Below are 72089 nucleotides of genomic sequence, written 5' to 3'. Positions count from 1 at the left end.
CCAGAAAAACCCCATTTACGAAGACTGTTTAAACCACACAAACCAGACATGAAAAGCTCCAACTCATAAAGACTCATTATATAGTTTATTTGTTGCACATAGCCTAAAGTAAACCGCACATTTAATTTGTGTACAATGTCCAGGGATGTTTCTGAACCTTTGGGTGCTCTACGTGACGTCCTAAGCAACGTGGAATTGCAGGCAACACGAGGAAGAATATTTGTAACTAAGCAGATGGTTGGATGAATCTGATGATTTGAAACATGTTGAAAGAGTATTCAAAGAGAACTCTGATCAAACCTGGTGAAGGATGTGTCTTCCGAGGATGTGAGTAAATTGTCTACTACTGTCATCATATCTTTATTAGTGTAATGTTGATTTTGCATTTGAGACCTAAACATTGAGTCCTTTTTGAGCCTGTATGTGTGGCATTAATACATAAAGACACATATATAAACATAAAAATACATAAAAATTCATATAATAAATGCTATATTTTCAAGAGGCCCAATGATGACTCTGGGGCACCTAAGCAGCATTCCTGAAAATGTTAGTGCATTATAGTATAATATAGTACAGTATGTTGTCTATTTATTAAAGTATGATATGTATTCTGTGTGCAATTCTACCATTTATTCAGTGAAGGACTAATTGTACCTTGTTCGCTACAACGTGATCCAATTATTAAATATTAATGCCCTTTAAAGTGGCTTTTGAAGTATTTTTCACCATTAATTGCTTATTAATTCTTTCAAATGAATGGTTAGAGGTTTTTGCCATCAATGAGGAACTAATATATTACTCTGTGTTTTTTCCCCTGCTCTAAGCGAGTGCATTTCTATGTCTAACCAACGAGAGTGATTCCCTCCTTCCCTGTTAATGTATGACTGTGAAAAGGGGAATAAGTTCAAAAGTCTGAGTAAAAGTTTAGTCAGTTTAACGTTTTGTGGCCACAACAGCAGGCATGTACTCTCACTTTAGGCTACAGTAACTGATCGCTAGTCTCTGCCTTATTATTCCATGGAAGCTTGATAAAAACAGTCCTTCCTGGTGGTGGGGAAAGTGACTCACCAACAGCTCAAACTTTTACCACTGAACATGCACATTACAAACCATAATGGGAATTCAGCCACAACACTGTAAACAAACAAATAAAGGGACAAGTTCTATGCTTGCAAGTGAAGGTATCTTGCTGTACATATTAACTGCCACTGTAATGCCATTAAAGAATAATTCTACCAAATTTTCAAAATTTCTGCATAAATTAATCTTTGAGATATAAACAGAATCATCCTGAGTGCTTTGATGTGAAATGACACTGTAGAGAAACTTATAGACTTATAGATTTCTTTATAGTCGTGGTGATGGGAACCAGGAGTGTCTACAATGTCTACAATGCAAATATAACCTTGCTATTCAAAACGACTCGAGAATCTGTCTTCTGAGTTTTATATGTAATGTTGATAAGGGTAAAACAGCGTTAAATCTGGAAAAAATAATGTTTTCTTTGGGCACTATTTTGCCTTACAGTCCAGTGCATGTACTTCTCTGTTAATAGGCCAAAATCTTATCTCAAATCTGTCACATACAACAATATCAAGGTACAAACAATGCAAATGCACCCTCAAAGGTGATATTAAGGTCCACCTTTGTACCTTAAATAAGTTTTTCTTGCATATTTTTGCAATGGAATATGATACAATTATACTCCTAGCTAAAGGTACTGAAGACATACCCTTCAGGGTACCACCCCTGTGACAGTTTACCTTTTCTCTGAAAGTGTATCATCACCACTGTAAATGCTACCGATTCTGTGGGTATCTTCATGAAAGTATCTTATTGATTTAACTATGAAGAAACTGGTGGACTTTTATTATGGCCAGTTTTTTGCTTCGCCTAAAATAAACTTTACATGGTTTGCTACAGCATTTATAAACTGGCTACCAATGATGGACAACAACTTAAAATCACAAGCTTATTGTACACTAAGGATAATTATTCAGTAACATGGACTACAATGCCAACTGGCTGAGCCATTCTTAGGTTACAGTAAAACTGTAGGACCTGGCCATTTAAGTTGTTAATAAAACAATATACCATTACTCTTAGTATATAACTCCACAACTTAATTACTCCACAATTGAGAGGGAATCTTTAGCCTTATTGGCTAGGTTTAGTGCAAATAAAGTTTCATATAGTTATCCTTCCTTTTAGTAGGGTTTTCGTTCACAGTCACAAGACTTGAAAGGCATGCAAAAGATTATTCATTAATCTTAGTATAAAGATATGAAATGTATGTTTAATTTATACACAAAATATAAAATGTATGTTCTCTCTGGCTGAAGGAGTGAAGAAAGCGACACCAGTCTGTCAGGCCTAATGGAACATCCTTTGGCCCTCTTTGGTCAGCCCTATTTTATAGGATATTCTGGAATATCAGCCGAGTAACACAGAAACTACGTTAATTAAACCACTATTTTAAGGAACGGGCATTTTAAATGAGTTTATATGAACTCAAATATCATTTAATTTGATTTCTGCAAAACTCCAAGTTCCTTAGTGTGAATGTGTGCTGTTTTTAAAGAACGTGTTCTCCAAACCCCTTTGAAAATTTGCGTGAAATGGCCTACTGACAAGAACGTCTGCAGGCAAACTGCCAGTCATTTTGTACGTGAACCTGTAGTACCCCTACATTAAAGACAGGAAGCAACTGAACAGAGATAATGCGTTCCTCTGCTTTTCAGTCATGCCAAATAACACAAATAAACCAGCACTAGTAGATGTTTTGTGTAATGTTTCCATCTCTGTGCCAATTCCTATTGGCTGCCAATACTATAACACTGTTCTCTCCTGATGGTCTGTCAGATGGGGGATTTCCAAGCACTGTCTATTGCAAGAATCTCCTAAGAGCTCACAACACTAGTATTGAATCTATCTGGTCTGTGTGAAAATGTAATGTATAGTTGCAAAATTCTGTTAACTCTTGTGCATTACAGGAAATGATCTGCATTACAAAACAAACAAACAAATAAGCATGAAATATTCTGTGCACTGATTTCCAGCACTGCTAATACATTTTAAGAAATCTATCACAGTTTTAAGTTGGAGTTTACAGGATGCCATCATCCTTCCCTTGTGTAGCTTTTTGATCATATTGTTTATAGAAAAACATTTTCATCCTTTACATACAGACAATATATACAGACATCAGAGTCCATTACAGAATAGAATCTAACATAATAAAATCCATTTTCCATGATAAGAACAACTACAGCTTATATATACTAACTTCATAACTTAAAAGCTTAAAAGGACTTGACTGTTAATGACAAACTCATATTATATATATATATATATATATATATATATATATATATACACACACACACACATATATATATATATATATATGTAATAATTTAGATATAAATTAAATGAATATATATATATATATATATATATATATATATATATATATATATATATATATATATATATTTTTTTTTTTTTTGTGGCAATAAGTTTGTATGATTCATTTGAAGTGAAGTCAGCTCATTTTAGTTTGAAGTGCAAGCTGCCACCATGTCTAGGATGGACTGCAAATGGTCATAAACAAGCCCTTATCTCGAGTCACAGCACCCTTCACAAAGAACATGTCATAGACAACAGCCAAAGAACTGGGTGTTATTATTATTATTCCTAGGTTTTAGAAACATAACCTTTAACAAAATATTCTATATTAAAAAGATTCAGTTTTGATCATCTCATTCCTTCAATAGTTTCCATCAATTCTTACCTGTCTCCATCATACTTTGCAGGTTACACACCCCTGTGTTTTTGCCGGACGTCAGTCTGCCTTTCTAGTCCAGTAAGAGTCATACCGTGTTCATCATATCATAGAATGAGCTTTTAAAAAGCCTGTGGAAACATCATGGACGTCTAGGTGGCACGCACACATATTTATACCCCTCTCCTGGCATCCCTAGTGAAGTTCTTGATGATTTGGGTAAATGCAAATCATCTGCTGCAGGACGTTTCTTAGTGATTTGCATCCAGGCTCTATAGAAGATTACAGGAGATGGCCTGGGCTGCAGAAATGGAAAAGGTTGGGTGGTGATGATAAGGATGGTGGGGAGGATCGTGAACATGACCGTGCTGTTGATTTTGCTCAGAGGGCAGCAAGGAAGAAGTGCAATGGGCGATTCATAGACAGAAGCACGGCGTCCATTCTGGTAATGCGTCCCACTGTCAGCGCACGGAGGTCTTTTTTTATTTCCACCATCATTCCGGCAAACCTAGTCTTGTGCGCATGCGTTCAGCAAACGAGAGCTGGAGTGCTATTCTTCAATTAAAAAAAATCTTGATCTCAAACAATTTAGCAGAAGCAAAAGAGCATGATGTATAAACAGCGATAGGTTTCTGCCCAAACTAGTTCCTAGTTAAGTAAAAGTAAAGTACAAAAGTATAAATCCATCAAGATATTACTCAAAATGCAGCTTTCTGAATAGCCAAGCCTATGCTTGTCGGAATACAGGTGGGAAAAATAAGCTAGCGGCATACAATGGCTGCCTCTGTTAGCTTAGCTGGGGCTTCCCCTATAAGTAACGGCCCTAGCTCTTTATGTGTGAACGATGCGTGTTGATGTATTGACTTGTCAGACATCTTCTCTTTGTACTTGAATGAGGTTTAGTAAAGGCTGTACAGTAAAATCACTGGCTAACCTGATTATGATATTCGGGTACACTAGCTAGCTTAAGGGCTAGCCCGTATAATATAAATTAGCAAAGCTACTGATCTGCTTTATCCAGTGTTATTGTTAGCGTTAGCTCAGTTGTTAGCCGTGCCTATAGCCAACATTTTGTAAACATGAACAAAATAATTGAAAGTGTATCACAAGAAATCACTTTTAATCATTACATTTTGCTTTAACCAAGAAAAAGGTTTTCCTGCCTCAGGAATTTTTGGACGGCCTACCAAATAAATCCAACTGTCCAACTGCAGTCAACGTTAGACAGGTTATTCGTTTTTTTACAGTAAATTACATGAATTTTATTAAAAAAAAAAAAAAAAACTTACTCTGTCTATTTTGCGTGACGGAATGGCTATATTCCTGTCAGTCAATTGTCAATGTTGGATAAACACAGTTTTGACCAGCTTTAACGTGGTTTAAGGGAAACTCCACCTGTTTTCCGAAATTTCCGCACGAGGAGTAAACAAAGTCACTCAGAGTGGTTTAAAGCGAAACTCTCCCTTCTAGAGAAACTTACCGAGTCAGAATTGTTCACAGGTTGTTTTAGAAACAGGCGTCTGAAACGCTCAACGCTTCTAAAAGTTGCATCAGAGAAATTCGTAAAGTGGTTTGGCATGCAAAACAGTCAGCGCATAAGATATTATTATAAATAGTAAATAAAGTGGTTATATATATGCTGTAGACGTGCAGACCCCTGGTTCCTATCACTATCATTATAAAGTCATCTGAGTCGGCATGTTTCTCCATAATGCACTATTTCACATCAAACCAGTCTGAATGACTTTGTTAAACGTTTGAATTATGCATAATTTTTATAAATCAGTAGACTTTCCCTATGATAACGTCACGTACACGTCATCGTGCCATTCAGTGTGACAGTAGATTTTGAACAGCCCAAAAAGATGGTATGGCAAAGAAATGATTATATTGTTCTTAAAATGTTTATATTTATTATTTTTGTGTCCATGTAAACATATATTCATATATGCCTGACAAATATTTGGTATCAATTCAACTTGTATATAGTAATATTTAAGACATAAGGTAAAAATGCCACCTAAATATCAATCAAGATTTTTTACTTACAATAAAGGTTTTCATACACCATATTAATAATGAACTATTTAAGCCTGAAACCACTTATCAGAGTTGTGTCTCTTATACGTTGTAGCAGATGTTGGTGGCTAATAATGGAATGACTGACAGCTGTTGGTGTTCACTGGTCACGAATGGCACTGTGTGTTTTCATATAGGGGTGATTTCACAATGTAAAGGACTGTAATGGTTTAACAGGTGTTTCCACATGGATTTGATGGTTTCTTAAAGGGGATCTAAAGGAGTCCTACAGGAAACATGAAAGCAAAACAATCGTTATAATGGTCTTTTTAGGCAGGGAGGCCTACGGCCATTCAGATTACGATGAAAACAGTGGTACCGCTCCCTGTAGCGGCCGCCAACCCCCCCCCCCCCCCTCCCCCGCCCGCCTCCCGCGAGGTCAGTTTCGGTTTCATTTAAAAATCAAACACGCCTTTTATAAGAACAGAGTCTCGTCTCACTGCCTTGCGTGCAGGAATTTATTTCTGAAAAACTGAAAGCAAAACCAGAGCAAAGAAAGACGTACGGCAGGCACATGTTTTTGTACTTTAACACGGAGAGGAGCTGAGAATATTTCAGAATATCTGCGGCGGCACTGCTAAAGTTCTCTGTGTTGTGCTGAATGTTGAGGGCTCCATGGCTGGCGTGGTGCATTTCTCAGGTTGGCAGGCGTCGTGGGACAGCAAAAGCCTGTCGGAGGGTCAGGAGCCCAAATCTGGCCGGGTTTACACCATGTACCACGGCACACACATCAACAACGCTAGACCCATCATCACCGGCGGCTTCAAGCCGTCCACAAGCGGCCTTCTGGGTCAAGGCGTGTACGTGAGCCGCAACATCGACAAGGCCAAGTGTTACCCGCTCAGAACCGACAGGAGGGAGCAGGTGGTGTTCAAAATGAAGGTGAACGTGGGCAAAGTGAAGAAGATAGACTGCGACAACCATCCGCTTCAAAAGTCCTGGCACCAGAACGGCTACGACTGCGCGTGGATCCCTCCTAACAGCAACGTGTCGGTCATCAAGTCCGGCCGGGAGGAGGACTGCGTGTGGGACCCCAGCCGGATCACCGTGGTAGACGTGGCCGTCTGCATGGACGACAACAAGCGGCGGGAGCTGCGCTCGCTTATCCGGCAGCAGTTGCGCGGGGCCGGCTGCGGGCTGTGCGGCGTGGACGCGGATGGACCTCACGATGTCCATGACTGCTGGCAGTGCGGAAGCAGGATATGCCCCTTTGAGAAACAGCATGTATGCATATAAGCAGGCTGTTTTTTGTTACTGTGCTTCAAAGAACCCATAACATGGAAAACTGAACTTACTTACTTTTTAATAATGCAGTTTCATGTTGTGCGTAAACATTGCGTTTATGATCTGAAAACTGCAGAAAATGAGATTTTTCAGTAATCCGTTATGGTAGAGGTTGAACATACATATCATAGAAGATAAAGCATGTAGTTGGTCTCAGCATTGTTCTAAAAGTGTTTTGTTGCTATCTCGTTGGCGCTGCCTGCTGTTTCCGGTACAGCTCTCTGTTTTCGGACATGCGCAAACTGAGAAAAATGAACGAAATCAGAGTACGGGGATACATGTACTGAAAAACCCAATTACTAAGCTAAAATTAAGCTCTGTTTATTTGAGTTCTTAATTATATTTGTAGGCCTTGATCCAATCTACGAAATAAGAGTTTGCTCTTTACATGACAACTTGAATGCATCAGTTTAGCCCCGCCCACACGTAATGAAGTTAAAAGGAGTATTTCAGCACAGCCTGCTTTTTTAATGAAGCCAGTACAGAACAGCCAATCAGAACTGAGTTCACCTGCAGATATCAGTCTTAAAGGCGCAGTAACAAAAATCAGCCTTGCTCATTCTAAATGACAATGATGGTTAAATAGAGATTAAAAAATGATGTATGTTTTGGGTACATAAAAACACACAGAATTGCAAGAATGTCTTGATTGACTGCCTTGTATGCCTCATACATCAACTTAAATGGGTGGAGTTAAACTGCTGTAGTCTGAATAGCTGGATATGTGGTATGTAAATGAATTCAAAATGGGCTGTTTTTGCAGCTTATTTTTCATGCATGAACTGTAGATTAGAAAGTAAACACTTTGAAACCTTAACTACTATATCTATACACTACTATACTTATTTAAGTTAATCCCATGTGGAACCTTCAGGTGTTATAAATACAATGCAAGAAAACTTAAGTAATGAATAAGATACAAAGATTAAAAAATGAAGTTGAAATAAATAATAGTGAAATAATGAAATAAGATAGTAAAGTAAAAAAATGTAAGACTTATACAAATGCTGTTGAAATATATACAGATGTAAGCTACATGGTAATAAGCTACATATAAGTTACAGGCCTTGTGTAAAAAAAAACCTTATTGAATTGAATGAGTTAGCCTTTTACTCCTGCCTGTTATTACTTGGTGCTGTAAAAAAAACCTCAGTTCATCCTTATAGCATTAAAATAAATGTTTGTTTGCAGATTGATGCCTGGTTCTTACACTGGAATGTGCTGTGCTGTCTGTATAAAAGTGCCCCGGCTGTATATGTTTGTGAACAAAGTTTTCTGTGGTTGTGCTTCATTTTGAATTCAGTTCAAACAGTTCTGTTCACTTTGGTGTGCTGTGGTAGTAAGTTACATTCATGCTCTTCACAATGAACACTTGACATACTTGTTTTCTGCTTCCTGGTAGCCACTACATTCTTTTTCAACACACATGGGTGGGTCCTTTCTCTGAGTTATGCTTAATGGAATTCTGGGAATGAAAGTCTGGTTGTTCTGCATTGTTGCTGGACAGAAAGCAAATCCACATTTATCACAAAGTAATGTGAAAAGCAATCCAATCATTTCCAAATTAAACATGGATTAAGTGGGTACCTTGTGTAGCATATTTTCTGTCACTGTTTTATAAAAGCAATAAGGCACAAGAGGCTGTATGTTTCTGTGATTTTATCAATGGTAATGGGTGTTTCTAAAACCTTCTTAGCACTGGCAAAATCACTGTAATTCATAGACTTAGGATACAAACAAGAATAATCACAATAAGCCCTTCTTCCACAAAAAAGTTCTTTCAGAGTAGGGCTGCTCAGTCTGGCTGAAGTTGGCCTGTGAGGATATTTGATTTGACCAGCTAGCCCCTCTCCCAATGAGAGGAACATGTCATTGTATTACATTTTACTTGAGTTTCAGAAGTACTTTAGTAACAGATAATAGCACAATATAATACAGTATAGCATAAATAGATTTTTTTGTATTGTATATGTACTGTATACAGTCATGGCCAAAAGTTTTGAGAATGACACAAATATTATATTTTCACATGATGTGCTGCCCTCTGGTTTTTATGTGTGTTTGTCAGATGTTTTTATCACATACAGAAATATAATTGCAATCATATTATGAGTAACAGAAGCTTTTATTGACAGTTAGAATGAGTTAATGCAGCAAGTCAATATTTGCAGTGTTGACCCTTCTTATTCAGGACCTCTGCAATTCTCCCTGGCATGCTCTCAATCAACTTCTGGACCAAATCCTGACTGATAGCAATCCATTCTTGCACAATAAATGCTTGCATTTTGTGAGAATTTGTAGGTTTTTGTTTGTCCACCCGTCTCTTGATGATTGACCACAAGTTCTCAATGGGACTAAGATCTGGGGAGTTTCCAGGCCATGGACCCAAAATCTCTATGTTTTGTTCCCTGAGCCATTTAGTTATCACCTTTCCTTTATGGCAAGGTGCTCCATCATGCTGGAAAAGGCATTGTTGATCACCAAACTGCTCTTGGACGGTTGGGAGAAGTTGCTCTCGGAGGACATTCTGGTACCATTCTTTATTCATGGCTGTGTTTTTAGGCAAGACTGCGAGAGAGCCGATTCCCTTGGCTGAGAAGCAACCCCACACATGAATGGTTTCAGGATGCTTTACAGTTGGCATGAGACAAGACTGGTGGTAGCGCTCACCTCGTCTTCTCTGAACAAGCTGTTTTCCAGATGTCCCAAACAATCGGAAAGGGGATTCATCAGAGAAAATGACTTTACCCCAGTCCTCAGCAGTCCACTCCCTGTACCTTTTGCAGAATATCAGTCTGTCCCTGATGTTTTTTTCTGGAGAGAAGTGGCTTCTTTGCTGCCCTCCTTGAGACCAGGCCTTGCACCAAGAGTCTCCGCCTCACTGTGCGTGCAGATGCACTCACACCTGCCTGCTGCCATTCCTGAGCAAGCTCTGCACTGCTGGTAGCCCGATCCCATAGCTGAAACACTTTTAAGAGACGGTCCTGGCGCTTGCTGGTCTTTCTTGGGCGCCCTTGAGCCTTTTTGGCAACAATGGAACCTCTCTCCTTGAAGTTCTTGATGATGCGATACATTGTTGACTGAGGTGCAATCTTTCTAGCTGCGATACTCTTCCCTGTTAGGCCATTTTTGTGCAGTGCAATGATGACTGCACGTGTTTCTTTAGAGATAACCATGGTTAACAGAAGAGAAACAATGATGCCAAGCACCAGCCTCCTTTTAAAGTGTCCAGTGGTGTCATTCTTACTTAATCATGACAGATTGATCTCCAGCCCTGTCCTCATCAACACCCACACCTGTGTTAATGGAGCAATCACTGAAACGATGTTAGCTGGTCCTTTTAAGGCAGGGCTGCAATGAAGTTGAAATGTGTTTTGGGGGATAAAGTTCATTTTCTAGGCAAATATTGACTTTGCAATTAATTGCTGTTAAGCTGATCACTCTTTATAACATTCTGGAGTATATGCAAATTGCCATTATAAAAACTGAAGCAGTAGACTTTGTAAAAATTAATATTTGTATCATTCTCAAAACTTTTGGCTATGACTGTACATATTGTATATGAGTACACATTTTCCGCAGTAGTCGAGTCAGGATAGGAGTGTCTAGTCAATATAGGCTTAATCTCAAATGGTACCAGTCTCCCTATGTAGTGCGCACTTTGTGGGTAATGAAATGGCTTCTTAACGCAAACAGAAAAATAGAAAGCCATTTATATAATCCACTTACATAAGCGAGTGGAATGTCATAGGAAAATAAGTGAAAATAGGAGTTTGCAAACCTGGAGGTTAAACAGTTATATAGAGAAAGACAACTCAGCGCTATGAGTCTGAAAGGATGTGTAGCTGTCAAGAAGCTGTTACTGAAAAAAGGAAACCGACAAAAAAATGTGCAGATCAAATAAAGATGCTGCTGGTGTTCTGAGAGCAATGGACTGATCAGTGAGTCCAGACCTCAACATCATTAAATGTGTTTAGCAGAAAATGCACCTGACTTCGAAGACAAAAATATCCCTGCAGATTTTTTTTTACAAAAAGTCAGAACAAGTCTGTCATAAAGAATACAAGCTATAATAAAGGCAAAGACAGCTTCTTCTTCTTTCAACTGCTCCCTTTAGGGGTCGCCACAGCGGATCATCTGCCTCCATCTTGCCCTATCTACTGCCTCCTCTACTTTTACACCAACCATCTCCATGTCCACCTTCACTACATCCATAAACCTTCTCTGAGGTCTACCTCTTCTCCTTCTACCTGGCAGCTCCATCTCCAACATTCTTTGACCAATATATCCACTATTCCTCCTCAACACATGTCCAAACCATCTCAACCTGGCCTCTCTGGCTTTATCTCCAAACTGCTCCACCTTCACTGTCCCTCTGATCTGCTCATTTCTAATCTTGTCCATCCTTGTCACTCCCAACGAAAATGTCAGCATCTTCATCTCCTCCACCTCCAGCTCAGCCTCCTGTCTTTTAGACAGAGCCACAGTCTCCAAACCATACATCATAGCAGGACGCACTACTGTCTTGTAAACCTTCCCTTTCACTCTTGCTGCTATCCTTCTGTCACACATCAGCCCTGACGCCCATCTCCACCCACTCCATCCTGCCTGCACCCTCTTCTTCACCTCTTTTCTACACTGTCCATTGCTCTGGATGGTTGACCCAAGATATTTGAAGTCAACAGCATAAACAATAAATACAAAAAATACAAATTGTAAGTTGCTCTGGATAAGAGCATCAGCCAAATGCCATAAATGTAAATGTAAAAGGATACTTAGTTGTTGAGGCTTCTGCGTAATCTTCTGTTAAGTGTAGGTTTTCTGCTTTTTTCCTGATGCTGAAAAAAATTATAACTTGTATTTAATGGCTGTTTTGACTAAAAACTAAATAAATGAAGGGTGATCTCTGACTTTTGCTCAGCACTATAGTTAAGTCAATAGAGATTCTGCTATTTTCTAGGCTGTCATTGTAAAAATGTAAAAATTGCTATGGTAACTCTATTTGAAGACCATTTGTCTTCTTATAATACCCCTTAAAATGTACCACAAAATGTTTTGTATTGTGTCTAGAATCCCACACTTGCACATTTTCTAAGCCACTTATCCTTCTTGGTTGTGGGGTGTGCTGGAGGCTATCCCAGCGGTCATTTGGCAGTAGGCGGGATGAACCCTAATCAATGCTTGAGTGATTGCACTTAACTATTCATTGGACAAGCTGTACTTGAGCATTGTTGAAATTAAATTCTTGTACATTTATTTATTACTTTCCAAAAGAGAAAAAACACCAGATTTTTATTCCTTATTTTTTCATTTACACCCTCAAAATATTAATATTATATATTTATTATTATATAATATTATAAATATTAAAACCCTTAAAAATATTTTCTCTTGCTGAAGTTCTTTCTTTTATTTTTTACACTGTCACTGTGAAGCACAATTGAGCTGCATTTTATATAAAGTTGTATGCAAAAGTTTGGGGACCCCCGATAAAATGGCATGTTTTTTTGATTTTCTACCTTCTACATTGTTAGAAATGAAGGTTCTGTGCAGGTACTTTTTTCATCCATTAAGGCAGAAACTATGTAAATGTTCTCTCAAAGGTATAACAGTTTTTGTAAGGTCCAGTTGTGCACCTTAAATAGGTTTTTTTCAGGTGAAAAGTGTGTATTTGTACCTTTTCATAACCTAATGTTTCAAAATTAAAGCCTGGAGACGAGACGGGGTGTGTGGAGTCAATACAACTTAGAAAACAGAATTTCAAAAGATTATGGTACAGTTGTGTTCCCTGACTAAAGGTAATGAGATGTGTACTTGAGGGGACCATCCAGTGGCTAGAGGGCTGCTGCCCCAGTGACAGTTTCGTACCATTATTTTTGAAAGTGTACAGGGAACATATCGCACAATGTAATGCACTATTACTGTTTATTTAACATACTGGAAAAAATAAACAAAACAAATATAGCTTGTGCAAAAGGACACGTTTTGTGTCCTATGTATTTTTCCCAATATGTTAAATGCATGGTTATGTGCTCTTAGTTTGTATATAATTTTTCATTATTTCAATGAAATGCCTGGATAACATGAGCATCCTCTCCAACATAGTGCCTTACATAGACTGCATTTATACCGTCTGAACTGCACTGTGCGACAGATAAACTTTTTTCAGATTCCTGTGTGCTACACTAGAGGGTAGTATTTAGCTCCCGTGGGGATTTGATGGTTACAGGAGAGTCCTCATGGTAAACACCATGGAAGATAATCTAATTACACTGAAGTGGATTAGACTTTCCACTGGTCTCTGTGGATAGTGAAGTACTCACAGAGAAATCGAGGCTGTGTAGCCATTCTTTGACGACGGCAGGAGGGCAGGTGGCACGCTTATGTATGTAAGTGTATTTTTATAAGTTATTTTCTAGAGGATATTCCAATTAGGGGAAGCAGCTTGCCTGTACTTTGCAAGAACTGTATGTTTTAACAACATACAGCTCATAAAACTCAGCATGCCCTGTAGTTACTAACAGTAAAATACACCTTCATAGCAAATAAGAAGATATAAGATGAACAGTTATGTCTTCAACAGTGTTTTATACAAGTGATTTAAAACAATACTTCCTTTTTTACTCAATTAGGATTAACCTTCTGGTGAAATGCCTGGTTTTGAAGGCACTGGCCCAAGTTCAAGGACTCTACCTATGTTGATGGGTCAGAGGAGCATTGTGGGATTTGTTGTTCTGATCACATGGTTAGTCTTGTTCTACCTGCTGGTGAATGTATGGCTGCTATGTATCTTCACCAGCCTTTTAGTGGTGCTGGGAGGCTGGCTGGGCTCTCGTGCTGCTCTGGACGCTAACAGCCTGCTCCACTTGGAGCACTTCCTGCCATTGGGCCAAGCACCTCTTCCACATGTGTCCTTGGAGAGTGAGAGGAGGCTGGATTGGGAAATTCACTGCGCTGTGGAGAAGGCTGTAAGGGACTTTGTGTCATCCTGGTATCGCACCTTGGTGTCTGAGGAAGAGGGTGAATTTCAGCAAGAGATTAGGGATACCATGCTGACAGCAGCTGCAGAGCTAAAGCGGCGGGCAAGGCAGGTGGACAGGCGAGTGCTGGCCCAGAGAATGCTGGAGCTGTGTGGATGCCATCTACAGAGTTTCAGCCAGGCCAAAGGACTCCAGAAGGTGGTGTTAGCCACGTCTGTCCAACCACAGCAGCACGGACCCCGAAAGCAGGTGGGCCAACAGGGTCCCAGGTCCACCTTGTGGATGTTGTACAGCGAGGTTAGTGCACCACACCCTGCCCTGGCCAGTTCTGCAGCTGAGCTCTGTTATTCCAGGGCTGTGATGGACCTGTTGTTGCATATCCTTGTTCCATACCCACACTTGGAGACCCGTACTGGCCGTTACCTGGTTGGGGAACTCATCACCTGTAACGTTCTTCTGCCACTGGTGGCTCAAATATCCAATCCAGACTGGTTTAACCAGACCATTGTAGATGTTTTCACCAAATCTTCAGGTCAGGATGCTGAAGGTACAATGGAACCACCAAGCCCTTGGGATCGGGACTTCCACACACCACTTCCGTGGGATCACTCTGAAACCTCCAGCATGCAGACAGCAAGGTCTAATTCTACCCTCCCCCTCCAAGAGTCTTCAACATCCAGTCTACAGATGCTTTGGTCCTCTGAGGACTACACAAAAGAAGGGGTCACCTCAGAATCACCCTACCTAGAAAGAGCAGCCCCAAGCCCACCTGAACTTCTTAGTTCTCCATACAAGTCCAGCCAGCTATACTACAACACTGATTATGGCATAGAGTCACCTTTATCGGATAGCAACAAGATCTCAAATGAATCTCTGTATCTGAATGAATCTGAAGTCGACAAGGACGAAACCTTCTGTGACTGTATCAATCCTGCTGAATTCTGTGGTTTGGTGTGCCTGGATGATGACACACTGGCACTTCTGGGGAAACGCATTAGGCCAAAGCTTCTCATATCAGAGCCCTTGTCCCGTCCAGAGAGCCCCATGGAAGATCCTTTTACTGGAAGTTTGTCTCAGGATACAAACTCTAGCCCTGGTGGAACCCGTCTCAGCTCTTTTGGTTTGGAAAATCTGGGCAGTCTGGAGGGACAAATGGTTATTAAGAACCTCAAGATTACTGGTACAATCACAGCTAAAGAACAAAAAGGCAACAGTAGTCATCCATACACTCTCTATACTGTGAAGGTAAGTGTCCATACATATTTAATTTATTCATGTTTTCTATGGTTAAATTTACTACGTATTTGCCTCATTAAATAGTAGCCTACACTAAGCACTAGCACAGCTTGGCTAAGTTGCTGCAATCTCTAGAAACAGTGGAACAGCAGAACTCAGTACCTTTAGGTTCATCATGTGTTTTAGGACCACCATATGAGCTACATTTTGTAATATTTTCATTAACAATGGAGGACCGATTAAACAGACCAACAGTTGGGGTGCCCTGACTTCCAAGTGAGAGGGCCTAGGCCCTGTAGCTTGTAGAGTATATTGCTATTGTTGCTTTCCCTGTGAAATAGTGGTTCCCACCCATTACAGTAAAGCATCAGTAGATATTAATGGATTGTAATACTTATGAATTTATGTGTATGTATAAACTCACAGTATGAGACAGTAGTGGGCACAGACTGCCTCAGCACCGATCAGGCCATTGGATATCATACCGTGAACCGCCGCTACAGTGAGTTCCTCAACCTGCAGACCCGCCTGGAAGAGAGATCAGACCTTAAGAAAGTGATTAAAAGTAAGACATAGTCTTTCAGTCATTTATGGAATAATAAATCAACATTAATCCACACTTTGTCATACAGTAGATCTTGTGCAATTGTACTTGTAAATGGATGTAAATGTAGTGTTCTAGCATTTACTAGAGGTACACATATTTTAAGGTTTGATATGATGTCTGACTTCAAGATACAGTGTGGGGAATGCTTTTGTTTTTATTTTATATACTTCCAGTGCAGATATCAACTTAACCATAAGCCAGCAGGCACTTGACAGGAGTTGCAGAACGACCTGATGGCAATAAGCAATAAACTGTACCAACTGTAGCATTTAGGCAAATCAGAGCTCTTTTGGAACAATATGGTCAGATGAAACAAAAATAGTACTCGTTGGCAATAATTCAGGTGACAATGTTTGGTGAAAGAAGGGTTGCACATATCATGCCAAAAACAGTGAAGTTCAAAGGGAGCGCCATGAAATGAGGCTGCTTCTCTGCAAATGATGCCAGGGCATTACGCATCACCAAAAGAAACACAGATAAACTAAAAGATAAAAAGCTAGATTGATGTACTGGGACATACTGAAGTAGAATATAATGTCTTCATCCTAGAAATGTGAGAAGATGGACGCTTCAACAGCCCATAATATACTGCCATCTTAAGTCAAAACTGGTTTCTAACAATGGTGAAGGTGTTTTCATGGCCCAACTAATGATGTAAATGGGCCAAAATTAAATCACAATGCTGCAAAAAATCGAATTCATTCTTACAGTAGGCGTCTCCAAACTGCGGCTGTCAACATCGGTGTTGCAACAAAGTAATGTTGTGTAATCGTGTATACATGTCTTTGTTCATGCTAATGAATACATAATAAATATATATATAATTTATAAATACATACTCAAAAGCTATTATTTGTGTAAAGTGGGTTTATTTAACACTTTTATAGCTACTATAGAATGACTAACAGAAAAGGCCCCAGTTTATATGAATGCCATGTTGATCTAAGTATGGAAGCACTCGCAGAACCATTTTTCTATTGCACTTTTCAGAATGGTAATAAATGGGTTAGGATTTGGTGATTTTACAGTACCTCCTTAAAACTACATGCTAATTTTCTAGCTGTAATGAAATAATAAGGTAGTAATTGGAGTGTTTACTAGTTGGTAATAAAATGGAAAGAAATGATAACAAACAAAGAAGTGTAACAAAGTACGCAGAAATTAAATGTTCATTTTCTAGGTGATACAAAATAATTCATTGGTAACTATTACAGTAAAATGAACGTTAGTAATACTACACAAATAGCCATTAATTGTATTATTATTACTATTGTTTTAGACATTTAAAAGGATAAGGCATCCATCCATCTGATTAATCAGCTTATCACTCCCACTGTTTTAAATCATTATCAGTTTTGATATATTAGGGTTTTTACCCCAAAACTATGAAGTAGTATTATATATTTGGTACTAATCCTATAAAAAAATAACAATTCTCTTGTTTATACTTTTTTTTTCTTACCTGTTATGTCTTTAAATGGTCAACCACAGTTTAATGTACAGACATGCTTATAAGCTGTGATTACAATGAACCTAAATGGCAGTGGAGCTGTAAGATGCACACTTTCCCTCTTGTTTTACAGTTACTGCATCTCACATCTGTTGGTAGATCTTTCTTTATCTTAACTTAGTATTTATTCATAAACAGAAAATTAGCATGAACATGTTCAGTAAGTTCAAGCTGTTACCATTACAATTAATAACTTGTTATTTAGTAAAAACTTAGCATGTATTTTTTTGGTACTTGTTACCATGATATTACTTTATCATTACCCACTTATTACCAGCCCATGTTTCATTATGCACTCTGTGGCCAAAATCAAGCTGAAAAGTATTGCCTTACCTCAAGTGTACTAGTTAACATGATCTAGAATAAATGAAAGACTTTTCGATTGATGGCTGTAAATTTCCATGCCAAAGATATTCAAATGTATATACTGTATGTTATATATTTTTTCATATCACCCACCTGTAGTATTATAAGACTAATCACATACCCCCAGAGAAAAAACATATGTCTGCATTACAGATGTCAAAGGCCCAAGGAAGCTGTTCCCAGACCTCTCGTTTGGAAATCCGGACACAGAAAAAGTGGAGGCCAGGAAAGGCCAGCTAGAATCGTTCCTCAAAGTAAGATACTGCATTTTCTTTTCTTCTCCATAATGTTGCCAACAGTTTGATAGATGCAATAGGGCTGTTTCAAAGGGGTCTTCACTGTGGTTCTCTCTTCCTGTCCCTGCAGAAGTTGTGCAGTATCCCTGAGGCAGCCAAGAGTGAGGAAGTACAGGAGTTTTTGGCCCTCAACACTGATGCCAGCGCAGCTTTCGAGAAGAAACCATGTAGCTCACGCATAGATAAGGTCAGTTTCACTGTGCTGAGAGCAGATTGATGCATTTTATCCCTGTCAGAGCAAAAGGCTTGTATCTTTGAATTGGTAAATATTATAAGTCAGGAAGAAAGTAAGTCAAATATCTTACTTTTCGCTCCACTACATTATGCAAAATCTGTCGTTTCTTTTGGCTTATGTGTGTAAAATGACGTAATGTCAAAACAAAAGAAGCATGAAGGAAGCGCACCAATAAGGGCAAAGATTTGTTTTAATATTTTACCTTGGGTATCTCTGCTTTAACTCAAGTGCATGATTTGTTTACCTTGTCCACAGCCTGTTTTGATTTCTGTGTTTTCATAAATAGCTCAACACAGACTGAAAACATTTCACACATACAGGGAGCCGACAGTGTCCCAGTTAATCTAATAAGAAAGTTATGGGGTAAAAATATTTAATTTGATTATATGAATTAAAATATCAGCGCCAATTTCTGCTCTGCCAGCAGATAAGAGGACATGAAGAAAGAAGCTAGAGAAGGAAAAATATAAGATCCAAGATGGTCCAAATGTAATCAGACCACATTGAAACAATCTGTTGAATAACAACAGTAAGTTGTAGAATTGTGAAAATTTTAAAACAAAGAATAGATATGACAATGACAATAAACAATTCTGTACTATATGTATGACATTAACCATGTTAAAGCCTTTGTACAAAAAAGTCAACCTTTTTAGTCTTATCCCTTCTATTAAACACAAATGCAGGCAACTCTTAGGTGGATTTGATCAAACAGAGGCTTTTGCACAAAAGTCCATGCCAGCTTGTGTGCACACATTAAAGCTGAAGGGGCCCATACTGTACCAAATTCTAAGAAAATCTAAAATTCATTTAAACATTCAAAGATTCTACTTTTCACACAAATTGTTATATTATAATGATAACCTCATTTGTATCAAACCAAAAAATCAGTATCAATATATTGGTATAGATGATGTATCGCCCAGCACTAGGCCTGTTGTACAGAGTATATAGAGCTTTGTTTTGTACTGTTTACTGACACCATCACTGCTCTATCCTTTCTGCCTGGCATGTGGTGGAACAGATGGTAGAGAACATAGTGGACACACTGAAGACTGCGTTTCCTCGTTCGGAACCGCAGAGCCCCACGGACGACGGAGAACCGGACGTGGACAGGAGATCGCCAGACAGCAGGAAGAAGTATGAGTGTACCTTATGTCTCCCCTGTTACAGCCCGGTAAAATTACTGCTTGCATCGTAATGCGTTTGTGAATTTATTTCAGGTCACGACTAAGGTTTTCCAGTATAATAGCCTCCACCACGCTAAGCGTTCCAGACTTCCAGCCCAGAATCACATACTGCTTCAGTGAGGGAAGCACGGTAAGCTAATCAGCCTCTAGTGTTTGGACACTTTAGAAATCTGGAGTGTTGATTTTATAAAAATAAATGAGGCATGTTTTAATTAGGCACAGTACCACTTTTTCACTGATATTTTATTACCAGTAAACTTTAAAATGAGCTGTTTTCATTGAAATTACCATCCTAATAGCAAAAATGCAGCCAAAAAGCTGTGTTTCTCTGCAGAACATTTAGTGCTATTTATTATTAAAGGTGTTTGTTATAAGCCAGAAAATATAATTAAAACAACAATGTTTCTCTGCAGATCTGTTTTTAATCATTAAGGAAAAATCTGTAAATTAACAGTGTTTATCTGTAGAATTTCTTGTGCTATCAATTTATTGAATTTCTAAAATCATAATAATTATACATAATAAAATAACATGTTTTGATCTGCTTGGATTTTTTTTGTTATCACTTTAATGAAGGTGTTTGTAGAAATTTATGCAAAAATCTGTAAAATAAAAGTTTTTATCTGCAAAGTCTTTATTGAAAATGCCTGTAAAATTTTTGCTTTTGTACTTTTTTTAATTTGTATATTTTACTTTTACTTTTTACTTTTCGTACTATGTTGAAAAGTAGAACGGTAATTCTGTAACTAGCTAGTTATAGCTATCTACTTGTTGTGTCTACGTTGATTTGGAAATTGTAATGCATTTTACTGCTGAAGCAACATATTTCCGACTGAAACACCATATAAGGCTGGGTCTCTCAGCCTGAGGTGTATAGCTTGATAATAAGTGGTGCTGATAGAAGGGGGAGTTGCATGTCCTCCATTTCAGAACCTCCGTATAACAAGCCCTCGTCCACTTGACCTTGTCATTGTCAAAGTGTTGACCAGTGCCAAATTCAGCAGCAGATCTTGCCCAGAAATCATTGTGGCTTCATGCATTTCTCTATTCAAACCTAAAAATAACGGTGGACAACAGAGACATGGCTTGGGCAGTTTAATATTTAGTTCTCTAAATGTTATTTAGCCCACCCAAGCAAATGTACATTATTATTTCAAATCATCAGTATCTTCTTCTCATTCATTCTTCATTTTTCAGCTGTGCCATCATGTGTCCAGATCTGTGCCTAATCCAGACTATGATGAAAAACATCTTCTGTCTTCAGTGTTATCAAATAGGTGTAAAAGATCAAGATAAACAGACATTTTGAGGCCACAAAGGCCCCTTACAAAAGGCTAAGTGCCCCATCCATTAACCTGTAGCGACGCCCCTGGCAGATAAAGCTGTTTAAAAGCTATATCAATAATCAACTTTATTAAATGCCATTCAAAACCATAACCATCTGTTATATATGCCTGCTGATATTGCTTTCCTCTGCTAGTTGGCTTTTTAACATGCTGCTGGCTACATCTCTAACAAGAACAACAAGAAAAACATTTCACCCAATTGTACTGCAAGTTTATAGTCAGACAAAACAGTTATTCACACTCGTTATGTACATTATGCTCAAACCTCTTAAAAAACATTTTGCATTGCAAAGTTTGCATGGCTAGTTAACTAGCTTACCGAGGCTAACCTGCTGCGGGCAATGTGTTCCGTTTGAATAACCTGTTCGTCATTGATGCCTCCCCCTCTTCTGTCATTCATGAGTCACACATAAAATAGTTGTGCCACACATCTGAGCGGTGAGTTAATATACAAACCGGATTCCAAAAAAGTTGGGACACTAAACAAATTGTGAATAAAAACTGAATGCAATGATGTGGAGATGTCAAGTGCCAATATTTTATTCAGAATAAAACACAAATCACAGATCAAAAGTTTAAACTGAGAGAATGTATCAATTTAAGGGAAAAATATGTTGTTTCAAAATTTCATGGCGTCAACAAATCCCAAAAAAGTTGGGACAAGGCCATTTTCACCACTGTGTGGCATCCCCCCTTCTTCTTACAACACTCAACAGACGTCTGGGGACAGAGGAGACCAGTTTCTCAAGTTTAGAACTAGGAATGCTCTCCCATTCAAGTCTAATACAGGCCTCTAACTGTTCAATCGTCTTGGGCCTTCTTTGTCGCACCTTCCTCTTTATGATGCGCCAAATGTTCTCTATAGGTGAAAGATCTGGACTGCAGGCTGGCCATTTCAGTACCTGGATCCTTCTCCTACATAGCCATGATGTTGTGATTGCTGCAGAATGTGGTCTGGCATTATCTTGTTGAAAAATGCAGGATCTTCCCTGAAAGAGATGACGTCTAGATGGAAGCATATGTTGTTCTAGAACCTGAACATAGTTCTCTGCATTAATGGTGCCTTTCCAGACATGCAAGCTGCCCATGCCACAAGCACTCATGCAACCCCATACCATCAGTGATGCAGGATTCTGAACGGAGCGTTAGGCGAAGGGTTATCCTTGTCCTCTCTGGTCCGGATGACATGGCGTCCCAGTGTTCCATAAAGAACTTCAAATCGTGACTCATCTGACCACAGAACAGTCTTCCATTGTGCCACACTCCATTTTAAATGACCCCTGGCCCAGTGCAAACGTCTGAGCTTGTGGAGCTTGCTTAGAAATGGCTTCCTCTTTGCACTGTAGAGTTTCAGCTGGCAATGGCGGATGGCACGGTGGATTGTGTTCACTGATGATGCTTTCTGGAAGTATTCCTGAGCCCATTCTGTTATTTCCTTGACAGTGGCATTCCTGTTTGAGGTGCAGTGACGTTTAAGGGCCCGGAGATCACGAGCATCCAGTAGAGTTTTACGGCCTTGACCCTTACGCACAGCGATTGTTCCAGATTCTCTGAATCTTTTGATGATGTTATGCACGGTTGATGATGATAACTTAAAAGTCTTTGCTATTTTACGCTGGGTAACACCATTCTGGTATTGCTGCACTATCTTTCTGCGCAACAATGGTGGAATTGGTGATCCTCTTACCATCTTGACTTCTGAGAGACACTGACAATCTGAGAAGCTCTTTTTATACCCAATCATTTTGTCAATTGAGCTAATTAGTGTTAATTGGTCTTCCAGCTGTTCGTTATATGCTCAATTTCCTTTTTCCAGCCACTTATTGCTACTTGTCCCAACTTTTTTGGGATTTGTTAACACTGTGAAATTTTGATTCAACATATTTTTCCTTTAAAATGTTACATTTACTCAGATTAAACTTTTGATCTTTCATCTATGTTCTATTACGAATAAAATATTGACATTTGCCATCTCCACATCATTGCATTCAGTTTTTATTCACAATTTGTTTAGTGTCCCAACTTTTTTGGAATCCGGTTTGTATATATGATACCAGATACGTGATGAATTTTGCCTAATATGACCGGGAACAGTTGTTAAAACAGTATGTGACCTACTTCACTTTACGTTATGATGTGCTTCAAGAAATGTGTTAGATGTGTTACACAACTAAAAGAATTTGTTCTTTTGTTTCTTCATATGAGATCCAACTTATTGATACTGGGTACTAGATCAGTGTCCTCTTTAGTCTGAAGATCCCACAAAAAAGTCTTTTTTTATTTTTTTTATTTTCTGGCACAGGTTTGCTTTTATAAGCCTCCTGACATATGCAGAATGTAGCAACACTTTACTGTAGGGTACTGTTCATAAGGCTGCATGACATTCATAAGCTTGTCATGACAACTGACATAACTCTACATAAATGTTTATAAATAGCCAACCTTGATCAAAATTGGCAAATGTAACCTTTATTGTGAATTTTTGCCATTGGAATAAGCATTTATAAACATTTATGTAGGGTTATGTCAATTGACAAGCTTATGAAACCTCGTTTAGCACATCAGTATTTTATTAAATTAATCAGCAGTGCTGGTGATGGAATGTAATAAATCTATGTGATGGCAGGAGGCATCCATCAGAAATCTGGAACCAACAGAAATCAACTATTTACAAATTCTTCTTACGTTTTAAACTGAAAAAGTGCTTTGAACTGGTGTGATTTCATGTGTCAAGTGGTGATAAATGAATAAAATGTATTGTATGCATGCAATAACTACCAAAACAAGTAAGCCTAACAATTGTGAACCACTGTTTACAGTGAATGAGTAATACAGCTCTACTGGTACGGCAGCTGTTCGGATAGGGTTAATTGAATGTGAATGTCAAGTTATTTTATCGTTATTTAAATGTGTCTGTAAAGACTTTTTGTCCGAAGTGGTTGTGTTGATGCTGCATTCTAAAGCTATTTTGTAGCATTCGAGGAAACTTTTAATCCTGACTTTTAATATGATAAATATTAATGTACTGTTTCCTTAAAAAGAAAAGAACCCAGTAATGTTGCAGAATGTTCATATGGTATATTTGTTCATTCTGACAGATTGCAGTACACTACAGGAAGCGTAGGGGGCGATATGGCTTCTATTGTTTCTTTTATTTCATATCAGAAGAAAACGTGCTGCACAGATGAAATTTTGAATGGCTGTTGTTGTGACAGGGATAAAGTGAGACAAAATGACAGTAGGCATAATGTTTCGATTAGGCAATTGATCACATAACAGTTGATGGATTAATAAATTATAGGAGTCATCAGTTGCAGCTCTACACTGTGGTGTTCCTTCCCTTCTCTCTCACCTGTTTCTCTGCTTTCCCTGTAACACCTGTGTTTCTGTCTTCTTGTTAGGTATTTAAAGGCCCTTTAGGGATTGAGGGCTTTGTGCTGGAGCAGGAGAAGAGGCTAGATGGAGAGCCCAGGAAGAATAATAGAAGAGGTGCGGAGCAGGAAGACAAGGATGGAGACAGAGCAGCGGAAAAGAAAACAAGAGGGACAGGTAAATCAACACCACATGTGCTGAGCTTTTAGGCCTCAGTAATGCATTACTCTGTATTATCCACTTGGGGGCGGTGTCACTCCACCGCAAAGACAGGAGTGAGGCCTGTTAAGCCTGAATGAGGGACGAGGGAGAGCATATTAATGCTTGTGAAAAGTACTGTATCAGATGTCTTGGAGTTTTTTTAATTCATTTATTCTTGTTTCTAATGTTGCATCCTGTTTGTGAATATGCACCAAATAATTCACATCCCAAAACACTATGAAACTCCTTAAATGAAAGCATATGCAGGACCAATATATGGCTGTGAATATAGTAGTATTTTTGAGCAAATTAAGCAACTAATTGCTACTAAGGAAATATTGTTTAGAGCTTGTGATTGTACTATAACTTTATAGCCATAGTACAGTGTGATTACAGAGCACAGTGTAACTACTGATTCTGTAGAATTTGAAAATCCAGGTTTACACTGTGTTAACGTTCTGACCAATGGAAATGCTCCGAAGTGACTTGGATGGGGAAATTAATCTAGTTCCACTGTCTTCCAAAGTTAAGAATGTTTTTTCCTTCTCCTGTAAAGTTACCATTTTGGAGATGAAAGGCTTTGTCATGACAGTTGTCACATGTTTTGTTGGACTCACAGTTAAATCTTTTGTTTATTTCCTAAGTCAAAAGCTGTAAACACATCCTTTACAGGAGGCAAACTTAAATTTGGTCATTTCTATCTATTAACGTATTACATACAATATTTAATGTGCCGTAATGTTTGCACAGGACACTTATTATGTTATATTTTTAGCCATTATCTTCAATTCAGCAAATAAATGGTAATTGTGCAGTTAAGTTAACAAAATTATATTTTATATACATTTACATGTACACATTTACATATATGTATGTCTGTATATATTCATGTACGTACATTAGTATATACATATAAAGACACTATATATATATATATATATATATATATATATATATATATATATATATATATATATATATATATATATATATATATGTAGAGAGAGAGAGAGAGAGAGATGCATGATAATATCAATGTTTCAAGACCAGAATCGAGAGTCCAGAATAGCAGAATAAGTCCAGAATAGCAGAATAATGCAATGTTACATTTCTTTGTAATGCTAATCCAGGTAATTAACTAATTTGTATATTTTATAAATGTTTTTGGAATGACCAGATACACATGAAAAATATTGGCTACTGGAATTAGCCCACGGCTCCTAATTAAATGCATCCCTAAAATGAGTGTCTTTGTAAATAACCTGAATGCGTGCAGACACAGCTCTGGCAGATGTGGCGCTAAATATCCTGTGCTTACTGATGAAGGACCAGTGGAGCTGGTTGTGTACAGAAAACATCCAGAAGACCATCCGACTGCTCTTCGGGACTATCATAGAAAGGTTCAACACACATGTGCACACATACGTACACACACATGTACCCAAATTTTCAAAACTAAAGTTTTGATTTTCTGTGGATCACATAACTGCTAGTTCTAGCGTTTAACAGTACGAGGCTTTACTTATATTTAACCAACCAATAAAAGGATAATCTTTCTCTTATAACCCCTTAACTCTTAGAAGTGTGTAGTTAATATCATTTTGCCTTACTATTTAAATGTAATTACACAATTTTATGGTTACATAGTTACATAACCCACAATGGTCATCAAATTTAGAATCCACGGCAGAATTTGCAACTAGTGACTAGTGAGAAATAATGAGTATAAAATACACTATACGTTTGTGTCATTATGTATGCTACTGTTCAAATGTTTGGCTTGACTGTTGTCAGTAATAGAAACCAATAGCATATTATTGTATAAAGTGCCATCAAGTCAATTCCGATAGCAATAATAAGGATAGTGTTTCTCCAGAATATCCTGTCTTCCTTTTGGAACTTTAGGCTTTTGAATGGCAGATTTGTGATTGCTCTGACTGCTGGTTGTCCTCTTTATCTTTTAACCGTTCCAAGCATTACTGTCTTTTCCAATTAATTGGTTCTTCTCAGAATATGTCCAAACTAAGATTAGGTTATCTGGGCTTTGATTGAGAGGTGAGGTTTCTTTGCCATCCATGGAACTTCCAGAGGTTTTCGCTAAGACCAAATTTGAACTGCATCGACATTTTTCCTGTCATACTTGTTTATCATCCAGCTTTCACATCCATAAAGAACCACTGAGATGACCACAGCCTTGACAGTTTTGATCTTTGTAGGGATAAATCGTGGCATTTGAAGATCTTTTTGAGCTCCCTTATCCTTGTTCTGCCAAGTGCCAATCCATCAGTGGTAAAGTTAGCAGTCTTTCCTGTTGTCATAACCTCAGTCTTCCTCATACTGAGCTGACGTCCCATTTTTTCACCCTGCTCTTTAACCTTCCTTATAGATCTTCCTTATTTTCCGCTGTGTTGTTCCATGCACATAACAAATGTTATCCCGAATGCTCGATCAGCTTATATCTGGATCCTGCTTTTCTCATTATATGTTCTGCATATAGGTTTAACATGTATGGTGACAGTATGCAGCCTAGTCCAACTGTCATGTCCATTTTCTGTCATGACCATGGCTTGTTGATCAGTTTCTCTTAATGAGAATGATAAGAGGCTCTGGTGTTCCCATTTTCATGAGGACATTCCATAACTTAACACGGTCAGTGCAGGCATATCATTCATTAAAATATCCAAAAATACATTTTTGTAAACAATTTTCAAACTTCAAACATAAAGTATATAATTTATTTTGTATTAAAAAAAATAAACAGAAAATTTTAACATGGAAAATGATTCCAAACTTTTGAATGTAGTGTAACTTACATATTGTTTTCAAAGAAGTTATTGTCTTTTGTTAGTAAATAATACAGAAATGTAAGCCTGTAAGTTTAATAAGATAATATTAATTAAAATAGTTACATTGGTTTGTGATCTCCCGCAGCTGGTTTATGTCTTGCATAATGAAGGTGGCTGAAGTGCGCCCAGCACACCTGCTGAGAATGCGCCTCGCAAACGGTCAATTTATTGTCATTCAGAACAGGCCCTTTTTATTGAACCTGTTTATGAGGAAAATTAGACCTTGCACATGAACAGAACCACATCCAAAAGTGTGTCTGTGAGAGGAAAGTGGAAAATTATGCAACGTAGCGTTTAATCGTGCTTTGCTGTGTTGGCGGAGCTATTGTTTTTTGGCTGTGGGTTATTGTGTGGCTGCGGGTGTCTTTGGCCAGCGCTGGAGCGAAATGATTCCTGGAAGCATACAAAGCAGGGCCTCTCACGTCTGTGTGGCACAGCGCCCAATCAGAAATAACTTAAGGGTCAAGACAAGGAATACGATTTGACGATGGGATGGCCAGTGAATAAGCTAATCACCTGCTTTGAGCCAGGATTTGACAGCTCTGCATCATTCCTTTCAGCCAGACACGTATAAGCTGTCACTGAGCTTTAGCAGTGCTGGAGCATGCTATCTTATGATGACAGCTTTGTACAAAACTAAAAAGGCCTAAAGGTCTGCCGTTTTTTACATGCGGTCCGCTGACTGATTAAGTGAATAGATGAAGAGCCTCATACAGCATTTTCCTTTAACAAGATATATTATGTATTTGCTCTGTTTTACACTGGGCCTATGTTGCCACGCATCTAGGATTTCTCTGGATGGTCCAGCATTTTGGTTCCATTCCTGGACATAAAAGGATGCAGGGATGTCCCTCAAAACATACAGTGGGTTGCAAAAGTATTCAGCCCCCTTGAACTTTTCAACCTTTTGCCACATTTCAGGCTTCAAACATAAAGATATGAAATTGACATTTTTTGTGAAGAATCAACAACAAGTGGGACACAATCGTGAAGTGGAACGAAATTTGTTGGATATTTTAAACTTTTTTTAGAAATAAAAAACTGAAAAGTGGGGCGTGCAATATTATTCAGCCCCCTTGCTTTAATACTTTGTAGCCCCACCTTTTGCTGTGATTACAGCTGCAAGTGGCTTGGGGTACGTCTCTGTCAGTCTTGCACATCGAGAGACTGAAATTTTTGCCCATTCTTCCTTGCAAAACAGCTCGAGCTCAGTGAAGTTGGATGGAGAGCGTTTGTGAACAGCAGTTTTCAGCTCTTTCCACAGATTCTCGATTGGATTCAGGTCTGGACTTTGACTTGGCCATTCTAACACCTGGATACGTTTATTTGTGAACCATTCCATTGTAGATGTTGCTTTATGTTTTGGATCATTGTCTTGTTGGAAGATAAATCTCCGTCCCAGTCTCAGGTCTTTTGCAGACTCCAACAGGTTTTCTTCCAGAATGGTCCTGTATTTGGCTCCATCCATCTTCCCATCAATATTAACCATCTTCCCTGTCCCTGCTGAAGAAAAGCAGGCCCAAACCATGATGCTGCCATCACCATGTTTGACAGTGGGGATGGTGTGTTCAGGGTGATGAGCTGTATTGCTTTTACGCCAAACATAAGTTCGATTTTGGTTTCATCTGACCAGAGCACCTTCTTCCACATGTTTGGTGTGTCTCCCAGGTGGCTTGTGGCAAACATTAAATGAGACTTTTTATGGATATCTTTGAGAAATGGCTTTTTCTTGCCACTCTTCCATAAAGCCCAGATTTGTGCAGTGTACCACTGATCGTTGTCCTATGGACAAAGTCTCCCACCTCAGCTGTAGATCTCTGCAGTTCATCCAGAGTGATCATGGGCCTCTTGGCTGCATCTATGATCAGTCTTCTCCTTGTTTGAGCTGAAAGTTTAGAGGGACGGCCGGGTCTTGGTAGATTTGCAGTGGTCTGATGCTCCTTCCATTTCAATATGATCACTTGCACAGTGCTCCTTGAGATGTTTAAAGCTTGGGAAATCTTTTTCTATCCAAATCCGGCTTTAAACCTCTCCACAACAGTATCTCGGACCTGCCTGGTGTGTTCCTTGGTCTTCATGATGCTCTCTGCGCTTTAAACAGAACTCTGAGACTATCACAGAGCAGGTGCATTTATACGGAGACTTGATTACACACAGGTGGATTCTATTTATCATCATCAGTCATTTAGGTCAACATTGGATCATTCAGAGATCCTCACTGAACTTCTGGAGTGAGTTTGCTGCACTGAAAGTAAAGGGGCCGAATAATATTGCACGCCCCACTTTTCAGTTTTTTATTTCTAAAAAAAGTTTAAAATATCCAATAAATTTCGTTCCACTTCACAATTGTGTCCCACTTGTTGTTGATTCTTCACAAAAAATTACAATTTCATATCTTTATGTTTGAAGCCTGAAATGTGGCAAAAGGTTGAAAAGTTCAAGGGGGCTGAATACTTTTGCAACCCACTGTATGTCAGCTAGGTGGCCACATACATTGCCCCATAGTGCATACCCTGCTGCATTATTGGTGCCTTCACAGATGTGCAAGATACCCATGCCACTGGATTTTGAACTTTATGTTGGTAACAATTGGCATGACGCTCTTCCTCTTTGGCATTACCATTTTCCGGATGTTGTTGATATATGGCTACCATTTTGTGTAGTAGAGCCTTAATTTGCTTTTTTAGATGCTGTAAACTGTGTTTACTGACAAGGGTTTTCTGAAGTATAGCCAAGTCCATGTGCATATTTCCATTACAGAAGTATATCAGAAGAGCTAAAGACCATAGGCTTTAATTATTGGTTTTAGTTCTTGCTCTTTACAAAGACAGATTTCTCCAGATTATCTGAAACTTAAAAAAAAAGTTATGGACTGTGGAGAAACATTGGGCCTCATTCACCAACCTTCTTAAGAAGAAATTTCTCCTTACAACCCACTTAGCACAGTTGTTACAAAGATTTTTTTTTACATGTTTTAATGTTTTTTAGTTTAAGATTTGTTCTTAGATGAGAACAGAATCTGCAGACACTCAAGAGCACAAAGCTGTGAACAATTCTGCGGCGTAAGAATACAACATGAATCGGACTTTTTCTTTGAACCTTTCTTAAGAACACTTTTAAGATATTGGTGAATGACGCCTATTGTTCTTAACCTATTGGACCCTTAGCTTACACACAATGATGACTGAGCCTTTCATGAATGCTGCCTTTCATGATAGCATCATTTGCTACCTGTTCACCTGTGGTAAGTTCTAAAACAGGTGTTTTTGATCATTCCACAATTTTCCCAGTCCTTCTTTACATTACTTACATTTATGACATTTGGCTGATGCTCTTATCCAGAGCTACTTACAATTTGATCATTTTACCCAAGTAGGCGACAGTAGTGTTAGGAATCTTGCCCAAGGACTCTTATTGGTATAGTATAGGGTGCTTATCCAGGTGGAGGATTGAACTCCAGCCTACAAGGCAGAGGAGTTAACCACTACACTACACCAACCATGCCTGTTCACACATTTTGGAATATGTTGCTTGCATCAAATTTGCAATTAGCATACATGTACAATGAATAAAGCTGATAAGGCAACATATTAAATATCTCTTCTTTGTGCTATTTTCAACGCAATACCTGTAAATGTTTTCAAATCGCTGCTTTGTTTTCATGTGTATATGAAGTCAATAAGTCCATTTAATATTACTTTAAAGGATTTAGGCATTCAGTTTACACACTGCTGATTGGTACATTATTTACTTTAATCACATGTTAGCTACATTAGCCTTGTACCAACATGTCTGACTGATCAACTACATTTAGAGTAAAGGGAAACTGGGTAAATTTGATTCTTCCTTCCTTCCCTTCGATTTCACATGTCTTTATTCCTAGCAATACATTAGTTTTAGTATTGCTGAAGACTTGAGGCCTGTGATATTGGGGCATCTGGTTTACACATGGACAAGAAACTCTTTTCCTTATTGCCAGCGTACACACAGTTCTCTGGCATATTTCACCTTCAGAATGCCCGTTCCAATGACACAAACAGCATCCTGTTTATGGTGATTGGGCCATGGAGATCATTTGATTGTCAGTGCTATCTGACCAAGTGTTCCGCAAAGTACTTCCAAACTTAGACACTTGTAAATGCGACTGGAGCCATATATGTGTTATGTAGCCTTCAGGCTAGGAGAAGTGATCTGATCATCTGGAGACCATGATGGCCTTATATGATCCACAGTGGAGAGTATTACAACAGCTGGAAAGAGAGTGCTCTTAGTGTGTGTATGTAGACCCACACGCCTCTACATTAGGATAATGGCAGTCTGACAGCATGTGCTGTCTTTTTCCTAATGTTGCCTGCTCAACACGCCAATACTAATATTTGTTTGCAGGCATAGTGAGCAGTTCCTCAGCCATCCTCTGCAGGCTGCTGTGAACTTCACTATGAGCCGTTCACTATGAAAAGAAGTCATAAAAAACAAAAATGTGATTTAACATAGCATTAAATGTTCTATTATGTTCTGAGAAACTTGCCTAAAAGCCAAATGTTTGTATTTAATGAACAGCACACATGCAAACGGTGTGAAGATCATTTGTGCTGTGTAATTTTTTTATGATGCCTTTTGGGACTTTTGCCAGCAGCGAGCATAATTGTACTTAAACACGAGAACATTGAGTAAAGCAATTATTTTTTACACATTGCATGGCTTGGAAGGAAGCAGCATTTCTGCGTTGTTTTAGCATCTAGGCTAAATGAATACATTTCTGCTGGCCTTACCAACTGAAAACTGTACATAATGGGTGTCTGTTCTGGTGGATACAGAACACAATTTTAGTGAAGAATCATGATTAACAAGCTTAATCATAATGTGTTCTGACAAGCAGTGCTGAAGCGCTATTTCCATTAGCCAAGCCTGCAGTAGGAAGGCCTTGGCATTTATACAGTGAAGCACATACTTGAAACAAGATGGATCACTCACTTAAGATATGGGAAATAAGGTGAACTCTGTTAGTTCATTACATTGCTTCATTTTCAAAGTTGACTACTGTAGTGGAGCTAATCTATCTTAGAAGTGATGGGAGCTTGGCTAATTAACATAATGCAAACTGTCACAGTTGGCCCCTCCCAGTCCTGTCCATGTGCTCCTTTGTTTTGGTTTTTAGTCCTGCCCCCTGTTTGGTTACTCGGCCCCTGATTGTGTTCACCTGTCCCTCATTGTTCCGTGTATTTAAGCCCTGTGTTTGCCCCTTGTGTTTGCGAGTCTTTGTATGATTGTATAGGTCTTTGTTTGATGTGTTGATTCTGGTTTTTGTCATGTCTGTCCCCTGATCTGTCCGTGTCGGCTATATGAACCTGGACTGTTATGACCACGACCCTGGATTTGCCCATAATAAATCTCGCTTATCTCAGCGTGTGCGTCCGCCTCCTCGCTCCCCCTTACACAAACTGCCTAAATTGTCAGAAACATGCCTGAAATTGGCTGAAATGTGAATTTTGTCTGTGCTTTTGTACATTTTTATAGTTGACAGCAGGTCATATAGTGTCTAACATCACATAAGCAAGTCTACTTGAGCAAGAATTAGCACTAATGTGTCCTACAACTATAGCACATGTACTTAACATGGACCCTATAACTATGCTAACCAAATCTCAGGTATTTTGTATTTGAGTTTTCTATGTTTTTAATTAGAAATTGCACTGACCTGATACTCAGTATTGCTGTCAGGCCAATGTTTGGTTGGACATTAATGGGGGAAAAAAGTCCATTGTGTTCTTAACCCACAAGATGCCCTTGCATTTTTTCGACTGGGGCAACTGTTGGTACTGGATTGCAGGGAAAGCCTATTCAAACAAGGGTACACCCCCTTTCTTAATGGCCACATTAAGACAAAACAAACTTGCTAGACAAACTATAGCAAGCTAGCTAGAGAAACAAGCTATCACTTTGCTAGCATTATCTAATTAGCTAGAAATTCAGTGTTTAAAATGATTATTTCCTGTCCTTTATTTTAGGTGAATACACAAAATTTATTCATTGAAACCACTTCAAGTGCTTTGATTAAAGAGAAACTCAGGAGAAAAGAGATGTTTTGGCTTTTTTCGCCAGCAGGATAGAGTAAAAGTTTAGTTTATCAAGGCTGGCCAGCTGTTTACAACTTGATGTTTAGAAATCCGACGTTGATAGTCTTGGTTGTGTGTCTGTTACTGATCATAATGGAGGAGCATGTCAGTTCTTTAAATGCAAAGGGGATTCCAGCTGCATACACAAATCACAGCAGAGAAATGGACGAAAGCATAGCCGCAGGCAATTTCAGCATTGTATTTGGACCACCAGAGACACTTGTTGGCCAAGACTGATGGAGACCCTCAGTTCAGACAGATGCACTTTGTCAGCGGCTTGTTGGAATAGCTGTGGAGAGAGTTCATACTGTTGCTTAATACTAGTATGTGAATTTATGTATTTTTAACATGATTGTTATTTTGCTACAGATAATGAGTATCAAACCGAGAACTTGTCTTTTCTCTAATATAGTTGCCAATTCTTTCCTAATCACATTTACTTACTCAGAAAGGGCTTGTAGGGAGCTGAAAACCCTACTGACAGTGGTCTGAGGAGGCACAAACCACAAAGAGGCAACAGCGTGTTGTGCACCCTAGGCTCATCGATGCACAAAGGCAATGAGGGCTATTCCATCTGATCCAAACCAACAGAAGAGCTACTGTGGCACAGGTCAAGGACAGTTTTAACAGTGCTTACAGGAGGAATGTGTCAATGTATTGCACCCTGCTGTGTATGGAACTGCATAGCTGCAGACCACTCAGCCCATGCTAGCCTCTGCCCACTATTGAAAATGGCTACAATGACAGATCAGAGCTGGACCTTGGAGTAAAGGAGGAACATTACATGCCAAGTCCGATGTGTCTCAGTTCCTTTTACGTCACATTGACAGCCGAATACTTGTGTCCCGTTTACCAGGATGTGCTGCTCAAGAAGTGTTTTTGAGTTGTGCAAAAATGGTCTCTACTGAAACATTAGGTAAAGCTTTGACAGTGTTATGATGGTTTTCGTAGTGACAAAATGGAATGTTCAGTGTTTGTTTTAAGAAAATAAGTGGAATTAAGGTATAGAGTCAATCAAAGCAAAATGATTTTAGCCTAAAATCCAAGTCAGTTCAAAGTCCAAAGTGGGCTTTGAACACTGACTTTAAGCCAGTTAGTAGTATGATCCATACACAAAGAGTACATTTTACTAAACCAAACAAAAACATTTCTTTTGGAGGTCTAAGCTGCATTCAAATAAATAAATTGTCATATATTTAGCATTGCACAAAGCTCAGAGTTTGCCCAAAGAAAAATAGTGCTTCCGTTACTTATTTGGTACATTAGCCTTCATTGCTCCAATGCAAAACTAAAGAAACAAACAGTAGCTGCCATACATGTCTCGGCTGATCGACTGTATGTAGGGCAAGGGGGAAAATTATTGCTTTAAGTATATCTGCACATTGCAGCTTCTCTGCAGAGTGATATCTTGTCCCTGTGTCATCACCAGAACAGGATATGTGTCAGTAAGTGGGCCTAAAGTGGACGGCTCATGGCTGCCCACCATAGTGCTATTCTTAATTATGACATCGTCACGGCAAATTCCACACGCAATAATTTTAGCTTGTATTTTTCCGCCCAAGATGGGCTGTTCATGTGTTTGAGGTTTATAATGGTAATGGACTGTGAGTATAGTTAGCACCGCTGCAGCTTTAAATGACTTTTCAAGAAGGCCTGTCTGTTAAAGTAGGTGTCCTGGGCACAGAATGTTCCGGAGCTGGCTTTGGGCTGCAGAGTCCTTTGTACTCGGGCCAGTACCTGGTTTTGGGCTGTGGGGCACATTGCAGCCAGACTTGAGCTGAACTAGCAGTTGACCCCAGATTTTGTAAGGTGTTTCTGCTGTGCTAGCATGAGGCCATCTGTCCAGAATCGCTGGATATAGTGATAACTGTTGTTTTGGAAGATGAGCCTAAAGGGTAATATTAGCAGGACATTTTAGGACCACTTAATTCCTGTAGCAGTTTGGTGCTCCTGTTTGACCTATTACACAATCAGTGACCTGCTTTGCAACCCACCTGTTAGGGCTGGTGGGAAAATAGATGAAATACTGCATGGTATTATGATAATTTGATAAAAAAAAGTAAAATTCCAAAAATGTTCTGATATAATTATAGCAATTAAATAGAATTCCAGTCTCCACAAACTTTTTTTTCTTTCTGGAAAACTGAAACCAGGGCTTTTAACAATGGGACAGTTGGAATAGCATAGTGGATAACACTACTGCTCAACACTCAAAAGATCGAAGAAATAAATAAATAAACAATGTTAGTTTTTTCACCATGTGCGACCTTTCACTTGCACGATTAAGCATTCGAAAATGCATATGTGGATTTTACAGACAGTTTAACTTTGATTATAATTTTCATAGACATGACCAAAACTCACAATATGGCAATGGCATAAAAAAGTAATAACAATAAGAACAGCATTTAAAAAAGTAAAAAAAAATAATAATGTAGGACTTTCAATGTTGAAACACCACAAACGGAAGTGTCAGAATAAAAACTTTTATTTCTTAATTTATTTAAATTTTTATTAATTTATTATTAATATTTATTAACGTGTTTTTAACTCTGAGTTGTTATCATATCCCATTGCGCTATGCAGTAAACTCACAATAATAAGCTGTAATATTCCAGTAAATATCTTAGGTGAGTTTAAAATCAAACAGTGAATACAATCTTTCACTATGAAAAATTAGTATTGAATATTGCAAAATCCTAGCAATAATTAAAAATGTGTGATAGTTTCTTGTTGTGGGGCCACCAGTAATTCCCATTCCAATTTTATACACTCCAGGCCTAAAGTATAGAAGCAAGCAGTGATTATTAAAAAAAGGTGCAAAAATACTGTATAATTAAGTCAGTTAGCTTACCAAAGATGAAAATTCAGAACATTTGTTGACAGAAATCCCTTACACTGAGTAGTTTGTTCTTCAATCAAGGATGTGATAACTTACAAAATATGAAATTTGACCAGAGATGCATATACTTTTGCCTATAACTGTACAAACTTAGGAGAATCAGGTAATCCCGTAATAAATGAAGAAGCAGTTCGATTTCTGCTATTGCTACAGACATTTAGTGAAACTCCTTTGACCTTAATTATTGGCTATTAATCTAAATGATGTATTTTTATTTATTTTTCTCTGAAACCAATGCATAAATGATCTAGTTATGAGAGAAATTCTATAACTACATATAATAATATAACTGACCATTATCTCTTGAAAAGATCACATTTCTTTTACAAGGCTGGTTTAGTGTTTCTGCTGGAACTCTTCACGCACTCACCTACAGCAGAAACCTGCTGTGTAGGTTACATTGCCAGTATTCTCGTATTCCACAGTGCGAAACATTGCATGAGATATTGCAGCTTTGCTACGTAGGCTTTCTTCTGGAATCAATGTATCAGGCCTTCTCAGCATGAGAAGGACTCGACAACAAGGAACAGTCAGTTTAATTTATCATACCTTCTGTCTATAAAGGATGGACTGGCTCATATTTATTACTCATAAAATGCACGAGGCGTTTCGATTTTAGTATTTTAGTGTTTTTTTTTACAGAGTGGCCAGGGGCTTCAGATGTCCATTGTGCACCAGCTGCATCTGGTGAACTCCTGACTGTCAGGGAAGCCACAGGCCCCTGAACGGCCCACTGAGAGCCTCGGCCTCTCGGAAATTTCTAATAATTTGGAAACACGCAGCAAGTATTCGACCTTTTTTGTCCTTTCCTCTCCATCTTGGCTTCTCTCAGGCTGAGAGGGAATTGGCGAGACACTCTCCAAGGCTTCAATGACGTGCTGAAGCTCCAGGGCAGACAGGATTATAGGCTTGCATGTGGGTGTTATAGAGCTGCACAATATATCGTCTCTTATTTGTTGTTCTTGTATCGGCCTTTGCAGATATTACTGATATCACAAATTAGCCAAATAAGCCACACAGCTTTGAGTACTGTGACAAATATAGCTTATGATATCACAGTGCAACATACCATAAACCCTAGTAAAGGGGTCATGTGATAACATCAGAAGCAACATTAAAACAAGCATTAAGAATAAATGAGTAGCTAGCATTTGCACTGTAAATGAAAAAGTTTAATGCTCCAAGGAAACTACTACAACCCAGGTTAATCTTGTTCTTGTGGTCAAACAGTATACATATAAAAAGTAAGTGAATAACTTTAGGGAACCAGCCTTGTGACCAGAAGGTTGCCAGTTCAATCCCCTGAGCCAATAGCACTGAATTACCCTTGAGCAAGGCACCTAACCCCCAACTGCTCCCTGGGCGCTGCGCATAGGGCTGCTCACCACTCTGGGCAAGTGTGCTCACTGCTCCCTAGTGTGTGTGCTCACTAGTGCATATGTGGTGCTTCACTGCACAGATGGGTCAAATGTGGAGGTGAAATTTCCCTGTTGTGGGACTAATAAGGTCTCTTAAAGACCCAAATTCTCCTTGTTTAATGTAAACTAGGCAATCTTAACCCTTTAAATGATCGCAGTCTACTAATAGGCCCAAAGTTTTGTTACATGCTTCTATAACCTAAGAAAAGCTCAGCTAGTTTACCTTGAAGTCTATATAGTTACTGAATAATAAGCCTTAGTATGTAATAAGTCTGGGATTTTAAGGGTTTAATCAAGTGTAACACCCATGTAAGTAATACCTTCACTCATCTCAGGGCTGATATATGTTGTCCCACCTACACAGCTTAAAGCTTCGGTGCTCCACAATCTATCACTGCTCAAGTCAGAGAAGCCTATCAAGAGAAATCTAACCACCAAGCAATAGCTAACCTGGCAAGCATAACTGAGGTATCAAGCTACATCTCTCTCTCCGCCTGTTGTGCATTTATCCATCTATCTGCCTGTTCAACCAGCCATACCAGCATTCCCTGGATGCACATCCAGCAGTAAAGTGAATAAGAACCTTACCTTCTTTAAGACATTGCTGCATAAAAGTTGAATAATGTCATGGACACAGTGGAGTCTACAAAACCACCTGTATATGAAGAGTCTGTTTTACTCATTTCTCCCTGCTTTTGCTGCACTATTGTGTTTAGTTGAGTGGAATAGGAGTCTAGAAGTGTTGGACTGAGAAATGCTCATTAAAATGTTGGGGCCTTGTTTAGGCAGGTTTTTTAGAACTGTTCTTACATTATTTAATATAAGACTGAATTTTAGTATCTGCGAAAATGTTTAATATTTTACATTGTTTGATATAATATTTTTTTTTGTATCTGGGGTGTCCACCCTTTGCCTTTATTATTGATTTAAGCCCTTAAAAAAAGGCTTATTACATACTAGAACTTATTATTCAGTAACTACAGGGACTTCAGTGCAAACAGATTGAGCACATTTTAGGTTATAGAAGTATGTAATAAAACTTTGGGCCTGCCGGTGGGCCCTGGTCCTTTAAGGAGTTACATTTTTCCACATGTCCAAAGTTCAGTCTTAGAAGTTTGTTGCACTTTTTGCTTCTTGAGATGCAGTCCCAAGCACATTCACTGACGTTGAGGTCTGGGCTCTGGGGTGGCCAGTCCATTGTTCTGAGAACATTAGTTTCTGTCATGAAAGCTGCTGATAAAAGATGAAAACTTCAGGCTTGTCTGTTAATCTGAAAGTGACCGTTTTGGTGACCTGCCAGGTTTTGCCCAGTTGTTAAGACTTTTAGTCATTTTGAGCCGCAGTTTTGGAAGCTGCTGTTTGATTACTGTTTTTGCTTTCCTTATGCAAGTTAATCATCTTATATCTAATCTCCTTTGAAATAAATATGTCCTGAAAAAAGAATAATTTGTACTAAGTGGCTGTTTTTATTGGAAATTAGATAAATGAAAAGTGCTTCCTGACATTTGCTCAGTGGTCTATGTAGCACTATAAATATAATGTGGTATTCAGTCCACTGTATATAAATCTGTGTGCATGTAAAGGCTCCCTCCTTTCTCATTATAAGCTGGTGGTCTGGCCTTGTTCAACGGTCATGACCTGCATTACAGGTCACTTCAGGTTGATTCAGAGCAGCTTCAGGACAGTCTGCGTCCGTCCATATGTGTGTTCAAATGTATATCATTCAATCTGACAGTCCAGCTCAGCTGCCAATAATCTGTTTATTCCGTTTGGCAAGCGATTTTAAAACATGGTGTGAGCGAGTGTGTGTGTGTTTGTTTCTCTCTGCTTTCCTTGCTGAATCATTGGTCCCTAAACAGATATTCTTCCCAAGATCAAGTTTGTGAACATTGAAAAGGGATCTCCTGGAAAGCTGTTTTCTCTCTTTTTTTCAATAACAGCCGTTTGCCATGTTTTCACATCGTTCCAGAGCCGGGGATCTCCACTGTGTGTGTTTGTGTGTGTGTGTGTGTGTGTGTGACAGCTCAGCAGGAGAGGAGTCTGGGAAGGCTGACATGGAACTCTCCTGTTCAACACATACCTTGGCATAACTAGGAACATCTTTAAGCTGAGCTGTTACACAACAGACACGGTCCATTAGCTGCCATGCTCAATGTGACATGTCTGTGTTTGTATTTGTGTGTTTTCATACATTTTTAGGAGAAAGCATCCTGATTTCATAGTAAAAGCAGAGCACTTCTTTAAAATAAAGTTCCACTTTATTTATTTTTTCTGCTTGTAAAACACAAGATAAGATAAGATAAGATAAGATAAGGCTTTATTGTCATTCACATCACATGTGGTACATGAGGTGGAACGAAACATTGTACTCACGGTCCAGTTAACTCCCAAAGTAATAAACAATAAATAGAAGGTGCAAATAAAGAGGGTGGACAAATAACAGCAGCATGGACCACAGCAGTATGAGTACGAGGTAGAAGGTGTACATCTTAATACTGGTAATGTATAAAGTGACATGTGTAGGGATGATATAGTGGAGGCACTGATTCAGTACAGCAGCAAGAAATAAGTGGACATGAAGTGCCATTGCAGTGATTGTCTAATTGGGAAGAAGCTGTTCCTCAGTCTGGTTGTTTTGCTCTTAATGCTCCGCAACCTCCTACCTGAGGGGAGCGGAACAAAAAGTGTGTGTGCATAATACATAATGTGCATAATGTGCATAATATAATGGATACATATAATTCATTATTCTATGTCTGTGTGTTTATCCTGACATTGTATTTAATCAAAATGTCCTGAATTGCCTGTATGCATGTTGTTGTGTAGAAGTAAAGGACACACTGTGTCTGTGTATTGCAGTGTTCTGACACAGTGTTCTGGCAGCCAGCCACTGGAATGTGTTCGAGGCGTATGAGGCGTGTGAAACCAAGGGTGAATCCACGTTTCCTGTTGTAAACATGCCGGGACAGCTTGCACCCAAACACATTGATAACGGAATAACTCACATTATTCGTCATCTCAAACAGATGTGTGATTTCTGACATTGTACAAAATAGCCTTCTGTTATCTATAAGATTTCAAAGGTGTAGTTTGTGGCAAGTATCTGCTAATCAGACATGCAGCAGAGTGATTATTGGCGGGTATATTTCTTTTTAACAAAATTATTCTTGTAGCTCTAGCACAAGGTGTTCAGTTGTGGTCCTGGAGGACCTTAGACCAGCACAGTTGAGTGATTTCCTTGCTTGTATGTATCTACTAAACTCAGTAACCAACTGGTAAGTTAAAATCTCTGAACAGTGCTGAGGACACTAATTGTAGTTTTTCCCATTCCTGCTTGTCCTAACACTTCAGCTGCTCAACAGTCCAGGGTCTCAGTTGTCATATTTTTAATGAGAGACAGGTCTGGACTGCAGGCAGGCCAGTCTAGCACCTGCACTCTCTTACTACAATGCTAGACTGTTGTAACACATGCACAACGTGGCTTGGTGTTGTCTTGCTGAAACAAGCAGAGACATACCTTAAAAAAGACGTCATCTAGATGGCATATATTGCTTGAAAATGCATATGTACCCCTCAGCACTAATGTTGCCTTCACAGGTGTGCAAGTTACCCATGCCATTGGCACTAGCGCACCTCCATACTGTGACAGACTCTGGTGTTTGATAGTTAAATTTTTCCAAAAACAATGTAAATGACTTTTCAGACAAAAGCACACATTTTCACGTTGTGTCAGTCCAGCTCAGATGAACTTTAGCCCAGAGAAGTTGGTTGTGTTTCTAAATGTCTTAACTTGTATTTGTTGATGCAGAGACTGCATATTTCCAAAACATTTATTACAAAACATGCTGGTTTAAATGCAGTGCTGTCTGAGGGATTGAATGTCTTCACCATTCAGTTTTGGTTTTCAGCCTTGACCTTTGCACACAGGCTTGTCTAAATCCTATAATAATGTTTGTGATGGTGAAATCCTTGAAATCATGCATTAAGAAACATTGCTCTTAAACAATTAGACTATTTGCATTACCTGTTACCTGTTCACCTGTTTTCCTGTGGAAGATTCCAGAACAACATTGTAGTCTTACATTGTCCCTTCCCCAACTTTTTTGGTTCAGGCATCAAATTTGAAATATATATTTACTAATGAAAGGGTAACATATTAAATATCTCTACTTTGTGGTGTTCTCAATTTAATCCTTGTAAAACACAGCTTAGAAATGTATAAAAACAATACAACAACAGCCTTCAGCCCTGCAACCATATCATAGCTGTGATGTTATTCACTCTAACATACTTTGTAAAGAGTTTCTTCAGTTGTTTTTGTGCATTCTGTGTTTTTGTATAACAATATATTATAGCAAACCACCCCCCCAAAAAAACCAGGGTGAAATCTGAGATGATGATGCATTGAATCAATTCCCAAATCATCAGTGAATCAGATTTACTCTGGCAGTGCACAGTGCAGTGTTTGTATTCTGTATCTGAGAATAAAATGAGCTCATACTTACAGAGTAAACACACATGCACATAGCAGACACTTATCCCCTCTCCAGATATCAACATGGTAGGGTTCAAGAATAATTGTCCTACTAGAAATGACACCCAAATCAGGTCATAAGAATGTGCTAAATGGTCCCACTGTGTAAACTGGCATTGCCATGAGGTCACTGGGCTATGTGGCAGTGGGCTTTTTATTTTGAATACAGCTCAGCTCCTATTTCGTCTGAAAAGTGGATCTGGAGTGTCCGCAGTTCCGCCCTATGGCATAAACACCCAAAGGAGAGGTGTATTTCTGCCTATGACTTCATTTCACCACAAACACATCTTGACATCATGGTTTAGTCTGTTAGCGCGCATCTGTGTGTGTGTGTATGTCCACTACAGCCTCATGTCTTACTCTGTGATTCCTTTTAAAGCATCAGAGTTTTACAATGTACTAATATGTGGTTGCAAAAGTTGTGGTACATTTTCATGATACACAGTATGTACACTGTTGTGCAAAATGCAGAAACTTCTTTCTTTATTCTCTAGAACTGTTGTGTAAACTAATACAACAGTAGCCTTCAGCTTGTGCACGCAACCAAATCACAGTCATGAGGTCATTCACAATAACACATTGGGTAAAGAGTCCTTCCAGTCCTTTTTGTGCATTCAGTCTTGATTGGTGCATTCAGTCTGGATTTCATTTCCAGTAAAAAAGCTCATTTAAAACACAGAAGCCTCAACTAAATTGCACTCTTGCATTCTTTTCAGGAGGCTTCAGTTTTTCAAAGACATCTGCAGGGATGTCCCTGACGTTTGACACACTGTACATATTATGGTATGGAGTTTTTCTGAGGTTTGAAAATAAGATGGAACAACTACATTGCATCAGTAAAACGTACGACTTCCGAGCTGTGCAACCGTCTATGTGTTAACCTTATCATCATGTCACAAACTTGATCCCTGGCAATGCCGTGGCTATCCGAGACTGGGATTCCAAGAAAACATAACTGGCCTTGCTCGCTCTTGGTGGGTAAGATGGCCCATGCTCTCCACCCATCACATGTTGAGATGTCCAATAATGTTTAGTGAATAGTAGTCTGGAAAGATGCATTGGCTGGAAGTACATGCTTCAGAGAAAGCCTGATCTTGTGCTAATCTTTGTCTTCCCAGCTTGGTAATGTCATATGACAAAGGGAGACTTAGGTAACAGGTCGGAATTGGCAACAGCTAAACTCATAGTATGAAAAGCTATGAATAAATTAAGAAAAACGTGGGAATATCAAACCAGTCACATTAAAATCCATATAATAGGATGATGACACTTGTTACTATGCTGGTTATGCAGTTACTATACACAGGTTCTTGTTTTTGTTTTTGCCTCTAGGTATAGTTAACAGTGGTGATTAGTAGAGCAAGCAGTGGTCATTTCAAATGTCTGACCAAACTCTGAGCTCTTGTCCAGAGCCACTTTTAATTAGAGAATACGTGAGTTATAAGTGAGTTAAGTGTTAGTCAATGCAGTCTGCCTTATTGGATATTATCAAGAGGTTTATTAAACGTGTTGCAAAGCTTTTGGCCCAGTTTTCACACCACTTACCACTCATACACACTTCTACCGAAAAATCCCAAGCCAAGTTGTCCCAATTGAGCAATATAGGTTATAAATCCCTGACAAAATTAAAGATTACTCTCTGACGTGACTGATGCTTATGCCGAGAAACTAAACATGCGTAGTTCTGCACATTCCTTTCACCTGATTTGTAGTGCACTGGTGTCACACTGGTGTATTGCTGTGGTCTGGAGGTGGTACTCCTCCGCCTGCTTCTCTCATTATGAATGAGTTGATTTTGAGGGCCTGTTTCACATCATGGGTTCTTTACTCGTATCTCCCACACAGCTCAGCTGCATTCAGTAAACATAATAAAAAATGGAAAATATTCTTGTTTGTGTTACATGTATGAGTCACTGTAACGTTAAAGCGATAGCTCAAGAAGTGGACAAAGCTGATGTCCTGATCACTGTCAAAAATACCCCAGAAAAGTATCTCTATTGTTGTCCAATTTAATTTTTTTCCACAATTATTTGTACACAGCAGCTGCTCTTTACATTGTGTGAAAACTTCATGAAGAATAGACCAATAGAAATGCTCCAAAATCTTGTGCATTAACTTGCACTAGAAGTTACAACTGTTTTTGCTTTATTCTGTCAAGTTATATTTTGAGAGATATTTTTCTTTGGAAAGCAACAATATGATGTCATGAAACATATTATCAACTAATATAAGTGTCAAGTTACCATCATTGATAACTGCCATTGCTTATGTTATAAGCAAACTACAGTACTAGCATGTGACATATGCTGTTGTGACATCAAACACTGTGACATCTGCCATGACAAAAAACAATAATGGTAGCATGACAGTCACTCAACAAAAACTGTAATGACAGCAAATAACATCTGCTATGACGTTTATGGTATGATAATGTCAGTGTTATGTACCAGGGATCACGTAATGTTTGCTTTTATTCATTTTAACAGACAACAAACAGTGTCATAAACCATATAAACAAGACTATTTGAGATATATAAGAACTCAATGCTTGAGTATTAGTTCACTAAATTCATATTCATTTAGAATTCAGATGTTAGCTCTTTTTTATGCCACAAAAATTACAGCCCAAACCCATAAATGCACCATGACAATATCAACAAAGGGCTCAAGATAGATCAGTCATTGTAGCCAGGTAACAAAATGAAGGAGCTGCTAAAAATGACAAAATAATTCCATTACACTTAATTATTTATTCATTCATTGATACATATTTTAATTTAATCAGATCAAGCTATGTGCTTGTCTCTTAGCTTATAAAATAGTTATAAAAGAGTTTTTCCAGAAACTTTGTATCACTTTGGTTTCTACTGCTTGCATGTTTTGTAAGTTCCTTTGTAGAAGAGCATCTGTTAAATGAGTAAATGTAAATTGAAATTTTAAAACGTGGAAAATGTTATAAGTGATTTATTTTGAACCAAAGTGATGAGCATAGCTACATTTATGGCTGATATTGAAATGTAAATGTTATTGTTTTTAATGGTGGTCTTAAAGGAATAGTTTGGCAAAAAATCAAATCACATGATACCCCAAATGCATCAGGCAAGACATCTTTACAACTGGAGCTGCCAGGCTAATGGTGCTAACAAATACTAGAAGTAGATAGTCTCCAAAACCGTTTCCAAATACGTGTTAAAATCTTCATAAATTTGCTTCAAGCTGCAGAAACTCATTAAGAAGAAAAGAAAAATGGCAAAAAGTCCCTGTAGTCACTTAAGAATATGACTTAGTATCTAATAAGCCTGGGATTTTAAATGGTTAGGCAAAAATTGAAACTACATTATGATCCGCATAAAGTCCCACTTTCTCGTATTCTTCCAGCTACAAACTGCCAGATTTAGTACAGAGGTGTGTTGTAAAATGTCACTCTACAGGTCTGTAGCATTAGTAAGGCTTGCTTATTGTAAAAGTTAGAATTTCAATAGTGAATAACGATAAATGTGGGAAAATGAGAAATCTACATATAGTCTGAACACAGAAATCTGCAGGTAGCCTGGTACATTATCACCGATTTCCTACTGATGCAGATGAATCAATCAAACTAGCAAGACATAAAGACACTGTGCAGAATCTCAGTGTAAGTGGTGTGATGACATCTCAATGAAGTGAATTCAAGGGAAACGCTGTTTACTTTTTCTCCGTTATCCATGATCCAGAAGGATCAGCAACTTAGACAATGTGTGTGTGTGTGTGTGTGTGTGTGTGTGTGTGTGTGTGATTAAGCTAACATTGTGGCCTGTCTTTCCACTCTTTTCACAAACCCAGTTCACTGACCACCAACAAAGTATACTGTTAATTTCCCAGATGTTCATTGTGGTGCTTTCTCAGCCTTGACAATGCGAAGAGGCTCTTAAGACAAGCTCACTTAGCTGCATCACAATGGCAACTTTTGTGTGGGGCCACTCTGGAAGAGTTAATCGACACCATGACGAAATCCCACCACATCATAGAAGCCAACACAATGAGCCTAATGCTCCCAGCATCTCACCCCGCTGAGCTCTCTTTCTCTACATATATGATCAAATCTATTCAGCCTTTACCGTTAGCATTAGTTCTCTGCTGCGCTGCTGGGAAGGACCCAACAGTCAATTACATCAGCGCCATGATCCATAAAGCGAGGGGCTCAGATTTAATCAGAAAACTGTGCAGAGGTGAGGCAGACCAGGAATCAAATGATTTCCATAGACTGCATCAGAGAAGAGCAGACATGCTATTTATTAGAGCTACATAATATACAACTTTTTAATGGTTGTTGCAATACTGTGTGTACTGTAAACATCCTGAACAGCTGTTCTAGATTATTTTTTGGGGCGTTCTAATTTTGTTGGTTATTGCCTTCAATCTTGTTACTTCAACGTATTTGTAATATTTTACAGGGCATATAACAATTGCAATATCTAGTAACAGATCATGTCACATTGCCCTGTTGTATACTGCCCCAAATATGCACCTCTTCTGGCTGATTGCTCTGAGGTCTCTGTGGTTGAGACTGCCTCCCTTTGAGATCATTTGTGGGAAAAGCAGCATCCTTCCAAGCACTGAAACGCGCAGCATTGGGTCATACTGGTGAAAGTTTTTCCCAGTGATTTGTAATGTGTTCTGGCAGACTGTCAACTCTTTACAGAGGCTACAGAAATGTGATTTAAGGAAATTTTTCACTGACCATCATGCTGTGGAACAGCTGGTGTGGGCTGGGCCTTTTGTGGACATTCCAGGGAAAGTAAAAAAGCACATTCACCTTCAGTGGAAAGCTAAAAGTCCACACCCAGCTGTTGGTTGGGTTGTGGGAAAGACTAGCAATCAAACCACCAAAACACACGTAAGACAGCTCAGTAGCTCTGTAACAGAAGCAATACCTCTCACTGAGCTAACCTTAAGCTTATATGCTACACTAAACTAATCACATGACATTCAAAAGCAACTGAAACAATTTAATAATCAGGTGAGACAGATCTGTGATTGATGTGAGATCACAGAGAGTTCTGGGAATTGGAGTCCAGAAGGGACCCAGGGGAGGGCTGGATGGATGTGTGACACCTATGAAGAGTGTCCAATAAGTGACATATGTACTTTGCCAAACATCTTCCAGTTTGACTTAAATTGGACAGTCTTTTTATTTGCTAATGTGTACATGTTTCCCATGGTCTCTGTCTCTAAGCCAGAGTAATTGTAGTTCTACAATTACAGACTGTAGTCCATCTGTTTCTCTGAATACTTTGTTACTGCAGTAACACTGACGTGGTCGTGGTGTGTTAGTGTGTGTTGTGCTGGTATGAGTGGATCAGACACAGCAGTGCTGCTGGAGATTTTAAACACTTCAGTGTCAATGCTGGACTGACTATAGTCCACCAACCAAAAATATCCTGCCAACAGCATCCTGTTGACAGCATCCTGTGATCACCAGTGAACAACTAGAGAATGATTAACTCATACTGTACAGCAAGAGATGAGCATCTCATTGGCTTTACATCTACAGGGTGGTCCAACAATGCAGGTGCATCTAATAGAGTGGAGAGTGAATGGACATTACGTCAGCTTTATCTATAAAGGAAGACCAGATACACTATATTTCCAAAAGTATTCGCTCGTGTGCCTTCAGACGCATATGAACTTGAGTGACATCCCATTCTTAATCCATAAGGTTTAATGTGATGTTGACCCACCCTTTGCAGCTATAACAGCTTCAACTCTTCTGGGAAGGCTTTTCACAAGTTTTAGGAGTGTGTTTATACAAATTTTTGACCGTTCTTCCAGAAGCTCTTTTGTGAGGTCAGACCCTGATGTTGGATGAGAAGGCCTGGCTCGCAGTCTCCACTCTAATTCATCCCAAAGGTGTTCTATCGGGTTGAGATCAGGACTCTGTGTGGGCCAGTCAAGTTTTTCCACACCAAACTTGCTCATCCATGTCTTTATGGACCTTGCTTTTTGCACTGGTGCGCTGTCATGTTGGAACAGGAAGGAGCCTTCCCCAAACTTTTCCCACAAAGTTAGAAGCATGAAATTGTCCAAAATCTTCTGCTGAACAAACAAGTACCATTCTGCTGGCAACCCCAAAACCCAGACACTTCCATCAGATTGCCAGACGGAGAAGTATAATTTGTCATTCCAGAGAACATGTCTCTACTGCTTTAGAGTCCATTGCACTTGGTGATGTAAGGCTTGAATGCAGCTGCTTGGCCATGGAGGTGAGGTGCATGAGGTGCACGTCTTCATGTACATGTAAATGGAATTCAATGATTGAACCTGATACATTAATTTTTAACCAGATTCCATGAGCATGATGAGCAGATGTCACGGACACCAAAATAGCCATGCGTGCGTATTTGCAGACCACTGCTGTACATAACAACCAGATCAAAACTAATTTTGTAACCTTTAAAGAGCATGTAAGCCTGTTTAATGACATCAGAAGCCTTAGGCCTCCACAAACTTACTCCTTACTTATGTCTACCTCAGTGTTCTGCCCTGAATTCAGGTAACCTGTATGGGATTAAATATGGAAAAGGAAGTCTGATTTTTCTTAATACCATGTACTCTCTCTCTCCCTTATTGATAGATTAAGAGCTGGCATGGTCACAGTGGGTAGTAAGGTCACATTTTATTATTCCTCTATTTATACTTGTGCTAGAACAGGCTTATGTAACCCAGGACCTTTTTTTTTCACAGTACAGCCCTTGCCAGGCCATATTTTCTTTTATGTCTTGGCAAAAGGCACCATGACATGGATCAAACTCAATAAAACGTTTCATTTTTAGCAGTGCAATGGAGAGAGACAGAGATAAAGGATGAAGAGTGAGATAGGACAGGCAGAGAAAGACAGAAAGATGAGAAACAAAACGTAAAAAACCTTGCGTTTTGCGGTATGCGCTGGCGCTATCCTATCTCGTGGTCAAGGAAAACGTGGCAACATTATGTGATGTTGAGCCAGCACATTCAGACAGATGATAATTGATTTTCCACTGATGGGGCTATTCAGACTGTTCCCCTCCAGTACAGTGTTCTGTGGCCCCTTTTCAGTACAAAACTCCTGTCTCTCTGGGAATTAACTCAGTTCACCACAAGATCACCAATAAAATTCACTGAAAAAGTACTGCCTGTGTCTTTTGTCAATCAAAAGTTTGGATTGAAAGTATTTCTTCACGAGGGCCAATCTGCCAAATCAGTTCGAACTGTGACGCTTGGCCTTGACCCACCAGGCCAATGTTGTACCTTGCCACACCACCTCTGACCTCCAGTCTTGCAGTGCCGTCGGACAGGTGTCCTTGCCAGCAGTCATTGAGGCTTATCGTGCTGCTTTGAAGGCTGTCTTATTCTCACCTGTCTTTGCCTCACTGCTCCTTTCTTGTAGTCCTCAGCTAGGCTTGGCCTAACCCGCCGTTCTGACACGAGGTTCAATATTACTCTCTAAGCTGCTAGGGGGCGATCCCACTTCTGACATCACTGTGGTATTGGGGCAATGTTGGGGTATGTGGGAAGCATCAAGCTTTGAATAAGTGCTGTTTTATTTGCATGCAGTATGGGGAAAACCTGCACCTAGTGCTAGCTGACATGGCCAAAAAGCAAGGAGGTCACGAACAGTCATCTCAGCCTGACAATAGACTAGTTACACAGCCCATCACATAACACCACACACAACACAATAACACATACAATGTTTTATGTCTTTAAGTTTCTCTACACTGCCATGGTGGTACCTCTGGTGCTTCGCCCTCACTACTGTGTATGGCCACAGCTTTAATGATTTGCATTTTGTGCAAACTGCTAGTGTATATGGTTGTATGCAAAAGTGTGGGTACCCCGGTCTAATTACATGTTTTATTGATTTTCTAAATGTAGAAAGTACATATCTTCTAACTGTTTCTTAGTGTTTAATTGCTGAATTTAACACATTGGGAAGTGACTAAAACATGTTGCAAAGGTGTATACACCACAACATTTAATGTTTTCTTTTTTCAAGTGTAAATTAATAGTAAACATACACCAAAATTAGCAATGCAATAATTTCAGTTTGTTCCCTGTAGAGCATTATACTCATTTTGTACTTAGAATATTAATGAAACCTGTAATTTGAATAGGGTTGCCCAAATTTCTGCATAATAATATTTGCTTAACAGTCTCTATAATGATGGCTTTGGTCTTTCCATGCACAGTGTCATTAAGTTACATGATCTTATTGACTGTCTCATCAGGTTTGAAAGAGAATGCTAAGTGTCCAGAGGCATCAATCACCAGATCCTGACATAAAAGCTGTTTTTAGCATTCAAAGCATTGTGAATGACTCTGCTTTCTAATTTTGTCTTGGTGTTTGACCTTATGTTTGTAGACTTGACCTCAGTTTCTCAGTTTCCCAGTTTGAGTTTCAGTCCAATTAACATGCTTTGGAGAATCGTTCACACATGTAGGCTACTTTCCATATATATGCAAGCATACAGTATATTTCTAAAGGTTTGTAGACACTTGTTTATTTTCTTTTGAAATCAAGGATATTAATAGGGAGTTTGTCCCCATTTGCTGCAGTACTAGCCAAAACTCTTGTGGAAGGCTTTACTCTAGATGTTGGATCATTGATATGAGTATTTGATTGTAATCATCCACTGCAGAAAGCATTAGGGTTAGGTAAGGTACTGATGCTGGATGATAACACCTCTAATGCTGCTGCAACTCATCCTAAAAAGTACTGGATGGAGAAACAATCACTCCAGAGAACACAGTTTCACTGCTCCACAGCCTAGTGCTGTGGGGATTTAAACTAGTCTACCTGACTGGCACTGGGCGTGATGATCTTAGGCTTATGTATGGCTACTCCAGAGTACAGATGAAGGCTTTAAGTGGTGTGTATCTGATGGTTGGATGTTCTACCATTTTCCCAGTATTGTAGGCGCACATGTATAGATGTATGATTGTTTGTCTGTCTCTCTAACTATGTGTGGCTGACTAAAATAAATGCCTTCCATGCTGGCTGCTATTCCTGGAGAGGAGGCACGCGACCCCGGAATCAGCACACTCACTCACAGAGTAAATGCTCAGCACAGCAGAAAGCTGGAAAAATAAACAGTTATGTGTGCCGCCAGCCTTTTGCAGAACACTGCACACCCTGCTGCATGTTTGAAGCCTTTCCCTGTTTTTGTGTCACTACTTCAACATGAATTGAGCCTATACAAATCAGAGTTATGAGATGCATTGTGTAACAGTAGGGCTGAGATTGGAAGTGTAGGAGTGAGGGACTGAAGGAGAGAGAGAAAGATAGAGAGAGTAGGATGAGGACAGTACGTTAAAAAGCCAATGGACAGGCTGACTGCTAATGTTCTTAGTTATGCTGCACACTTTGTTCAATTTTTATGGATAGCTGGAAGTCCTACATTTTCTGGAACCACCCAAGCATAAGTCTTTCTGAGATGACTTAATGACTCAATGTGGTTTGGGGCAAGGTGTGTGATGATTTAGGTGTGCAGTTTGCATAATTCTAGTTGCTGTTCCATCAATATTCATTTCTATTGCTTGTTAGATACATTACCTTTGCAGTAACAGTCACCACATTTGTCTTGGCTAATCAGTTGTCTTAATTATACAAGGAAAATTGAGTGAAGTTGTGTTTTTATCAAGCGTTTTCTTTTATACCACAGCTTGAACTTGTCAGTGTCATAGTCATATGTCCTTTGAAAAATTATAGTCACCATTGGTCCATAGGGACTGTGGTTAGGCATTGCTGAGATCATGCTGTTGCAGCAAACCACAGAGGAAAGACAGTATCATGGTGCTGAAAAGTTGGCATATAACCCCATATACTATTTTAATAAAGTCTAGGCCATGGGCCTGAAATGGACATTGTCTTATATCTTCTATAACCTTTTATAGTCCTAAGTCAGCACAGTAGGGTGGGTAGCAAAGGCTGTGTGGCCTTTTAAAGTGGTAAAATGTTCTCCTTACTCTAAATGTACTCAATCAGTCAGGATATGTTTGGTGTTGGATGTTTGCTTCCAGAGTTTTGCGCTGGAGTTACAAGTAGGGTTGCCAGATTCAGAAAACTGGAAAGAACTGGCAGTGGTGCCCATCACAGTTTTCACCTTAAATGGAGCAGCAGTAACATTCTGTACAGGTGGCTGATTTGAACTGCTGTACCGTTTAAAGTGGAATGAGAATTAGAAGTCAACTTCAGCTTTGTTGAATTTCTCTAATCCGGGGGTGGGGAACTCCAGTGCTGGATGGCCAGATTCCGATAGAATGTGGTGATTTTCCTGCTCTAGCATACCTACTTTAACTCAGTTAATTACCAGGTTTGGTTGGTGTGCTAGAGTGGGGAAATCACTCAACTGTACTGGACTCTGGCCCTCGGTTCCAAATTCCTGCTCTAGTGATTTGCTTCATATGTGTGTCCCAAATACTCATGCCTCTGACCATCAGACTTGGGAAACAGAAGAGCTCTGGTTAGCTATGTTAGATTAAAGCTAACCTCAAAAGAGTGGCCATTTGCTTATATCTGCTGCCATGAAAACAACATGGACTACTTCAGATGCAACAGACTAGACTGCAAAAGGTGATCGAGAGACTGCTGTGTTATCATTTTCTTTTAAAATGTGATGTGACTGAAGCATTCATGGTAGCAGCTAAAGATAGGTATTTCAGCCAAATTTCATATTTAAATTTGTAAGAAATTATTCAAAATACTGTTAGAAATAAAAGGTACAAGCTACTTCATGTTGAATGCAAAAAAAACAAACAAAAAAAACACATGCTCAGCATCTTATGATTACTGTACCATGTTAAGACCAAGACCACAAGTCCATAGTAGGTGTTGCAGATGGAAATTTACATTTTAAGCAGCCAACCTGAAGTTAAGCAAAGCCTAACCTCAATTAATGTTACTAGCCCCACTAATTTATTGCTTCTCGTACCTTTGAGCTTTAAAACAGAAAGTTTATGAAGCTAAAACTAAATGTGACAAATTCAGTAAATTATGTCGAAAGTTTTTCTTTTTTTTTTTTATTAAATGTGACTACAGTGTTAAATGAACTCAAGCTTGATGTTTACTAGCGCTTTTCTGAGACACTTCTTTTAGCCGGCTGCAGTGGTCTTTCTCTGTTTCTTTCATTGGACTAAACAGATTAGAAACTCAGGCCCTGCACTGTGATCTACTGGCGAATCAATACCCATCATCATCAAATCTCATAGCTCTTAAACATGAGAACGCATAGCATTAGAGTACAGCTACTTTGCTTGTCAAAAATCTTGAAAAAAATTTTAGCATCAGGAAAACCTCCAAAAAACATATTTGATGGGAAAATACATCTCAACAACTAAGCATTTCGTGTGTTTCAGTATTTAGTGCATCCAACCTTTGTGTTTATTACAGCTTAGATTCTGCACCCCGCCCCACCTCCGTGTTGTCAAATCCAATTCTCAAGAGGCTTTTATTTTCATTCCATATATGTACAAGTACAATGTGGAGTGAAATTACAGTGCAACAAGGAACACAAATTACAAAATGTGAACGTGCAGACATTGTGTGCAAACAAAAAATTAAACTAGAAACAATAAATAGAATAAACAGACATTAGACACAGTAAACAGACGGGACATTGCAGCACCAACACAGCACTCATTCTGGACATGAGGTAGTGGAATAAGGTGCAGAGATATTAACATGCTGTGATCTGTGAGTCATGCAGTCAGATGACATACATAAACACAGCAGTTACTGAGGTAGAAAAACCTGAGTAAAACAGTGAAAACACAGTGTAGCAGCAATGATCCAGATAGTGCAAGTAGAGCATCAAAATAGGTGTGTGTGTGGAGTGTGTGTGGCGGGGGGTCAGCTCAGTTCTTGTGAGTTTAAAAACCTGATTGCTTGAGGAACAAAGCTGTTCCAGATGGCAGCAGTGAAAAAAGTCTGTGTGAGGGATGGATGGGGGCGTCCACAATGCTACTGGCTTTCTGGATACAACGTGTGGTATAAATGTCCATGATGGAGGGGAGAGAGACCCCGATGATCTTCTCAGCTGTCCTCGCTATACGCTGTAGGGTCTTGTGGTCTGAGGCGGTGCAATTCCCAAACCAAGCGATGATGCTCAGGATGGCCTCCACAGTCCCCCTGTAGAACATGGTGAGGATGGGAGGGGGGAGCCTTCTTCTACGCACTAGTTAGGATTCCTCCAATCACACGATACCAAGCGATGATGCTCAGGATGGCCTCCACAGTCCCCCTGTAGAACATGGTGAGGATGGGAGGGGGGAGCCTTCTTCTACGCACTAGTTAGGATTCCTCCAATCACACGATACCAATAGTGTTAGGAGGGCGAAGGCAAACAGATGTTTTCTCCGAGTCATATGAAGCACCACCGTATTGTTTCGAACTGCTGCTCAAGTAATGTCATTGGACAGCTGAACACACCTGGAGGAGAGCACTAACCTACTGTCTGAACTGTGCTAAACCACATCACCATATCATCTCTCCTATTAATACTGACTGTGCTGCTGTAATGACATGCTCACTAGGCACTTTACATTATAATATTGCTGCTATATCTATCTATCTATCTATCTATCTATCTATCTATCTATCTATCTATCTATCTATCTATCTATCTATCTATCTATCTATCTATCTATCCATCCATCCATCCATCCATCCATCCATCCATCCATCCATCCAGTTCTGCTACATCAGCTGACAGATGAGATCAGTGGTGCCCAATCTCATCCACAGAGGGCTGGTGGGGCTGCAGGTTTTCACTCCAAACAAGCTGAAGCACACCTGATCCTACCTGTTTAATCAGTTGGTCTTTAGTCTTCGAACATTTCATCAGGTCACCTCCTGTTTTGTTGGAGTGAAAACCTGCAGCTACACCGTCCCTCTGCAGATATGAATGGACACCCCTGGCTAAGATGATTTCGGCACTTTTGGGAGACTTGTTTTCAGTTTTTCTGGTCGATAGTTTTTTGTTTTTTTTATTTCCACACCTCCAAAGTTTAACCTTAGAAGCAAACCAATCCCAAACACATTTAGTGATGTTGAGGTCTGGACTCTGGAGTGGTCAGTTCATTAGTCGGAGAACACCAGCAGCTTCTTTATTGAATTTTGTGAATGTTCTACTTTGTTGTCTTTTTCTTTTTCTCAGGGAGGCTTCTTGACAGTTAAACATAATTTCAGACTCTGAGTTCTGAGTTGTCTTCGCACAGTGGAAGGATGGACAGAAGCACCTGTGGATTTATTCAGATCTGAAGCAACAATGGAGCTTAATGTCAGTGCTAGACAGTAACTAAGTAAAAGTAATTTGTTACTGTCCTTAAGTAGCTTTTTGTGTATCTATATTTCGGAGATCTGAAGTATTTCCCTTTTGGGTGACTTTTTTACTTTCACTCCACTACATTTTAAAGTCAAACATCTGACTTTTTACTAAACTACATTTTGAGAAATCTGTCGTTCCTTTTGGTTTCTGTGTGTATTAAAACCTAACATCAAAACGAAAGAAGCGTGAAGCAAGAACACCAATCAGGGCATAGTGCACACTTTGTTTTGAGCTTGTTTTGACCTGTTGGACATACCGACCCGGTACAAGCACACGGTTCAACATCAGTGCAACAGTGTAAAATTTTGGGAGTGTCTATTCAACATAAATGATAGAAGAAACTCTGGACTCTAACCAAACTTTGTTTACAAAAGCAAGTTTTTATTGAACTTAAACTTAAATAAATCTTAAACTAAAACTTTGCTTGTTTGTAAAAAGTGATTTCAGAGCCACTCGGTTCTCCCTGATGGAAACTGTTTGCCTTCAGTGTTTTGTGCTTATGATCATTTTAATAGAGATCAGCGTCACTAATTAATGACGTTCTATTAAAAGACTGATTTACCAAGAGAGACACTGGAGGACTTTCACCTGAAATGAGTTCATGAAGCGAGTCTTGTTATAAAAATGATAACAGGACATTAAAGTCATAATTAATCTTTTAGTACTTTTACTTTTGATGGTTAAGTACATTTGAAGGCAAATACTTTCATACATTTACTCAAGTGGAGGTCTAAAGGGAGGAACTTCTACTTTTACTGGAGTAATATTTTACCTTGGGTGTCTCTACTTTCACTCAAGTACATGATTCGTCCACCACTGCTTAATATTCTTCTCTCTCATAAAGATGAAAGCTTCAAGTACTGCTTATCTGAAGATCAACATAAGAACGTGTAGCATGAGAGAGAAGCTAATTTGCTTGTTAAAATGTAATCAAATTCAAATCCAATCAAACTTTTATGCCTTTACTGCAACAACTTTCTCATCTCTAGTATCAGCCTCCGTTGTTCGTCCCTTTTTATGGACTTTTGAGAGGGGCGGTCAGTCTGAGCCCCTCAGCCTAAACACCGGCCTCATGGTCAGATGAGACGTTATGGCCCATTCTCAGACGTCTGGACATAGTGTCCTGACTCTTAGTACTTGGCTTGTGAAAAATAAAAGGAAAGAAACTGAATGGAAACAAAATCAGGATGAAATCCATTCCTCGTTCCTGCTCCCTTGATTTGAAGCCCCAGCTGCATTTTTGCAACCTCTTTTATTTGGAAACTGCCAAGTCAAAATACTTAAGCGAGCTAATTCAATTAGATGCAGTGGAATACATGGAGAACTCACTGATTGACTAGAAATGAGACGGTGGGGAGTACTGTCATTTCAAATGCTATGTTTTTTCTTTTTTTTCCTGTGGAATTCTTCTTGTTGCATAAGAGCATCTGCGAGACGTTATTGTAGTGTTCATTGGTCCTGTCTTGCTCCTATCAGGTCTGATGGATTGGTAATGTTAAAACATATTGCATAAGCCTATTGTAAAAGGTGGACAGTGAATATTGAAATGTGTTAAGTGCATGTTGTACCCTTTAATTAGATTTATGTGTCTTTATGGGTCGCTTTGGTCTGTGCGTTCTATCTATTAAAATGCCCATCCTTGTCCTTTGGTGCCGTTCCTGGACTTTTGATGATCAGAAATCACCCAATATGGGTGGAGAGAAGTGTCTGAGAGGCTTTGCTGTGTGCTTTTCAGCATGACTATTCATATCGATTTCGTATTCGTCTGCATGCGCTTACCCTGAGGCATGCGTGCTATGGCCACTCTTGTACCCGTATGCTATGGCTTGCGAGGAAAGTGTGAGCGTGAGATTAAATATTCATCACTCGGCATAACTGTGCCTAGGACGAGACATGGTGCCGCCTGTTACCAAAACAAACCCAGCGTGCTGAAAGACAGGCCGGATTAGTCAGTTAGCATCACTGGCACCAGAAGACAAGACAACTGAGATGAAGTGAACAACACTTAGATGAAAACAACATTCTCCCACAGGGCTGCACGATATATTATTTGCTAATCAATGTAAAGATTTTGACCTTAGCAGTTGTGATATGCAGTATGCAAATGAGCACATAAAACTATTTGACGTCATCAGTGCTGAGTGGAACATTTTCAATCATTAATAAATTGCCAGAATTTGGTATCTGCCCTTTCAACACAATTTCTGTGTTTGTTTCAATGAGTTAGAAGTGAGAAATAATCAACATAAAACGACGCCTTGCTTTTGTCATCCCTGGCGATAGCTGTGACTTCTAATGGTTAACACGACACCGCAGACACATGCAAGGCATGAACTTTGTTCTGATGTCTGCAGAAGCATTAGTGAACAGGAAATATGTCAACATCCCTTGTGAAGTGAGTGATGTTTCACGTGACAAGACTCCAGGGAGACTCATGTTCCTCTGGTTCTCATTAGGATTTTTGAATCCTTGCCTCGTCTTAGTGTCTGGAACCTAATGAGAATCAGTTGTGTAAGTTGAGAGCTGGAGAAAGGATCTTCTAGCAGTTTCTTTCTTTTTGACAAGGTGGTTGGAGGTCGGAATAGCTCACCTGACCAGTGCCCCATGCTGGGTGATCTACTTGCGGGTGCTGCAGGAGGCTGTGTGGCCTGGTGGGGATTTACCTGTGGGCCCACAGCCTGAGAGGAGTCCACAACAGAGGGAGGAAACACGCCTGCAGTGCCTCGACTGCCTCATGAAACTGTTTCCAGGTCAGTTCTTACAGCATCCAAACAGTCTTGTCAATCACTGTTGCTAATGATCTTATGGACCAGACGTTTTACACGCTCATGTTTGTCAGGCTGCAGATTCTCCACAAGGGAGAGCTCTTAGCACTTGAGCTGCTTTTGTGAACATCACTGAAAGAAAGGAAACTGGCCATATAAAACGGATGGCCAGTTTTCTGGTTTTTGGTTCTGATATCTGATTGGCTGAATTTGAATGCTTTGTACAAAATACATATGACTGTGCACATCAGTTAAATTCTGAACTATTGAACCACTGTTGCTTGGCAACCATAGTCCTCTGTGGGCAAAAGAACTGTTGATTGTGATCATGACTACATTTTATTCAACAAAACTGTATTACACGTTACTTATTGAACATTAGCGCATTTATCATATTGTATTTTGTATCATACTCCTTTATGTATGCCTGTGTGCTTATTTGTTATCCAGAGCTCATTCCTGATATATTAGGGTGCGAGAAGTATAAGCTGAGTTGGGAGCATATGCTGGAGTCTCTGCAGGACCCTCACATCAACAGGTATCATTTTCAAACCTCAGCGTCTCACTGCAGGTCCTTACTTAAAATTTTGCATGTTAGTATGTTGTTAGCATGCCATACAAAATTAGGCTAGTTATTACTGTACATATTGTCAAGATCACTATCCCTAACATGTAATAAAGTGTTCTGGTCTCTTGTGGCAATGTGGAAAAAATGTAATGGTATGATCCTGGATGCCATCCTACATAAATATAACAATATCATAAAATTGTATTTTTTTCTGAAGTTTGCTAGTAATTTATATTAATACTCTTTATTTGTATTGATATCTGAGAAACTGGCGGAAAAATCAAACAATTAGAAGAAAAATAAATGTGATGAAAGCATTATGTCTATAATTCAAACAGCTCTTTTCTGTACAATTTTAATTTGCCAGTACAATTTTTACAATGTATGCAGTCAGCTACAGTTTTAGAAGTACAGACTGTGCCTGTGATGCACTCAAGAAAGTGTATAATGGTGTAATTTATTGTCACAATCAAAATGTCACTCACCTTTATCTACTGCAGGCACCTCATCTACTGCATCTTTGACCTGCTGCTGGAATTCCTGGTTCCAGAATCTTCTGAAGAAGGGTTCCAGAAGTCCCTTCTCCAAAGCCTGTCTTGTGATGTAGAAGCATCTGTGTCTGCCTGAGAGTATGTCTCTGTCTAGTTCTCTCTCTGTCTTTCTTTAAACACTCCTTTCTCTGGGACATATGAGATGTATTTCCATTGAGGAACCTTTTCAGGAACCAAGGATATTTTTGTGAACTTTTTCCAGGCTGGTTTTAATTCCTGGACCATAGTGTGTTAGGACATGTATTATTTCCTAATCCAGAGCTGTTACTTTTCTGTAAAACAGAGATTATTCAGGTGAATCATGCCATACTGAATGTCGCTTTGCTCTCATCATTGTTTTTGAAAACCAGCACAAATAAGCTATTGCAGATACACAAAGACATAGAGACACAAGACATAGCTTAGTAAGACTTTGAAAAATATGTGGGAATCTTGTGTTCAAGTGGACTGGGAACACTTTAAAATAGGGCTGATGTTAACATCATATTTGGGCAACTAGACAAAATAAAACATTTATGCCTCCATGCTCACTGAGTTGCAGAAAATTTGCCGTGTGCTGAAATGATGTAATCACAACTATGTATGTAAATGCAGAACACTGGAGAACGCATGAGTCTGAGGGGCTGGGAAGTTGATGAATGGAACTAAATGGCTAAAAACAAACCAAAAAAAGATCAAATTTGTAGTTTTTTATTCAGGAGCTTCCTTTAATTTAAAGAACAGAGCAATGTCTCAATTAAAAATAAAGGAAACTTACTAGTATCTCTGTTTTTTACAGCAAACAAGTCTTAAGCTGTAGGATGTGAGCATTACTGCTACCGAAAGCTGATTAGTTGGTGAGTTGATCATCATATTGGCTGAGTAAAGCAGTTTACTCTCACTGATATCATGAATGTAAGGAAGCTACTGTTATAAACCCATTAACTGGAACTCAAAAGCACTCCAAAACATTAGAGCTGTGTTCTTGTGCTGAGAAATTCTTAGACTGATTTGTCTGATTTGTTAAAATTTCTTATATTTAAATTATGCAAGTCTTGCTGTGCTACTCTTGTTTTATTGCTAAGTTTTGGGTGGAAAAGGGTTGAATTCTTCTGTTTTTTGCTCTGTGGTATCTGGGTAGATATAGCTTAGTGAACTGTCCTAATAATTAGGACTTTAAGAGCTGGACAGAAAGCTAGGTTAACTGAAGTGTTAGGTTAACACTGCATAATTAGGAAGTGACAAAGATGTCAACAAATCATGTTTTTGATCAATTCTGTGAGAACAACATCACTGTAGGCCTTCAAGTCAATCAGGTCTTATTTCCACAAGTAGAAATTGAGGGGTTGGGGTTTGGAACAGCCAGCTCCCAAAAGAAAATACCCAATAAATGATGATATTGTGGATGTCCAAACAAAAACTAGTATCTCCAAAATAGTAACTTTAACACTCTTACCCTTTAGTGTAAGTAAAGTCCGAGTGATTTTAGAGCATTTGTATTGGTCCATTCATTATGAAATTTTCACAGAGCATAAAGGACAGCTGGTGTTGAAATGATATAGAAAAAAAAGGCAAAAATGGAAATGGTTTTCTTTGGACAGTGACGATTCCTTACCACAGTCTGTAATATGCTCGCTCTCTCTATCTATCTCTCTCTCTCTCTCTCTCTCTATATATATATATATATATATATATATATTCTTTCTTTCTTTCTTTCTCTTTCTTTCTTTCTTTTTTTACACAAATGTATAAGTCTTCTGATTCTTTCTGGCCCACATTTGGTCTTCTAAACTATTGTGGTCAAATTCAGTGACAGTTTTAAAATGACCATTAGACACTGACACTTTCACAATGATCGTTTTATTCTGCCACTTCCCGTAACCATCAGCGTCGTGTTCCCAGAAGCCCTGGTCTTCAACAGTCTGCATGTCATCAGCTGTAGCCATGGCGATAGCAGCAAAAGATCAAAAGCAAAGGCCACTCTGATTGGCTATGCTCAAACTCAGGCGCCCCATCACTCTGAGCAAAGTGAGAGTCATACTGAGTTTATTCACCAGCTGAAGTTCTTTTTATTAACGTTACAGTAGACGTTCAGACGCAATCGACTGCATGTTTTCCAACCTTTCCCGTCAGTGATGTCAGCAGGTTCTTGAATTCTTCATGCACAGTTGCCTGTGTCAAATATAAGCTTTGTCAGTGCTGGGAATTACCTGCTTCCACTGCTTTGGTTCTGTCCTGCAAGCTTAGCAGACAAAACATTAAGGTTATTCTCAGTGATGCTTGCCAGCAAGGTCATAATTATGACTGTTAAACCTGTCTCTTTGAGTTGTGCTAAAGGGTTTTGAATACGCACTTTAAGTGCAAATAGTATACAGTCATATGCAAAAGTTTGAAGACCCTCAGCAAAATATCATATAGTTTCTTCTTACTGGATTTTACTAAAATCAATGGGCAAGACAGCCTATCTGAGGGGTCAGGATAAACAGTTGAAATTGTGTGTAATGGCGCAGATGAAATCAGACACTTGCGGTAAAAATGAACAAGGAAGACTTTAGTAATGAAGACGTAATCCGTAATTTTGTAGTCACAAAAAGGGCGTGGGTCAAAACCAAAAAATCCAAAGGGCGAGACAAAAGATCAAAGTCCAGAGAACAGTCCAAAAGGTCAGAACATGGAGACATAACCACAGGCAGATAATCCAAAGGGAATAGCAAAAGAAGTAATCGGAAAACAGGCAAAAGGGTCATAAACAATCAGGCAGATATAGAAAGAAAACGCTCAGTAGGTCAAAAATGATACAATACTTCACACTGATCCTGTGCTAAGCCTGGGCTTATAAGCTAAAGCTAATTAGTCATATTACGTACAACACAGGTGAACCACATCAGTATTCAGGAGAGTGAGAGTGGTGATTGGAGCGTGAAGGCAGGTCAGAGGTGGCAGGAGACATGTGATTCCCTAGAGGAGTCTGGGGAATGGCGTCTAAGTGAGTGTCAGAGCCTTGACTGGGCTTTTGACTGGGTTAAATCCAGATGTGAAGCTGAATCACTTTTGTATGGTTACATATAGACATGTTCTTGGCGTATCTCCAGATATTGCCCAAGTCATCACCACTAATAGCTGTACATAGTTCTCTCTCCCATGTATTCTTACTCTCATACGTATTAATTGCTGGCTTAATTTTGAATATGTTGTTGAAAGACTCAGACATTTTTCCAAAGGGGTAAAATAAAACTATTTCTAACAGGCATTTATCAAAGTTGCAAAAATGGCATTGCTGAGCAAGATACATTAAACCTCCATCTTTAAAAAGAACAGCTCACACTTTCGTGCCTTTGGCTGCCCAAATTTGAGTGCTTGCATACCACTACCTGGTACAAATCCTGGATGATTAATAATTGATGTTAGAACAGCAGTCATCTTAGACCTTCCTATAAAATGACAAACACCCCCCATATCTTAAGTGGTTGTCTTAAGTGAGTTAATGTAATGAGGAGCGAGGAGGCGGACGCATACGCTGAGGTAAGCGACTTTTATTGAGGGCAAATCCAGGGTCGTGGTCATGACAGTCCAGGTTCATATATCCAACACGAAGAGCACGAGAGTTAGACGTAACGAAACCTCAAAACAGACAAACAATTCCAACAGAACCAACAGTACATCCAACAAGCTTACTTACATCAACAAACAAAGACCAACACAAACCAGGGCAAACACGGGGCTTATGTAACACAGGAATGATGTGGGACAGGTGGGAAACAGGTGGAGACAATCAGGGGTGGAGGCACGAAACAAGAGTGCAGGACTGAAAACCAAAACAAAGAAGCACAGGACTGGGAAGTAAACACAACACAAGCACATGGACAGGACTGGGAGGGGCCAATCATGACAGTTAACAGCTTCTCCTAATTTGACATTTTTTAAAACATAAACGGTCAGCAATGGAATACTTTAATAGGGACCATTAAAGGTCCACCCATAATTCAGTCTTTACCCATTCAAAGATGTATTTTAAATGTAAAAGCCTCAAATGCAGCTTGATTATTGGTAAATCCAGACAACCCATGGAGTTTGATAGTTGAAAACCATTAAATTTAACTCTTGGTTTACATTTACTCCATACGAAAGAACTGAGCTAATTGTTTAAATATTTCATCATTTTAGAAAACAGAACCGGAACCATCCATACTGGGTACAAAAGTCTTGTTGATCTTCTATTTGAAAATAAGGTCCTCTACAGAGAACACATGTAAATATGGTGACATCTGCGACTGCAAAGTGTTAATTTATTTTCACTTAGGAAATCATAACGTGATTTAACCAGGGGCACCCAAACTTCTGCAAACGACTGTATCTTACTAGAAACTGCCTAATAAGTTTACTAGATAATATTAAAAACTTGATGCAAGTAGTACTATTTCATATTTTCACTATTTCATAAAGATATTCTAAAGAGAAATACTCTCAAAGAGTAAGCTCTCAAACCCAAACCCAAAGAAACAGAACAAAAGAAATGTAATAATGCTCAGGCACCTGGCACAGGACCCTCACAGCCGTGATGTAGAGTCACTCAGGCAGCCCACCCAAGCCTCACAGCCCTGATGTGCAATCACCCAGGCAGCCAGCAGGAACCTTGCAGCTGTGACATTGAGTCACTTGGGCAGTTGGCCCAAGAGCCTTACAACTGTAACATAGAGTTGCTCAGATGGCTGGCCCAGGAGCCTCACAGCAACATTCTAGAATTGCTCAGGTGGCCCAATCCAGGACACCTCACAGTTATGATATAGAGCCACTCAGGTGCCTGGCCTGGGAGCCTTGCAGCCACAATGTAGTGATGACCAGGTGGCTGGCTCAGAGGCCCTGTAGCCATAGTGTAGTGGCACATCAGTAGTTGGCCGGAACCCAGCCCTGAAGCCTCAACACCATAATGTAGTGTTGCTCTGGTGGCCAGAACCCTTGCACCTGCAGTGTAAATTCACAGCCACAACGTAATATTGCTCAGGTGCCTAACCCAGAAGCCTCACAGCCACAATGTAGTGTCGCTCAGATGGTTGATACAGGAGCCTCACAGCCACAATGTAGTGTCGCTCAGATGGCTGATCCAGGAGCCTCACAGCCACAATGTAGTGTCGTTGAGATGGTTGATCCTGGAACCTCATAGCCACAGTGTAGTGTCGCTGAGATGGTTGATACAGAAGCTTTGCAGCCACAATGTCCTGGTGCTTAGGTGGTCAGTCCATGGGCCTTACAGCTGCAGTGCAGAATGGCTCAGGCCTAAGAGCCTCACAGACTATGCAGACACACTCACACCCGTCTCAAAAGCCTCAAAGCCACAAATTATTGTTGCTCAAGCAGCTGGCTCAGGAGCCTCACAGCCATGATGTAGTGTTGCTCAGGAGTGGCCATTTTATCAGGTACACCTTCCATATGTTGGCCTTTTGTAGGTGTACTGTTTGTAGGTATATGATTGTAGCTCATCTGTTGCTGCAATAGGAAGGGACCACCATAGGATCACTGTTTCTGACCTCAGGACTACTATTGGCAGAATATCTTTGGTTGGCAGACTACTCTCAACACAACAGTGACTTTGAGGTGTGCCAAACTCCAGTAACACCGCTGTGCCTAATGCTAAGTACCATGTTACTAACTAGCATGTCATTGCTATGCTGAGAATGGTTAGTAACTAATTGAACCCTATCTCAACACTGACATATCCATGCCATAAACATGAGGCATAGCAACTGATATGTATTGGGGAAAATCTTTCTGGCTCTTAGCACTGTAGACGTAGTCTGCTGTATATCAGTCTATAGCTGACCCATCATGCAGATACACAATAAAGGTACTTTACACTGCTTAGTCTGTTTTCTTTGTTTCATATTATACAACCACACTAGCCTGGAGCTAATGGGCTAACTCTGTCACAACATCTGGTCTGGCCAACTCGACCTACAAATGAGTCCAGAATGTCTGTCAAAGTCTGTAAGCAGAGCCAAGCTTATAAGGGAATTGAATGGAGGAAAATTAAATTAAGTCATACAGTTATTGTCATTTTTGTAGGGGTAACTGTCAAATTGCAGGAGCCAAAATAAAAGCCATGTGTTATCACTGCTGGTTCATTGCATGCTGTGTGCTGAGTACACACGAGGGCTATGCAGTATTTTCTTTTGTTAATCATTATTGCGATATTGGCTGGTAATGCAGACAAATGCTAAATACAAATGCAGCCTCTGTCACATCACAGTGGGAACATCTGGACAGTTCCAAATAAGCATGTCCTTTGATGAATCAAAGTAATTATGTAATCCAGCAATAGTTAGTTTAGGTTCAAATGATGTAAGCCATTATTTAGTCATCTCATCACAGTAATGTATAGCAGTATTTTCAGCACACTAGCATTTTACCCCCTTTATTTACAGGAGCAATTTATTAATTCTGAAGTGCATTGCAGGTTGTAGGGGCAGCACGGTGGCGTGGTGGGTAGCGCTGTCGCCTCATGGCGAAGAGGGCCTTGGTTCGATTCCCCGGCCGGGTGACCGGGGTCCTCTCTGTGTGGAGTTTGCATGTTGTCTGCGTGGGTTTCCTCCGGGTTCTCCGGTTTCCTCCCACAGTCCAAAGATATGCAATCAGGTCGATTGGACATGCTAAATTACCCTTAGGTGTGAGTGTGTGAGTGACTGTCTGTCTGTCTGACTGGCGACCTGTCCAGGGTGTATCCTGCCTTCCGCCCGAAGACTGCTGGGATAGGCTCCAGCACCCCCCGCGACCCTGACAGAGAAGCGGCTTAGAAAATGGATGGATGGATTGCAGGTTGTGGCCCAGTACATTACTTTCACTTAACCACCATCTAGAAATCAAAGTGAGGCTGTGCTGAGAAAATTCCATTAGACTAGTAAAAACACAGTTAGTTGAAAAAGAAATGTTTCTATTTCATTGTAAAGCTACTAGAATTGTTTTACAATTGTAAAGTATTAGAAATGTGTAACAGGAAAGTAAAATATGGAGAACTTTGCTTGTGAATGTCAGTAAGTGTAAGTGTATATATATAAATATATATATATAAAACTATGTATATAACAAACCAATAACAAAAAAGGACAATACACTGTCTTAAGTATTTTATTAAAAACAGTGCAAAGAAGAGATATTTAATATTTTAGCTTATCAACTTCATCAACAAAAAGTTGTGACTGTTGCAATGTAAGAATGAGAATTTTGCAGAATGATCAAAAACACCTTTTTGGGAACTTTCCACAGGTGAACAGGTAAATAAGTAACTGCTAATTCTATCATGACTGGGTATGAAAGTAACATTCATTAAAGGCTCAGTCGTTTATGTGCAGGGACGGGTCAAGGTTCCCCACTTTGCAAAATCTGGAAATGGGAATAACGTTTTAAGAACATTTCAAGTTTAAGACATGACTGAAAGGAATTTATGCATTTCACTGTCTACATTCCATAACATTGTTAAAAGATTAAGAGAATCTGTAGAAATCCCTGTGCATAAAGTGCAAGAATGAAAACCAACATTGAATGCCTGTGATCTTCAATCCCTGCACTGCATGAAAAGCTGACACGCTTCTATAATGAAGGACATGGGTTCAGGAATACCTCAGAAATCCTTGTCAGTAAACATAGTTTGTCACTGCATCTACAAACGCAGTGTAAGTCACTGCTGTGCAAAGTGGAAGCCATATATCAACAACATCCAAAAATGCCACCGATTTCTCTCGACTAAAGCTCTGATAAACTGATGCCAAGTAGGAATGTGTGCTGTGGTTGTTGTGCTGTCTGGGCCAAAGAGGAAAAGGACCATCCCAACTGTTACTGATGCAAAGCTGAAATGCCAACATCTGGTCCTGGTATGGGGTGTGTTAGTGGTTAACTTGCACATCTGTTGAGGCAGCATTAAAGCTGAACACTACATATGCATTTTGGAGCAACACATGCATATACATATACACTATAGGGGGGCAGTATATGATTGAGGTGCCCTTGAGCAAGGCACCTAACCTCCCTGTGTGCTGTGTCTAGGGCTGCCCACCGCTCCGGGCAAGTCACTGCCCCCTAGTGTGTGTCTTCACTAGTGTGTATGTTGTGTTTCACTGCATGGGTGGTTTAGATTGCGGGGGTGAAATTTCCCCACTGTGGGACTAATAAGGGTCTCTTAATCTAAATAATGAAACAATATACAACAATAGAGACTCTTGACGGTTGAGCAACTGAAGTTTCATATCAAGCAAGAATGGGAGAACACTTTCATGACTACAATAATTGGTGTCCTTAGACCAGAAAAATGCCACATTTAAATATGTTTACTCGAGACAAGGATGTGTTAACTTATTTGACTTATTTGAGTTAGAAAATCAGCAAAGCATGTAATTTAAACGTGTTCAAACTTGCATGCATTTGCTGTAGCCTGTCAGAGATGATGACCATTTTGCTCTTTAATTCAGTGTAAACTTGAGCAAAGTCCCAACAACAGTAGTCCAGCAAGTCTTTTGTAGTTACCTTTAATATTCTGGAATTTTCTCACCCCAGCTTCACTTTAGACTTTGAGATGGTGGCTGAATGAAATTAGAGAATGGCCTTTTGTGTAATGGCTTCAATTATGAATAAAAAATTAAGACTTCATACAAGTCTACTGATTGGGGCTGACTGGAAATTAGACTGTGAGATAAAATATTTAAGTCCACATACGTGCTCCATCTGGACAGCTAGTAGTCTGCACTGTGCTAAATTGGCTTTGTCATTTATTCATATAGTCTTATTCTTTACATTCTTTCTGTCTCTTGAATGTGCTGTTAGCTGTTTCATAGCACCCTTTTATGTCTTAGGTTATGTTTTGAAGCCTTGACAAAAACAACTGCCATTTCATACCCTACACTTGGAAGCAGATGCTAGTTTATTTTGAAAGTCGCAATCTGGTTTGCAGAGATACGTTATTTCCCCCAAATTTTACTGTCTTACAACTACCATTCATAAATCCCAAAAAGTGAGGTTTTCCAGGAGTCTGCAAAGATTCTTAAGTCCTCTATTTCTTGTCCATTGTGGGGCATAAAATTATTTTATGGGCACCCCATCACACATGCTCATACCTTCCTTATCCTCGCTGTGCAGTCTGAACTTTACAGTGTAGGGTCAACACTTTAGGATGTAGAGCTGCTTGAGTTGCATGTAGCTGCTATCTTTGTGTTTAGTACTATTCATATAAACTTTGATGACATATACCCAACTTTGGCTATTCTTTCATGGTTCTAGCTATGCCATGTCCTGGGACAAAGCTTTTGGAAACAGGGGTATCTCTAGAACCCAAGTTCTGCATGAGTTTGTGACTGGTTGAAAATGCAGATTACAAAAGATGTTTTTGAACACGGATGTTAATCCTGAGCTAGGAAAACACTAAAATTGAGAAGTCTGTCTCTAATGTCAAAGTTAGCAAGATGTGATATGATATCATTGCATCTCATGACGTCATATAAATACGAGCGCATGTAGAGCACAGTATTCTACCTCCACTTTAACGCAAAAAAAGCTATGTAAAGTCAATCTATGTAATTCCATAAAACATTCCAGAAAATGAACAGTGAAAGTACAAGTTTATGAAGGTTGATGCAGGGGGTAATATGTGACTAAAAATAGTTAAGAAGTTACAGAACAAAACCCACCTTCTTAGCATTCCCCAAGTAAACAATGCAAAAATTTCATAGAGTTTCTATTCAAAGCAATTCTAAATAACTTTTCACTCAAAACAGCGTGTAATAAATATTCCCATTTCCTTGGGTCCTGGCTGCATTGAAGCACCCTATACTTGCAAGAGTCTTTGAAACAAATGTACAGATGAGATACTTTATTTATTAGAGATGGTTTAGATGTGATGTTTATTTAGGTATATTGTTAATGACCATAAATTCATTCTCCCAGCTTTTTTTTTTAATTCACAGAACATCACTGTGGAAACGATTAGCTTTGTGAACCATGTCGTGCCACGGTTTGTACTGAAAGCTGTGCACTAAAGGAAAAAGCTTTGACACTAAATGCAGGCAAAAATTTGATATTGCTATGGTTGGTGCCACCTTAGCTGTGGAGGCTGCGGCTAACTCTTCTTACCTAATGCTGCTGCATTTGTGCTATCTTGATAGTTGTAACAGCATAATTTCTCTTATGTAATTATGGAATGGCAATAGGGTGAACCACTGTCTTTCCAACAAGACTCTTAAGCTTACAAGACTAATTTTATGTAATTACACTCCTTCTGTGAAAATCAGAAAGGTCTCAATGGAAAAAACAACAGTTCAATATAAATACAATTACTCTCACCCTATTACACATGTAATTACATAAGAGAAAATATGCTGTCATGACTATGAATATTATCAGTAAAAACTGAGGTTATGTGTGTCTTTACATAACTATTGTAATCTATCTTTAATGTGGATACATCTGCAGTAGTTACATTGTTGATGCATGTATTATTAACGTGTAACTACATTGTAATGTTAGATGCTTAATCTAAGATTTAACTACAATGATTGTTGCATTTGGTTTTAGATAGCTGGTCAGTGGATGAGCAGATTCAGGGATGAATTTATGGTACAGTTCCATGAACTGGCATACTGCAGAGAGAATGAGCTCAGCTTCTTCACAGGAGATGAGAGCAATGCCAGGCCTAGCTGTCAAAAGTATGTCAGGAAAGATGATGAAGGACAGTAAATCAAAGATATGAGGTGTGTTTGAAGTGGTGAGGGTGAAAGGCTTTGTTGATTCAGAAGGATGGATCTCTCTGTGTCTCCTAGAATTCTGGCTCTGGCTCCATGAAATGGGATGATTCTGACAATTAATCTGTGATGGGATTTGATGGTTCATCTGTAATATCTGTGATGAATACCAGCCATTAGTTGCACTTTATGGAACTGTGAATTCAGCCTCTACTACTCTCTTTCTTATCCTTTTGTACGATCAGTGCATTTACCAAACTTGCCCTGTTCCATCAGTGGTGGATGTTAATGACTTTCCCACCTTGACTTGAGCGCAGCCCAGGAAATCGAAATGGCCTATTTAAGTACAATTTTATCCTGTGCAATAAGCACTTTATTACATATTACACTAATATCATCCTGATCAGCATAGCTCCAGTGCTGTGTGGGTTTGCAGCATATGGAAGTGGCTGGAAAGCTGAGGAACAGCAGTGGATGGCGATTGGTTCCAGGTTTCTCTGCCGAAGCTTGCAGCCAACTTCAACAGAGCGGTGGATTATCCCAAAAGCCCCACGTCTTCCACTGAATCTAGGATAATTAAAATCAGATTGGAGCTGGAGTATGCTCCATCAGCTGGCGGACTGACGGAAGGCTGTGGGCTCGTGACTGTGAATGCTTGTCTTAATGGAATAGTCAGGCGAAAAATTAAATTTACTTAACTTTCTCCTTACCCCAGCAGCGGATAAAAGGATACTGCATAGCCCACAGCAGTGGTAGTTACAATTAAAGCTTGAATTTTGTCCATTTTTATAGATAACAGTGTGTCACAGTGTCAGAAACCATTTGAGATTACTTTTTGCAGTTCAAGGCTGTTTGCATGATAAAAAAATGGTGCAGTCTACAGTACTGTGCATGAGTCAGAGATCTCCATTTGTTTAAATACCAGTCAAAATGGCTATCAGGCTGTTCATGTTTTGTTTCTGTGGTGATCACATATAAGATGATGCACTTGCATCAGGAAGAGGAAGGAGGAATGTTAAAGGAAAGTAAGTGAAAGTCTTTGCAAGAAAGGCTTTAAAACCAAGCTTTATTATTTCTTCATATGTGAAAAAAGTCCATAAGTACTTCTGTCCATCCTTTTCACTGTTAGAAGACAACTCAACAAGTTTATGGGTCTGAAAGGGGGGGTTAGATGTCATGTTACTGAGAAAAGAAAGTAGACAAAAATGACAATTAGCACATCAAACAAAGATGCTGCTGGTGTTCTCAGAACAATGGACTGACCACCCCAGTGTCCAGACCTCAACATCACTGAATGTGTTTGGGGTTACTTGGTCAACATTTGAGTATGAACTTTGGTGGTGTGGAAAAATATCCCTGCACATTTCGTTGAAAAAAATATTTATATTAAGTGTCTCTAATAACTGTGTAGTTACAAATGAATAACATATACAACAATACTGTAACTACTGATGATTTAGGCAATGTTACAGATGGATTGCAGAAGTGCAGCCTATGTAATTACACATGTGTATCAACTTCAGTTTTGCCTCATGTAATTACACAAGTGTGTCTTCTACACAGGAACTTTCCTGTAGTGCAGTGTCAAAGTTACACTTTAATGTCCAATTAATGGACAATTCCTGTGTACTTATGTAGGTACTGTGTAATATTAGTGGCAATGGAGTAGTTACAGAGACATTGCTTTGGGGAAATGAAACACATTTCATTAATGTCACAAAAGTTCCTTTATTTTTGGACCTGTGAAACCAGCAACTGCTTCTTTTCACAATGCTGCTCACACAACGTCATTGGACAGCCGAACACGCTCGGAGGAAAGTGCCAACTGCCAGATCTGTTGCATCAGTTAACAGACACCTG

At 39.2% G+C, this 72089-nt stretch overlaps 3 protein-coding genes across 6 annotated transcripts in view; 2 read left to right on the top strand and 1 right to left on the bottom strand.

Moving 5' to 3' along the window:
• The window catches only part of c23h11orf53 (chromosome 23 C11orf53 homolog), a 14185-nt gene extending 10250 nt beyond the window's left edge, over positions 1-3935 (bottom strand). For both annotated transcript variants that reach the window (XM_017701777.2, XM_017701778.2), the window contains exon 1: positions 3797-3935. In XM_017701777.2, coding sequence (XP_017557266.1) covers positions 3797-3809 — 13 coding nt within the window. In that variant the 5' untranslated portion in view covers positions 3810-3935. The remainder of the gene's footprint in view (positions 1-3796) is intronic.
• A 2344-nt stretch (positions 3936-6279) lies between these two features.
• gig2o (grass carp reovirus (GCRV)-induced gene 2o) lies at positions 6280-8734 on the top strand. Its single transcript, XM_017701779.2, has one exon. The coding sequence runs from the start codon at positions 6482-6484 to the stop codon at positions 7100-7102; it is 621 nt and encodes a 206-aa protein (XP_017557268.1). The 5' UTR covers positions 6280-6481; the 3' UTR covers positions 7103-8734.
• A 4719-nt stretch (positions 8735-13453) lies between these two features.
• On the top strand, positions 13454-61100 carry snx19a (sorting nexin 19a). Of its 3 annotated transcripts, XM_037533564.1 has the most exons (13): positions 13455-13539; positions 13783-15375; positions 15793-15931; positions 18003-18103; positions 18216-18332; positions 19405-19520; positions 19604-19700; positions 24318-24465; positions 25766-25889; positions 58214-58398; positions 58864-58951; positions 59482-59610; positions 60311-61100. In XM_037533564.1, exons 2-12 carry the CDS (start codon positions 13801-13803, stop codon positions 59606-59608), a joined length of 2817 nt encoding a protein of 938 aa, XP_037389461.1. In that variant the 5' UTR covers positions 13455-13539; positions 13783-13800; the 3' UTR covers positions 59609-59610; positions 60311-61100. The 3 variants fall into 3 exon arrangements, 2 of the variants coding, with proteins under 2 accessions (XP_017557264.1, XP_037389461.1); XM_017701775.2 differs by lacking the exon at positions 60311-61100 and having other exon boundaries at positions 13454-13535; positions 59482-60302; XR_001858032.2 differs by lacking the exons at positions 59482-59610; positions 60311-61100 and having other exon boundaries at positions 25816-25889.
• Positions 61101-72089: the final 10989 nt, after the last annotated feature.

Source organism: Pygocentrus nattereri, chromosome 23, assembly GCF_015220715.1.
Source record: "Pygocentrus nattereri isolate fPygNat1 chromosome 23, fPygNat1.pri, whole genome shotgun sequence".
NCBI lineage: Eukaryota > Metazoa > Chordata > Actinopteri > Characiformes > Serrasalmidae > Pygocentrus > Pygocentrus nattereri.
This window is presented reverse-complemented; position numbering and strand designations above follow the sequence as displayed.

What these genes read in the sequence shown, in the direction of transcription:
- gig2o (XM_017701779.2), top strand. Translation starts at nt 6,482, where the DNA reads ATGGCTGGCGTGGTGCATTTCTCAGGTTGGCAGGCGTCGTGGGACAGC.
- snx19a (XM_037533564.1), top strand. Translation starts at nt 13,801, where the DNA reads ATGCCTGGTTTTGAAGGCACTGGCCCAAGTTCAAGGACTCTACCTATG. An exon ending in GTAGCTCACGCATAGATAAG is followed by an intron (nt 18,333 to 19,404) that starts GTCAGTTTCACT and finishes GTGGTGGAACAG; the next exon opens with ATGGTAGAGAACATAGTGGA. An exon ending in CCTCATGAAACTGTTTCCAG is followed by an intron (nt 58,399 to 58,863) that starts GTCAGTTCTTAC and finishes TTTGTTATCCAG; the next exon opens with AGCTCATTCCTGATATATTA.